Source organism: Eptesicus fuscus, chromosome 13, assembly GCF_027574615.1.
Source record: "Eptesicus fuscus isolate TK198812 chromosome 13, DD_ASM_mEF_20220401, whole genome shotgun sequence".
Taxonomy (NCBI): Eukaryota; Metazoa; Chordata; class Mammalia; order Chiroptera; family Vespertilionidae; genus Eptesicus; species Eptesicus fuscus.
In genome coordinates this window covers 42,804,798-42,876,670 of record NC_072485.1, presented here as the reverse complement: position 1 = coordinate 42,876,670, position 71,873 = coordinate 42,804,798, and the positions used below count along the sequence as shown (strand labels likewise).

The 71,873-nt window shown below is 42.1% G+C and overlaps 5 protein-coding genes and 1 pseudogene across 5 annotated transcripts; 4 read left to right on the top strand and 2 right to left on the bottom strand.

Annotated features, from left to right (window-relative positions):
• Positions 1–4,042: 4,042 nt before the first annotated feature.
• On the bottom strand, positions 4,043–4,987 carry LOC103304324 (olfactory receptor 52K1-like). The gene has a single exon (XM_008161240.2). It carries the CDS (start codon positions 4,985–4,987, stop codon positions 4,043–4,045), a length of 945 nt encoding a protein of 314 aa, XP_008159462.2.
• An 11,355-nt stretch (positions 4,988–16,342) lies between these two features.
• Positions 16,343–17,447, top strand: LOC103304333 (olfactory receptor 52P1-like). Its single transcript, XM_008161250.3, has one exon. The coding sequence runs from the start codon at positions 16,343–16,345 to the stop codon at positions 17,342–17,344; it is 1,002 nt and encodes a 333-aa protein (XP_008159472.2). The 3' UTR covers positions 17,345–17,447.
• A 9,694-nt stretch (positions 17,448–27,141) lies between these two features.
• On the bottom strand, positions 27,142–28,095 carry LOC103304326 (olfactory receptor 51G2-like). Its single transcript, XM_008161242.2, has one exon. The coding sequence runs from the start codon at positions 28,093–28,095 to the stop codon at positions 27,142–27,144; it is 954 nt and encodes a 317-aa protein (XP_008159464.1).
• An 8,066-nt stretch (positions 28,096–36,161) lies between these two features.
• On the top strand, positions 36,162–43,792 carry TRIM21 (tripartite motif containing 21). The gene is made up of 7 exons (XM_028138566.2): positions 36,162–36,202; positions 37,469–37,923; positions 38,345–38,440; positions 39,777–40,007; positions 41,885–41,907; positions 42,582–42,682; positions 42,976–43,792. Exons 2-7 carry the CDS (start codon positions 37,516–37,518, stop codon positions 43,521–43,523), a joined length of 1,407 nt encoding a protein of 468 aa, XP_027994367.2. The 5' UTR covers positions 36,162–36,202; positions 37,469–37,515; the 3' UTR covers positions 43,524–43,792.
• Positions 43,793–48,261: 4,469 nt separating this feature from the next.
• LOC114229552 (olfactory receptor 52B4-like) lies at positions 48,262–51,187 on the top strand (annotated as a pseudogene).
• A 17,465-nt stretch (positions 51,188–68,652) lies between these two features.
• On the top strand, positions 68,653–69,612 carry LOC103304768 (olfactory receptor 52B4-like). The gene has a single exon (XM_008161576.2). It carries the CDS (start codon positions 68,653–68,655, stop codon positions 69,610–69,612), a length of 960 nt encoding a protein of 319 aa, XP_008159798.2.
• The last annotated feature ends 2,261 nt before the right edge of the window (positions 69,613–71,873 follow it).

The following is a 71,873-nucleotide window of genomic DNA, read 5'->3' as shown; positions in this document are numbered from 1 at the left end:
TTGCTCCCTGGTAGTCAGTGAGCATCATAGCGACTGGTCACCCAGTTGTTCAGTCATTCAGTCACTTAGGCTTTTATATATATAGATTGGTTTCAAGTGTACAATTTAGTGGTTAGACAATTATAGAATTCACATAGTGTTCCCTTTGATACTTCTAGTATCCCAACTGGCACCATATGTAGTTACCAAAATATTATTGATAATGTTTTGGTACCTATATTATAATCCTTATGCTTTACTTATGTCCCCATGACTATTTTGTAACTATCAATTTGTGGTTCTTAATCCCTTCACCTCTTTCACCAAGTCCTAATGCCCCTCCCCTCTGGTAACTACCAGTTTGTTCTCTATGACTATGAGTCTGTTTCAATTTTGTTTGTTTGTTTTGTTCTTTAGATTCCACATATAGGTGAACTTATATGGTAATTGTCTCTCTCTGATGGGTGATATTTCACTTAGCATAATACCCTCTATGTCTATCCATGCTGTCTCAAATGGTAAGATTTCATCCTATTATATATACTATATACCATTGCTTTTTTATCCACTATGTACTGCTGGGCACTTAAGTTGCTTCTATAGTTTAGCTACTGTAAATAATGCTACAATGAACATAGGGGTGCATATATTCTTTCAATTTCTTGTTTTAGGTTTCTTCAGATAAATCCCCAAAAGTGGAATCACTGGGTCATAAGGCAGTTCCATTTTTAATTTTTTGCTTTCCACAGTGGTTTGACCAATCTGCATTCTCACCGACAGTGCATAAGGGTTCCCTTTCCTCCACATCCTTGCCAATACTTGTTTGTTGATTTATTGATGTTAGCCATTCTGACAGATGTGAGGTGATATCTCATTGTGGCTGTAATTTGCATTTCTCTGATGATTAGTGACATTGAATATCTTTTCATATGTCTATTGGCCATCTATGTGTCCTCTTTGGAGAAGTCTCTTTTCAGGTTCTTTGCCCATTTTTTACTTGGGCTGTTTGTGGGATTGAGTAATATGAGTTCTTTATAAATTTTGGATATTAACCCCTTATCAAATATCTCACTGGTGAATGTTATCCCATTTTGTGGATTTTCTCTTAGTTTTGCTGATGGTTTCCTTTGCTGTGCAAAAATTTTTTTTAGTTTGATGTAGTCCCATTTGTTTTTTGGTGGTTGTTGTTTTCTTTGTTTTTTATGTTTCCCTTGCCCAATGAAATATATCAGAAAAACATATTGCTAAGAGAAATGTTCAAGATTTTACTGCTTATGTTTTCTTCTAGGATTGTGATGGCTTTGATTCTTACATTTAAGTCTTTAATCCATTTTGAGTTTATTCTTATGTATGGTATAAGAAGGTGGTTTAGTTTCTTTTCTTTTTTTTTCATGTATCTGTCCAATTTTCCCAACACCATTTCTTGAATAGGTGTTTTCATCTCATTGTATGTTTTTGCCTCCTTTGTCAAATATTAATTGACCATATAGACATGGGTTTATTTCTGGGCTCTGTTTCCTGTTCCATTGATCTATATCTGTTTTTAGGTCGCTACCATGCTGTTTTGATTACTATGGCCTTGTAGTATAGTTTGATTTCAAGCAGCATGATATCTCAAACTTTGTGGGTTTTTTTTTCTCAGTATTGCTGAGGCTATTCAGGATTTTTTGCAGTTCCATATAAATTTTTGGATTATTTACTCTAGTTCTGTGAAATAGCACCACTAATATTTTACAGGGATTGCATTAAATCTATAAATTGCTTAGGGTACTACATTTTCATGATGTTAATTCTTCCTATCCACAAACACAATATATGCTTCTTTTATGTATATCTATTTTTATTTATTTCTTCAGTGCCTTATAATTTTCTGAGTACAGACCTTTTCCCTCTTTGGTTAAATTTATTCATAGGTATTATGTTTTGGTACAGTTGAAATGAAATTGTTTTCTTAGTTTCCCTTTCTGATTTTCATTATTGGTGTATAAAATGCAACCTATTTCTAAATATTAATTTTGTATTTTTCTACTTTACTGAATTCAGTTATCAGTTCTAGCAGTTTTTGTTTTGTTTTGTTTTGTTTTGTGGAGTCTTTAGGGTTTTCTATCTACAGTGTTATGTCATCTGCAAATAATGACAATTTTACTTCTTCATTTCCAATTTGATGCCTCTTATTTTTTTCTTCTTGTCTGATTGCTGTGGCTAAGACTTTCAGTACTGTGTTAATTAAGAGAGGTGAAAGTAGACATCTCTATCTTGTTCCTGATCTTAAAGGAGATGCTTTTAGATTCTCTCCATTGAGTATAATTTAGCTTTGGGTTTGTAATATATGGCCTTTATTATGCTGCGGTATAATGCCTCTATTTCCACTTTGCTGAGAGTTTTTAACATAGATGGGTGCTGTATTTAGTCAAATGCTTTTACTCCACCTATTGATATGACCATGTGTTTTTTAATCCTTCATTTTGTTTATGTATTATATTACATTAATTGATTTGCAGATATTGTATCAACCTTGCATTCCATAAATAAATCCCACTTGATTATGGTGTATGATCTTTTTGCTGGATCTGGTTTGCTAATATTTTGTTGAGGATGTTTGCATTTATGTTTGTCAAGGATATTGATCTATAATCTTATATTATTGTGGTATCTTCATCTGGTTTTGGAAATAAGATTGTGTTCAAGCATGAAGTTTTTAACCAAAGAAAAACTAGTGGTAAAACACTTTTTTGTTGTTGTTGTTGTCAGAGATAATTATGAGAGCAGAGATGGGAAACAATACATGGTTCTTGCTATATATTTCCCTCTTTGGCAGCTTCCAACCTCCCATACCCCATCTGATATGTGTATTTAAATCATCTTTCAAAGCTAAATATGTATAAAAGATATATAGAGATAGAGACAAATAGAAATAGAAATATATAATTACTAAACAGTAGTCTCTGAGGAAATAAGGAAGTCACAAGATAAAAATACATGATGCATTTGTGGCAGATGATGTATGAATGTTTGTGTACCCACACAAATCCAATTGTCAAGATTAATATTAAGGGAATTACCTATTATGTATGCTTGCATAGGGATAGAGAGAAAGAAACAGAGGCCAATATTCCTATCTCCCATCTGTTTGCCTACCTTTTTTTTTTTTTCACAATTCTGAACCTTGAGATGAAAAGTTTAGAGAGCACAACTTTATACTTAGAATTTCCTACTTTGTTTCAGGACACAGAAATGTAGCATCCCTCCCTTAGAAATCTATGTATTCTGAACCCCGAGCAAAGATTTGGCACAGATTTGCTACTCAATAATATTTTGTGAGTAGATTAGTAAATAAATGAAGAAGTCACATTTTGGGTGAAAACATAAGATTGATCTGTGTGTAAAGAAAAATTGCATGCTATAAGGAAATGTCAGACGACATCTTATTCAAAGTCTTTAATGAGAGGTATTGGGCATGAAGATTTAGATGTCAAAAGAAGTCACAGAATACATAGGCTGACTCAGTTGAAAAAATAAATTTTAAGGAGCAAATATGTCTTACTTGGAACCTGTAGCCCTGGGAGGTTATGAGCTTCCCACAAACTGGTAGTAATTAGGAAGATATTGAACACCAACTGTCAGACTATATAGACATTCCTCCCTCAGATAAATTGTGGTCCTTATACGAATCCGGAGTGGATAGTCCACCAAATCCCAATGACTTAAAATAGGAACTTGGATTCTCACAGTCTTCTCTTAATAAATGAAGCTGAAAGCATTGTTGTGTCTTTAGGTGATGTTTCCAAGAGCAGAGTGGGTTAAGCCTTTGTTAAACGCCCGGGATAGAGCAGTGGGCTCTTTGAAGAAACAGAAAAGTCATCAGTTTGAATCCAGAGGCTACCAAAGGACACAGATCCATTAGTCCTGGTTGGACTGGTGACTCTATAAGTTTCAGGATATTTAGTGTTTTAAGTATACAAAGAAAGAACTAAACATAGAGTCTCTGATAGCCCTCCACTTTCTATCATATCCACACCCCTACTCCTGCATTCAACCTGTACCACTTTTTCTCACTCTCCATTCACACATCCTTTCTCAGGAATAGTCTTAAGACTCTTTCACGAATCTGCTTGGTCTTGACCCCATAGATAATGGGATTGACCATAGGTGGGAAGAGCAGATAGAAATTGGCAAGGAGAATGTGCACATGTGGGGCAGTTTGGCGAGCTACACGATGCATGATTGAGGAGATGACAACTGGTGTGTAGAAGGCTAAGATAGCACCTATATGAGACACACATGTCCCAAAGGCCTTATAGCGGGCTTCCTGAGAGGCAAGCTGTAGAACTGCCCGAAGGATGAAGATATACGACAAAATAACAAAGAGCAGATCCAACACCACTATAAACATGGCCACTGCAATGCCATAGATATTGTTGAAGCGAGTGTCCCCACAGGCCAACCTTACCACAGCCATGTGCTCACAGTAACAATGGGCGATCATGGGTCCTCGGCAGTAGTGGAAGCGTCTGAGCAGAAAGGGGAGCGGAGTCATTAGTGTCACAGCCCGAGTCATAGCAGCTATACCAATCTTGGTGATAAGGGACCTGGTCAGCACCGTGGTGTAGTGCAGTGGCTTGCAGATGGCCACATAACGGTCAAAGGCCATGGCCAGCAGCACCGCTGACTCCATGATGGAAAAGGAGTGGAGAAAGAACATCTGGACCAGGCAGGCATAGAAGTTGATCTCTCGATCTTTAAACCAAAAAATAGCCAGCATTTTAGGCAATGTTGAAGAAGAAAGGACTAGATCAATGGTTGCCAACATGGCCAGAAAGAGGTACATAGGCTCATGAAGGGCTGCATCAACCTGGATGATGAAGAGGAGAGTGCAGTTGCCAAGTACAGCCAGAGTATAGGCCGAACAGAAGGGAATAGAGATCCAGATATGTAGATGCTCCAGGCCTGGGATCCCCATCAACAAGAAGATTGATGGATGAGTTGAGGTGACGTTGGAGAGTAACATGCCCCTGGAATTTTTCTTCCTATTTTCGACTTCCACAGGGACCTCCCAGAGAATATCTAATGTGAGATAAATTATAGTGTTCAAGTTCAACCTCTAATCATTCACATGGGAGGATTAGCCCTTGATCCCATTTCTAGACCTTGAAAGAAATTAGAAAATTATCCTAATATGCATCGTGAAATATTATACATGATATCTGCCCTCAGGGTGCTCAGAAAACCATTGGGTGATCAGGACATTAAATAGCAATAGAGCTAGTTTCACAAGGCAGTTTTCATTAAGTAACTGAGTGGACAAAGAGCTTTTTACGGTCTTTGTATGGTCAAGAACAGCTTTATAGAAGATGTAGATCCATGCCTAATTCAAACCTTAACCAAAAACTTTCACTTTCTTCTTGTTTCCTCCCAACTCAAGCTGCACTCTTAATTATGAAAGAAGAGTTTCTGGTCTGAAATGTCAAGTTTGGCTGTGTAAACAACAATTAAGCATGGCATATTCTAATAATTCACTTCCTTCCAAGTTCTATAGCAGGGGTTCCATTGTTTCTTATTTGACATTCAGAAATCTCACCATGAAGCCCTACCTCCAGCTAACTTGAGAACATGAGAAGGTCCATTGTTCTTCCTCCTCACCTAACTTTAGTTTAGCTTCCATATCTAGGTGCTTCTGCCTTCACCCACTTTCCTCTCCAGCATTCATGACATTCAGAAAAATCAATAGTCCACTCCCACCTGATTGCAAGACTGACCTCCAAACTTTACACCATTTTTTTTCCTCCTGTTATCCTTTATCTTTCTATCGCTTTTTCTCTTTGATTATTATTTCCTTTGAAAATGCTTAATCATTTGTTTCCCAAAATTTAGACCTATGCTCCTTTCTCTATTTTTTCAGTTCTTACCTAAAAAGTTTCTTCTGAGGATTAATTTAGATAATCTTTTAAAACACTTAGCACAATGAATGAATGGATAAAAAATGTGGTATTTATACACAATGAATACTATTCAGTCATAAAAAGAAGGAAATCCTGCCATTTGCAACAACATGAATGGACTTTGAGGGTATTGCGCTAAGTGAAATAATTCTGACAAAGAAAGACAAATATGTATGATGTCACTTATATATGGAATCTACAAAAAACAAACTCATTGAAACAGAAAACAGATTGGAGATTGCCAGGGGTTGGGGGAAATGAGTGAAGATGGTCAAAGAGTACAAACTTCCATTTACAAGATAAATAAGTTTTGGGAATAGTAATGTATGGTATGTTGACTATAGTTAACAATGTTGTATTATATATTTGAAAGTTGCTAAAAGAGTAGACCTTAAAGTTCTCATCACCAGAAAAAATTGTAACTATATAATTATGGATGGATGTATATATAAGGTGATGGATGTTGAAAAAATTGTAACTATATAAGGTGATGGATGTTAACTAAACTTGTAGGGATCACTTGGCAATATGTACCTATATCAAATCATGATGTTGTACACCTTAAACTAGTACAATGTTATTGTCAACTGCATCTCAATGAAACTAAAAATTTTTTCTTATATTTAAATTTAAAAAATTAACACAAATCTAGAACATTAAAAAGTGCTTAGTAAATGTGATTACTCTTTTCAATTAAGAAAACTAAAGGTTAGGTTACTTACTGACAATGTCCTGAATGGTAAATGTCAATGTCACATGTGCTCCAAGATCAGTTCAAATCCAGCATGTGTAGGGGAAAGCTTTAGAATGTTGGGCCCAAGTGATGATTATGCTATCAGTCTACCAGCGGAAGCTGACATTATTCACTGATATTTTTAATGTTTTAGTTTCCTCACCTATAAGTAAAGGAAACAATTATACTTTCCCTGATCATCTTACTGAGTTTTATTGTGAAAAAAAGATGAAATCACATATAAAAATAGACCTTGAAAATTGTAAAGCATTGTACCAAAACTATTTTTATTACTATCTTCCTCCGCTTGCACAAACCTATCTCCTTTTCTAAAATTTTGTTTTGATTAACATCAACATGATCCTGTAATCCTTGGCTTTATATCTTCCTCCATCTAATATCCCTTAATTCTATTCCCATTCACAGCACAACTTGTTAAAAACTTTTACATTATTCAACTTCTACTTCTTCATTTCTCATTTAATTTCCAGTCCTTTCCAATCTAGCTTCCATTTCCACTACTCCCCTTACACCAATCTTCTCATCACTTCTTTTTTTCCTTCATTCTCTCCATTTCTTTTTTATTCCCCTTCTATTCTCATACTTCTCTGGATGTTCTCTCCTATTCTTCTTGGCTTTTTCACCATGTCTGTTCAAAGAATTCCCAAATATATAGCTTCTACTCTGAGTTCCAGACTAGTATATCCTGCTGCCTATTACACATTTCCTCTTAGATGTTCCATGATCATTTCCAACAAATTACAACCCACAAAAAAATCTTACCTCCCCACACACTATTTCTTCCCCATGCCTTATCTATCTTAGTACATATTACTGCCACCCATCCTGCAACAAGTGAGGTCAGAAATCCAGGGATAACCCTTAATTTGATCCCTCCCTCTTCCTTCCTTTCCAGTTCATTAGAAAATCTTATCAATCTAGAAAAAAAAAAGTGTCATTCCCTATTCATTTCCTTTCCCCTCCCAACATTCTTTTTAAATCACCATCATCTTTCTTCCAGTCTACAAAGCCTCCTGACTGATCTTTGCGGTCTGAATCTTGGCCCCTCTATAATCTATTGTCTATACTGCAACCAAAGAGACTATTTATATGTAAAGGCAAATTATATTATGCCAGGCCTTACCCTAGACCTTCATGGAATTACCATTGTACTTGAGGATGGAATCCACCTTAGTTTACAAGTGTCTGCATGGGCTGGTCCCTACTCATTTTTCAGCCTCATCCCTTCATACCTCTCTTCATTATACTCCAGTCACACAGCCTTCTGCCAGATGCTAGACCTCCTGGAGCTCTGTCTCAGTTAATAATGATGCCCCTGATCGTCCCCCTGAGTTTTCCACACTGTTCTCCTCCTCTCTGTTCTCTTTGTGTCTTCGCAAATTCACATCATCTCTTACCTGTATCACTATAAATGACTCCTCTTTAGTTTCCACGCACACACTCTCAATCCATCCTCTGCAATGTGACAGACAACATGTTATTTCCCTATTGGAAACCACTTATGAGATCCCATTGCTACAAGAAAAATAGAAAACTACTCAACATGCTTACAAACTTGCTCCTGACTAAATTATTTATCTCACCTCATACCATCTCTCTAAATATTTATCCTATGTTCAGCCACATTAGATTTGCTGCCACTTCCTAACACAGCCATGCTTGTAGCTCATACAATTTATCTGGAATGCTTTCCTCTGTCCCCTTCCTTACCTTGCCAAGCTTGTGCCATCATCTTCATGAAACCTTCTCAGCCTCCTCCAGGAGGATTTTCTGTGTTTCAATGAGGACTTGTTAATATGCTAAATTAAGTAAGGAGAGTATGATCTGTGTTGCCAATGCATGTGTCTGTCCATTTATAAGACTGTGAGTTACTCATTTCTAAATTCATAGACTCAGCTGAACATGGTTAGTGTTCAAAAGTGCTTTTTAAACTAATGCATAAGTGACTCCATTCCTGCAGAAACTTTCTTCTCTTCTACTGTTTCATAATATACCGCCATCAGATCCAAACTGAGACTTATGGGTATCTCCCAATTTTAGACACCTGCACAAGTAGAAGGTGTATAAAATTCTTCCATCAATTTTATTTACTTAGATCAGAATAAAAGCCCTCTTCATTGTAGAAACGTCTTCTCCAAGTCTAATGTATATCTGTCAATTTTCTCTAAGACTTAGCATTGGGATGGACAGTATGGAAGTCCCACAATAACAGGGCTGTGGTTTTCTATTTACTGCCACTAATATCAATAGCAGCCATGCATAACTTGTTAAATATTTCTTGAATAAATGAATGAATGTCCTCTTATATATGCTGTCACCTTATCCTAAGTCAAGGTGCTTCTCCAATCCCAAACAGGTATCTCCTCTTCCTGAATGCCCTTGTATAACTCTCTTACTTCCTGTGTGCTCCTGCTGAACATCCCTGACCCTCAGTTTATTGGCTTCCACACCTCAGTCTCACAGCTGGCCTATTCTGTTTAAAATGCCAAATAATCTCTCAACCTCCTTTCTTTCCAGGCTCAACTAAAATATATCTCTAGTTCCATTTACAACTCAAGATTTCATTTACTCTTCTTCTCTGGTCTCCTGCCCCAACTCCCTTCCCCCTGCCTGCATGAGTGTTTGTCCAGTCCTTACATGCCATTGTCCAATTTTTGTTTCCTGCCTCCACAGTCAAGATATCATCAAATGACAAAAGGAAGCTTGAGACATTATTTTTTTCTTTCTTTTTTTTCAGATAGAAATGGAGAGGGAGAGAGAGATAGAAACATTAGTGATGAGAGAGAATCATTGATCAGCTGCCTCCTGCATGTCCCTTATTGGGGATCGAGCCCGAAACCTGGGCATGTGCCCTTGACTGGAATCAAACCCAAGACCATTCTTCAGGCCAATGCTCTATCCACTGAGCAAAACTGGTTATTTATTTCTTGGTATCCCCAAAAAGTACCTAGAGAGTATTTAGTCAGTACTGTAAACTATTCAGTAGACCACACCTTCATCCTGAAAGGACCTTAGAATGATGTATTTGGGAAACTGAGGCCTCAAATGGCCATGGGGGACGTTAGTAGCAGATCTAGAACAAATTTTCCATTTCCTAACTCCTACACCAGGATTCTGTCTATAGACCATACTGTAAAAATAAAGCTGCTTGTTGCTGAAACCTGATCTGTCCCTTCCATCTCCCTGTTTCAGGTTTCCGTCTTTTCCCCTTGGACTAACACAGCAGCTATGACTGAGGTGGAGTCAGAATGTGAAGTAGGAATAAAGAAAGCAGCACTTATAGGAGGAATGTGACTAACCCTGTCTGGGTTGTTTAGCTAAGGCTTTCCTAAGGTGGCCCCTTGAACACAACACTGGAGCACAGGCCTGGGAGGCAGAAAAGAATTTCTTGTAATAATGGTGGGATCTGAAACTTGTAGAAGATAGAGTATTTGAGGAGGATAGAAAGAAGTTCTATTAGATTCAGACAGACAAAGATGAGAATGATAGAAAACAAGAGAATCAGGAGGTGAGGTAATGCCTGAGACTGAGGTAAATTGTTTGGACATAAGAGGTACATGAGAGATGGACTCTGCCTTGTGCACTCTGGACTCATCCCCCCAACCTAGCTTATTTCTGTCGATCATTAAACATACTCTTTTCTTACTGAAGCTCCACTCAGCCTTTGGGGACTTCCCTTAGCGATTAGTATTTTCAGTCCTATTTCTATCATTATCCTGGTTATTCCAGTTTTCTCTGCCAACCTCAGCTCACATGGCCTCTTTCCTTGACGCTGCCCCTGTTCTAGGCCCTTGAACAGGGGCAGAGTCAGGTAGCCGGCTGACCTCAGCATAAGTACCCCTCCCTGGTCTGCTCACCCTTCATCCCATTTGTGCCAACTCCCTTATTGCTCCCTGTGTACTCCTGGTCTACCCCTACTACCACTGACCCATTGTGCTTTCACCTCTCAGTGTGATGCTCAGTTCATTTTCTGTAGGCTTCAGAGAACACTGACACTGGTAGTTTCCCCCTCAGCGAGAGAAGGGCAGGAAAGAGGGAATTGGAAAGGGAAGGTCTGGCTATATCCTCACAATCAGCTAGTCTTCTCCCCAAAGAAAAAGAAAACAGCAGATTCTCTCCCTGAAGAATGTCCTTAAAAGGCCCCATGATGGGCCTGGTGTCTTCTCTGGGGGTGACTCTAGGGAACTTCTCCATGCCAGTCTCCGGTCTTTTGGGGTTCTGACCCCTGGATTTCTATATTCCCTATTTCCTCACTATTATGTAGCATTCAATCATGTGTCCCTTGAGGCAGAGTGTAGTCTGGTTTCAGTAATTACTGGGCCTCTCACCACCCTCACCTTCCTCCCCTGTAGAATCTACTGAGAAATGGAGTCTCCTTAGAATATGAAAACAAATGCCTGCTGTGTGTGTTTGGGTTTTTTGTTTGTGTTTTTAATTTATGATTTATTAAAGTATAGCTGATATACAACTTTCTATCAATTCCAGTATACAGCACAGTGGTTTGACATTTATATACCTTATGTTATGAACACCACAACAAATACAGTAACCATCTGTCACCCAAGTCATTACAATATTATTTCTTCTTATCCTGTTTTTATAGAACTTTTCAATACCCATTTTTATATATTATTTTTAAATGAGCAATAGAAATTCCATGAGAACAAGGACTTAGTCTTCTTTCTTCACTACTACATCCCTAGTACTTAGAGAAATGCTGGTACATAAGAGGTGTTCAGTAATATTCTGTTGAGTAAATATTGTTGGTTGAACAAAAATCTTCCCAATGGTATCACAAGTTAACAATGAGTAGTCATGCATAACCTTGAGCCCCACCAAGGCAACAGAGATCCTAGGTTTGGCTCTAAGCACTGTGGTAGTGGCAGAAAATTTTTAGGCTCATCTCATTTATCTGCTATTATCACTTATTCCCTCTATTAGAATCTGTTTTATCTCTGGAAGGTCTAGATGGGGAATGGCCAAAACTCAGCACTCCTAAAACTTAATTATTATAGTATCATTCCTCCATACTCTCCAGGGAATCTATGTGTTGAGAGAACAAAGCTTCCACCTTCCTCTCTATCACCCAGGCCATGCCATCATCCACTAGTTCTTCCCTCCATCACCTGAACACACTGAAAGCTCTCTAATACAGGAATGTTTTCAATTCTTTGTATCTTCAAGACAGGTCCAGATATATACTAAGTTATCAATATATGTTGGTTGACTTACTGATTATCTGAAATCAAGCTTGTCTGCCTGGCCTACATTTGACCAAAATCCCATCTGCTTATTCAATAGCTTTCTCCCAAAATTTAACATCATCACAATCTTTGAAGCATTATCAGAGAGATGAATTCACCTGGCGTCTGCCTTTACAAAGCCCATTGTGTAGAAAGCTAACTGAAAGATAATGTAATGATAGTAACAACAAAAATCTATTGAAGACTTGCTATGTTCCAGGCACTGTATTAAAGATCTTATATGTAATATCTCATGACAACACTCCCCATTTTGTAGGTGGGGAACAAGAGGCTAAGAGCTGTTACTTAACCCACCTAAGGTCATACCAACAAGATTTAAAGTGGGCAGTATCACAAAAAAACAGTATCTGGTAAGATGCTGTGTGGACAAGAGAAGAGAAAGAACTTGTGATGGTGACTCAGAGTATCAGAGAAGACTTATGAAAGTGTTAACTTTGAACTGGGCTTTAATGGTTCCAAGAACATGCCCATAATCTCTTTCCTACCATGTTTTACACATGTTGTCTTCTATCCCTCGTGTGCACCTTCCTCCAAGCTCACCTCAAACTTCTAAACCTTAAATTCTCGACTGACTTTTACAGAGCTAACCACTTCCCTTCTTAATGTGATTTTGTGTCTTTTTTATGTCTACATATATATCATTGACTTGTAATTAATTTGCATCTGTCTGCCTGTCCTCCAAATCAGGCTGTGACCTCCTTAGGAACAGTGGCATCACCCTTCAACTCTATGCCCTAACATCTAGCATAGTCCTCTGCATACTAGATGCTCAATCAGTGATCATTGAATTAGATAAAATAATAAAATAAAAATTCTGCTTTTTATTGAGAGGTTAGCCTAGACCAGGCAACATGGTAAATGCCTTGCATATATCATCTCATTTAATAATCATTGCTTCTCCTTTTATAGATGAAGAACTAACATTCAGAGAAGTAGCTTGCTCAAAAGAAACAGAAAAGCAAATATTTTTGACAGAGGGGAGGGGATAGGGAAAAAAAGCAAAATATCCTAAACTGTGTTTCTATGCCAAAAAGCCTTTAGAATTATTTGTGCTCTCCACCTTCCCCCTCCTTAGCCACACTGAACTTTCAAGGTAAATCTTCTCTGCTATCCTATCCTTCCTGCCAATCCTATCATGGCCCAAATTTCCTAGCTTCAATTTTCTACATCTTTCCACCATCCCAGAGGTCCTTTTATTGATTTTATCCCCAGGGAATGTTTACTTTCAGCTAGGGCTCTAATCACAGGATAAATACTCCAGCTCTCTTGGTCCCCAGACTCTAAACCTGGCAGTACCTAAGACTCCACTACTATTCCCTGCCGCAGACCTGGTAAGTCTGTCTGTCAGTTCAACCCTACCATAGGCACACTATGATCAGACCAAAGACCTGATGCCACTAAGATAACCTTCTCACAGAGATGGTCTCCACTTCAGATAAAAGGGACTTACAAGTGAATCATACTTTTTGATCACTGTTATGTTCTATGTAGTGCTATTGCTCTTCAGATATGTATCTCCTAGAATAATTCCTCATGGTAGCCTCTACAGTAGGAATTAATTTCCCCAGGTCACAGATGAGGAAGCAGGTTGAGAGATGTTAGGTTACTTGACTGAGATCACATAGCTGGTAAGTTAGTAGAGCTGGGATTTTAATCAGGCTTCCCGTGGTCTTCCAAAAATGAGTGTTGAGTTCTTGGCAGGTAGCTTCCAGATGCTCAGGAGCACCTCCATTGATGAAGAACATGCTCCTTTCCAGGTACTTGAGCTCCTATTCTTATATACAGTGGTGGCAAATGTAGGTTTAAAGTTGTAAGTACACGAAACAGAGTTTATTCTTGTATTATTTATTTATTTATTTATTTTATTATTATTTCTTATTATTAACTTACTTTTGCCCTGTATTTTAGGTAAGGCCTTTATTACACCAAATGCTAAGTTAATTCAGAACAAAGAGAGGTGAAGGGTATAAAAGTAGTTATTCTGGACAAGTCATCTGGAAGAGGCAGGGAGTCTCTCCTTGCCTAATCTCCAGAGGGGGTGAATCAGAAGAAAACAGCAGTAGGGTGTAGCAGAAGAGGGTTCACAGGCAAAAGGAAGGAAGCTGGAAGAGTCTCTAGTGATTCACCTTTACCATGGAGAGGGTTCCGTAGCCATGCCAGTCACCTTCCAGCCCACGGCTCAGAGATCATTGAATTAAACAAAAGTGGCAAGGGTTCCTTTGAACACTTGTGATGATAACCCAGTTCCTACCTGACATCATTTTCCAGTGCCCTACAATCTTCTTCTCCCAGGCATTTTTTCATGAGCTCTAACTCAAATATAAGTGAGAGGGCCAGGAAGTGAGAACCTCAAGGCCTTCACCTTGGCCTTGATCTCTTTCCTGGAATATTAGAACATTATGCTCCACATATGCTTTTCCAACTTCATTTTCTCCATTTGTGCAAACGGGACTGAAGCAAGATGAACTTTAAGGTCATTGTGTTGTGTAGCTACAGTGATAGAATACAAGTTTCTTGATTCAATTATTTAAAGGCTGAATGGAAGAAGAAAAGAGAAAGAAGAAAGCAAGGCTGTCTCATTTATGGCTGGATTATTCAGCTCTCCATTTTCTCCACACCAAAGAAAGAGCACTAAAAGCATGGGCACGCCTAAAACAATTTCTTACCTAAATGTACCTGTCTTCTGAGTACAGCCTTATTCATGCATTTTGCACAGCAATATATGTAGACAATCACATGCTCAGTCAAACACAGTGTGCTCATTCATAGAATGGACCAGTTTTACATATATCATTTCCCAAGGTCCCACACCCTACTCAGATTTTTCTCTCCTTGACCCTTTGGCCACCACCAAAGCTAAAATCCCCTCAAGATATGTTTGGGTCAGGCTGAATGATTAAAACTCAGGAAGGGAAATAACACAGAAGAGAAAATAGAAAACACATGGAAGACAGGATGATGAGACAGAAAGGGACAGGTGACTTGTTCAATATGACACAGCCACAGTTGGCACTGAGATGGGAAAGCAGGCATCCTGGTCCAGGGCTCCTCCTTTCTTCCTGCCTCTGTCTCTCTGGTTATGAATAGGTGATGCAAGGGTTTGAAGGAGTATTGCAGCTTAAGGTAAAGGATATAAATGGGTTCTTTCCAGAGGGCCCAATTAGTCAGATATCTGTGTCCCAACTAGCAACTAGAACACAGTCACATTTCATTCTATTAGAAACCAGTGTAGGAAAGATACATTTCTCTCTCTCTCTCTCTCTCTCTCTCTCTCTCTCTCTCTCTCTCTCCTCTACTCTCTAATGTCTACTTCTTATTTTTTCTTTCCTCTTCATCCTCATCTCCTCTCGCCTCTAAGGTCCCCTTCTTAAATTTTCTTACAAATCTCCCTTCTTTTTCAAATTCTCAATCAATGGCTGTCTAGTGGATAAGAGAAAAAAATGAGAAAGTACATGTAAGTGAAGGAAGATCAGGGAATATAGAGAATATAGATAATGGACAAATAGAAGGGGTAGAGATGTGTAGGAGCTCAGTACTATCATTTGACCAAATTTAGTCTCCATATTTGCTTACAGTCAGTGGTTCCACTCCTAATTATTAAAATTCGCTTATCTCCTCTTTCTTCCATGTACCTTTGATTTCTATAAGAAAGTATACTTCATATGCAATCATCTCTTAATAACTTTATCAAATTACATATTATGGCCAAATCAGCCTGACATCTAACATTGGCCAATTCTGCATGACCTCACCTGGTTCTGCCAGCATCCATACTGGACACCTAAGGCAAGAATGGAATCCTAGTACTAACATTAGCCTAGGAATGTTATGGCGGTAGCAGACTACAAGAGATTCAACTCCTCAAATGTGATTTGCTGTTCCTGGTTAGAACCCAGTTTCTGAGCCTCATCTATGAGTAACCATGGGCTCAGTGACTTGAAAAACCCATCCAAAATCTCACTGCTTTCCTTTCTCTTCTCCTCAGACCCGATCTTTCCATCTTGAAAAGTAGCCACATTTTAGTCTTTCATCCAATCTTCCTGAACTTTAATAATTATATTACTCTTATATTGTCAGATGATTCAGAAGAAAATAAAGGCAGAAGAAAATTCACGGGCAGAAAGAAGAAAGCTCTAAGAGTTCCTAGCCCTCATCTTTACCATGGAGAGGATTCTACAACCATGATATCATTGAGACACAAATGTAAAGGACTCCCTAGAAACAAATGTAAAGGAGCCCTGGTAAAGATAACTTCACTTCCTGCCTTGCATCATTTCCTACTGCTCTACAATCTTCTCATCCTGGATGTTTTTCATGTTGTATAATCCAAATATTTCCTGCTGCTATTTCCATTTCAGCCATAGCATAAGAATAAATCCCAATGCCTTCACCTGTCAAGACTTCCTATGGCTAAGGGTAAGACAGTAAGATCTTCTATACTACCTAACCTTGACCTGGCCATGCAATTCACAAACTACAGCCATCAGAACCCAAACTCCTTCCTGCTTGTGGGAATTCCTGGCCTGGAGGCATCCCACTTTTGGATTGCATTTCCCTTCTGCTCCATGTATACCCTGGCAGTGCTTGGCAACATGGTGTTGCTGCTGGTGGTGCGCTCAGAGCCTGCACTGCACCAGCCCATGTACCTGTTCCTATGCATGCTGTCCGTCATTGATCTGGTGCTCTGCACTTCTACTGTGCCCAAGCTCCTGGCACTTTTTTGGGCAAATGCTGCTGAGATTGCCTTTGAAGCCTGTGCCGCTCAGATGTTCTTTATCCATGGCTTCTCAGCTGTAGAATCTGGTATCCTGCTAGCAATGGCCTTTGACCGTTACTTGGCCATCTGCCGGCCACTACACTATGGGTCATTTCTGCCGCCAGAGGCTGTGGGCAAGCTGGGGGCTGCTGCTGTGTTTCGTGGCTTGGGGCTCATGACTCCACTCACCTGCTTGCTGGCAAGGCTGAGCTACTGTAGCCGAGTGGTGGCCCACTCCTACTGTGAACACATGGCTGTGGTGAAGCTGGCTTGTGGGGGCACACAGCCAAACAACATCTATGGCATCACTGCTGCCACACTGGTGGTGGGCACTGACTCCATCTGCATTGCTGTCTCCTATGCACTCATCCTCCGGGCTGTGCTAGGCCTCTCCTCTAAGGAGGCAAGGGCTAAGACCTTTGGCACCTGTGGCTCCCACCTTGGTGTCATTCTTCTCTTCTATACACCGGGGCTCTTCTCATTCTACACACAGCGCTTTGGCCAGCATGTGCCCCAGCACATCCACATCCTCCTGGCTGACCTCTACCTCGTTGTGCCACCCATGCTCAACCCCATCATCTATGGCATGAAGACCAAACAGATCCGGGATGGGGCTCTCCGACTGCTGAAGTGGGGCACTGCACCATCATAAAGTCTTCAGCCCCACCCTGGAACCCTATCCTCTTCCCTTAATCCTTGGGAAAGAATGTTTAAGAGACCAGTGAAACTTAAATGTCAAACTCTGTCTTCCTAGCACTGGAAATTGCTGATATCAAGGATGTTACTCTAAATAAAGCTACTGTTCAGTGACTTTTTTAGTTGCAGTCTTCATGGCTTTGTAATACAAGAAGAATTACACCTTGTGGTCAGGATCATTGCACTCTCTCCTCCTTTCATTTTGGTCCAACTGATCCATTATAACATGTTCTGTTCTGTTCTCATCTCTTCAATCCCACCTGTTCTCCTCACCTGAGGGTCAATTTTAGGATCCTCTTTTGGTCCTTTCTGACACCTGCTCTTTATGCATTCTTCCAGCGGGATTAGGGGTCTAAGCCTTTCTCAGGACATCACTTTTCTCTATTTTGTAACTACAATAGACCTAGGACCAACATTATATACTATTGAGAAGAGTAATTAGATAGGCTTACATAAGTTATTGCTACTAATAAATTCTTTCTATTTATTTATTTATTTATTTATTTATTATATTTTTTATTGATTATGGTATCACCTAATTGTCCTCATCCCCCATTCTCACCCCAAACCCCTCCCCACATATGTCCCCACCCCCCTGTTGTCCATGACCACTGGTTAGGCTTATATGCATGCGCACTCAAGTCCTTTGGTTGATCTCTTCCCCTTTCCCCCACCCTCCCCTACCTTCCCTCTGAGGTTTGATAGTCTGATCAATGCTTCCCTGTCTCCGGGTCTGTCCCTGTTCATCAGTTTATGTGGTTGATTATTTCCCCTAGAGGCATGAGATCATGTGATACAAGAAATACACTTATAAGAACCGAAAATGAGACAAGCCATAATGGTTATGCTGAGAGGCAAATGAATCAGTCTGTAGTGAGTTTCTTTCTGGGCCAACAGTTCTTTTGAGTCCTAATTTCAATGTCAAACGGTTCCTTATGTGTACATGTCAGCAATGATATTTCAGTTCTGGATGGTGGACAAATGGTGGTGATGCAGGTCCGACCCTCTCTGGTTTGGTCCTGGGCATCCTTCAGCGACGCACAGCTGCTGTCTGCTAGTATGGCAAGGCGTTGTCAGCGTCTTCCATCTCTGGACTGTTTCTCTTCTGTCTTCATGGCTGGAGCAGTCCTGTCAATTCCTCTCTGTTGCAGGAATCCACATGGTCCTGGAGTTGTTTTCTGAAAATATTCAAACATATTCTTGACCAAAAGTTAATAAAGGAATATTTTCTATAAATTTGACTTGGGATCCTTTTTCATTTTTTGCCCAAATGATTTTCCTCTGGCTTGTTTTGATACCATGTGTGTTTTTCATGAGTGTCTTGTTGTTAGCATTACAAATGAAAGTTAATTTTCAAAAGTAAAAATTTTCTAGATGTAATTTACTTACAGGATATTTTTCCTTACATGATATTCTTCTACTATCACCCCCTTTTTTATTTAAATATTAGGAGGCTTTTGGAAATTTTATAATGTAGTCTTAATAGCTTTTACATTTTAATTTTTTGCACTAAAATATGATGGCTTTAGGTTCATTACATGTTATACAATTTTACCATGAGATGAACTGCCAATTAAAAATTTTTGTTAATACTTTAGGAACAGCTTTTTGTACATTACAATCAAATTTTCTAGAATATTCGCTTGTTTCAATTAGCCAATTTAAATTACTCTGAAAACTTGACTACTATTCTACAGTCAAACTCAACACTCTAACAACAATCTTATTTTACCCTGTATATATTAGTGGAAAGGATTATTTGCCTTCTTGAGTAGGCCCTGAGCATTTCTGGTACTAGGCTGGATTTGGATATCAAAAACCCGCTTCCCCTCACCATGGGTACAAGACATCTCAAACAAGTCTTGTTGCAGTGAGAGGACAGCTGCTGTCATCCAAGTCTCTGTCTGTTACCTGGGTCACGATTTGAGCTGTGCATGGGAAGCGAAGCAGCCATGGGGGCAGGAGACCTCCCTCAGAAGGGGTGAAAGTTCAGGCCCCTGAAAAGTTGGGGGGGTAAGGGTCTGTGCCCCACCTCTGTTGACCCCCAAGTTTTCTCCTGATGTCCCCTCTGCAACTGTGCCTGTCTTAGGTTGTTCCTTCCCTGAAGAATCTTACCCGTCTCTGGCTAACCAGCCATCCTCCGGGGCCAAGCAGGGTGATGTGAGGTTCAGTTCTGTCTCCTTGGTAATCTATGCCCCCGTGGCCTCCATGCCCAGCACCTGCCTTGGGATCCCCTCACCGGCTGGAGAGGCCCCGGCACTGATCACATATCTTGGGGAACCCAGGTTTCTTCTCCAGGGATGGCCCAGCTCACCCCACTGGGTGAGAGACATATCCATAGTACCAGCCACCACGATGCTTTAACCTCGGCATGAACTGAAAACTCAGGCAACAGCTGTGGGTAACTGGACCGTGAGAAGAGGGTCTCTCTTGGCCAAAAGGGCAAGAGGAGCCAATATAGAATGCTCAACTGCCTTCCCAGGGGGCCCTCTACACAGTGGAAGGAATTAAATCCTTTCATGTCATTTTTAAATTGCTGCCAGACATTCAAAGAATTGGTTTGTAAGTTTGTTTGGGATAATTGTACATTATCCTGTTGTAATTCTAAAATATCAAGAGATGTGTTACCTTTGTCTCTGAGCACCAAAAAGATGATTTTTTTATTGACTCCCAAGGGTGCGAGGTACTATTATATGTAATGGGGGTAACACAAATCTGGGGAAAATTATAATGACATTGTAGAATAATATCATGTAAGGATATTCTTTGCTCCAGGCCATGGCCATTCCATTTCAAACTGGCTGTCAATTTCTTTTTGTATAGAAAAGGTCTTAGTTACATTTCCTGCACCTCTCCCAGGAGCAAGTAGTGATAGTCCCTTCCTTTGGTGTCTACGCAAACCAGAAACCTCTCTTCAATTTTATACACAAAGGAACAGTGGTTTGATTTTGTGATATACAGAAGGGAAGCTGGGTGGCGACCCCTGTGTAATTATACTTCCTTGCCCCACCCATGGTCCTCCTGGATAACCAAGGTGTTTGGTATCATTGGTGCTAATAAATTCTTTGAAGCAATGGGGAGCAATGAGTAAGATGAATTACCTAGGCCATCTCAAAATCATAAAACAGATACTAAATGTCCTGGTGACTGGAATCAGAAGAATGTCCTTGTGAAGTAAAGTAGGACAGCCTACATTCAGTTTTGCCAAGAAATGGAGACATTTGCCAAAGTCATAAGTGGTATACAGAGTTCTGACCCACCCCAGAATACAAGGTCAGAAGAGGAAAAGACAGCAAAAGGAAGAAACTGATGAACTAAAAATCTGTATAGAGATTTTATTATGTTGCTACAAAGTTTCTCAACTGAGGTTCACAGATCTCTGGTTTTCTCTGTAGGGGAAGACTAAGAAGCACACCATACTTATACAGTCTACAATCTTCTTTGCATGTGAGTTATTTTCTCTAGAGCCAGGTATTGTACTTCTCCACTTACACTATTCTAATATATAACCTGGTTTGGAAGCAATAACCAATGATAAGTGGATCTTGAAGAAAACACGAATGTTCTTGCAAAGCACCAGCTTGGGGTGAGGCAGAGAAAAACTGTTCTCTCTGGCAAGGTAAGGAAGGTGCTTCTGCCAGCCTGAAGAGTTCAGAAAAATATTGAAGATTCAGTAGCTTGGGCTCATCCACCAAAATTTCTCATTTCTTGCTCTTAAAGACCCACACTTTTTCTGTCAGGGAATTTACTTTGACATAGATGACCTGTTGATACTAAACATTCAGTGTTCTTCATATTTCTGCCACCCTTAAAATCATACTTGATACATAGCTACCTAATACATAATGGTAATAATAATAAATGCTCCCATCTATTGAGCTCAATAAAAATTATACAATTATCTGCATTTACCATTTGCCAGGAATTCAGTCTTTCCTTTACTCATTCATTTATTTTATACATAAAGGGCTTACAATATTTCAGCCCATTTGCATGGGTTAGACAAGTCAGGAGAAACAATGCCTTCTGGTGCTTGCAATGAATAAGGAAAACTGGCATTGATCTAATAACTACACAAGAACACCTAAAATTGGTTCTCTCTGCTGGATTTAGTGCTCTATATACATTATATGGTTGAATCTTTATAACTTCTCTGTGAGGCAGGTATTCACTTTATAAAGATGAGGAAATGGCCCTAGCTGGTTTGACTCAGTGGATAGAGCGTTGGCCTGTGGACTGAAGGGTCCTGGGCTCAATTCTGGTCAAGGGCGTATGCCCAGGTTGTGGGTTCCATCCCCAGTAGGGGGTGTACAGGAGGCAGCCAATCAATTATTCTCTCTCATCATTGTTGTTTCTATCTCTCTCTCCCACTTCCTTCCTCTCTGAAATCAATAAAAATATATTTTAAAAAAGTAAAGATAAGGAAATGGAATTTCAGAGAAGATGAAATAAACTAAAAGTCACACAGCTGATATAGGTCAAAGGTAAAATTTTGCTTAACACAGGTTTTCTGCATGGATGAGTGAAAGAGTCTGATTAACTTGAAGATTAAGAGCAGGAGCCTTAGATTCATGTACATAGACACTTTTTAAAACTAATGCCAAAATCTAAAAGCCACTGTATATCATGTCCTGATAATCTTTAAACTGACTGAACTGATAGTAAAACTTTTTAGAGACCATCTCAGAACGCCCCCTTGTGTCAGGCTCAGATACTAGTTATTGGGTCTGTGAGCAGAGGAAGGCATTATGGGACATACTGATGCATCTGTACCCTGAAGATAAAGTTGTGAGCAGATGGACCCCAGATGCCTGCCCCTTGAGGTCAGTGAAGCTGTGGAATAACTAACAGTAAGGTGGTAGGAGTTAAGGGTAGGAGAAGGCTCCAAGCTCAGAGCTGCTGTTGAGAAAGGACAAAACCAACAAAGCCAAACAACCCCCACAAATCTATACTGGGTGTCTCACATCTAAGCTTAATTCTGCTAACCCTCTAAAGAGGAAATTTCCAGCCTCTGGGCCTGTATTCAATGTTTTTTGTTTTGTTTTCACTTCCCAAGGGTGCTTGTGGTCCCAAATGCCATCATGTCAGCCAAGGGTTTCTGGTAGAGATTGGTAGGACCCTCAGTGAGAGGGACATGCTGGTTCCCTGGTCAGAACCTTTTTGTTACTGGGATGGTATGTGAAGTTGACAGAGGGACCTGGATAAGGCAGTTGCTTGTTTAGTCCAAGATTTATGGCCCTGAGGAGCTGTCTTTTCTAATTACCTCATCTTCAAAGTGGCTAGTTAGATTGGATTTACTGAAAACTTGGTTGGCTAATATTAGACACTAGAGGCCAGGTGCACGAATTTGTGCATGGAGGGTTGCAGGGAGGGGGAGAGAGGGACCGCGGGCGGTAGGCCGCCAGCTCTGAGGAGGGAGCCAGCCCTCAGCTCCCCTGAGAAAGGGGTCACATCCACCGCCACCCACCCCCGGTTCCCCATCCAAGCCCGAGGCCCAAAGGCCCCAGTGGGGTCGGGAGAGGAGGCAATGGTCGCCGGGCTGGGCACAGAAGAAACGGATGCTGGACGCCGACACTGCCCTGCCACTGTGTGCTTCCCCGCCTCCCCATCTCCTCCTTCCCTTGCCACTGCACTGCCACCTTGGTGGGTGGGCAGCTCCCGGGAAAGGGCGAAGAAGAGGCAGTTCCCTGCTTCCCCCACTCCTCCTTTCCTCACCGCTGGCCCCAGGGAAGGGAGAGGATGGAAGTGAGACAAACCCTTGTGTCGAGGGCTGACTTTCAATAGATTGCAGTGAGGGAGCTGCTCTGCTATGTACAAAACCCAAACCCAGAAGCAGGTCTTCTACAAATGGTTTAGCACCAGGGGCTGATGGGGGCTGGTGGCTGGGGGTGGGGGAGGGAAGGGAGGAGCCAAAGGCAGTGGGCTGGCCACAGGAGGTTGGTTGTGTGAGCTTCTGTGTTGAGCGTCTGCCCCCTGGTGGTCAGTGCACGTCATAGTGACTGGTCGACAGGTCGTTCTGGTTGTTCTGGTCATTCCAGTTGTTTGGTCCTAACGGTCGCTTAGGCTTTTATGTATATAGATAATATTCTAAAGAGGTAACTCTGAACTCACCATCTGTTGTCCTTGCTTCTTGGGCTCTAGGGGCAGGATCAGTGACCTTCAGATACACAGGGTTGGCAATAGCCTCTTTCTAAAGTCCTGTGAGTTACTATAGATACAGTAATGCATGCTTTGGTTGCTAATGTAAATACATCTAATAGGGGAAACAACCTTTCCAACTAAACTTGAGTGGTTGTTTTTACCAGGAATATTCCTATTTCAATTCTTCAAGAAATGTTTTATGTTCTTTAGGACTGAGCAGGCCAAGGGTAATGCTAGTGATGAAGTGAGACATCCTTCAGTTTCTAGGTAAAAGTCCTCCTCAAAGTCTGGAAGCAGCTTTGGACAAAGCTTCACACACAAAAATTAGCTCCTTGCTGAGCTGCACCCTTAGAAACAGACTTCTTGACCATATAAATCTTACCTTGTCCCCAAAGTCTCTGACATCCAACCTCACTTCATTCCATTGAAGTTTACCAACTGCTTGTTATCCCCACAGTCTTTAGCCATTCAGACCTCCCAGTCCTCTCCCTCCCTGAGAATCAGTTGTCAAAGATCTTTTTCTCCTTCATCTTCTCTACTCATTTATTTAACAACTAGTGGCCTGGTGCACGAAATTCGTGCACGGGCGGGGGGCCTCAGCCCAGCCTGTACCCTCTCCAATCTGGGACCCCTCGAAGGATGTCCTACTGCCAGTTTACAGGGATCGGGCCTAAACTGGCAGTCTGACATCCCTCTCTCAATCCAGGACTGCTGGCTCATAACCGCTCACCTGCCTGCCTGCCTGATTGCCCCTAATCACTCTGCCTGCCAGCCTGCTCGCCCCCAACTGCCCCCCGTGCCAGTGTGCTCGCCCCCAACTGCTCCCCCCTGCTGGCCTGCTCGCCCCCTCCTTCCCTTCCCACTGGCCTGCTTATCCCCAACTGCCCCCATGCTGGCCTGCTCACTCTAAACTGCCCCCCCCTGCTGTCATGATCACCCCCAACTGACCCCCCACTGACAGCCTCCTTACCCACAACTGGCCTCCCTGCTTGTCTGCTCACCCACAACTGCCCCCCCTCACCAGCCTGATCACCCCCAAACAACCCCCCCACCAGCCTGATCACCCACAACAGCCCCCCCACCAGCCTGATCACCCACAACTGCCCTCCCCTCTTGGCCTCTAATCATCTCTACCTCAGCCCCGCCACCATGGCTTTGTCTAGAATAACGTCCGGAAGGTCTCCTGGAAGGTCTCCCAGTCTAATTAGCATATTACCCTTTTATTAGTATAGATAGAGGCCTGGTGCACAGGTGGCAGCCAGCTGGTTTGCCCTGAAGGGTGTCCCGGATCAGGGTGGGAGTTCCCTTAGGGCATGGGGTGGCCTGGGCGAGGGGTCTGTGGTGGTTTTCAGGCTGGCCACACCCCCATGAGGTGAGAGTCCCTGCTGGGGGGGCGTGGCCAGCCTGGGTGAGGGGCTGAGAGCTGTTTTCAAGCTGGCCACACCCCCTTTAGGGTGGGGGTTCCCACTGGGGTGCCTGGCCAGCCTGGGTGAGGGATTGATGGCTATTTACAGGTTGACCATGCCCCCCAGCAGGGACCTTCACCCCATGGGGGCATAGCCAGCCTGGGTGAGGGGCTGAAGGCCGTTTTCAGGCTAGCCACACCCCATTCAGGATGGGGGTCCCTGCTGGGGTGCCTGGCCAGCCTGAGTGAGGGGCTGAGGGCTGTTTGCAGGCTGGCCACACCCCACAGAGGAGACTCTTACTCCATGGGGGTGTGGCCAGCATGGGTAAGGGGCTGAGGGCCATTTTCAGGCTGGCCACACCCCCCAGCAACCCAGGCTCCCAGCCCCTCCTTTTTTTTTCCAGCCCCTCCTTGAGTGGAGGACAGGGCAGACGGGAAGCTTGGCTTCCTCCATCGCCGGGGGCAACCCAAGCCTCCTGCTTGCTCCAGCTCCGTGGCCGCTGCCATCTGTGTTGGATTAACTTGCATACTCACTCCTGATTGGCTGTGGGCGTAGTGGAGGGATGGTCAATTTGCATGTTTCTTTTTTATTAGTGTAGATATATGTTAAGTACCTAGTAAATGGTAGGTGCTGTTCTTGAAGCTGGGGACACATCAGTGAACAAAATAGTCCCTAAATCCTGGGTTTCATGGAGCTTACATCCTAGCAGATCACCTGCATTGGACATGAGTGGCTATTCCACCTTTACCATTGATGCTTGAGAAACCAGCTCTATCCAGAAATTATACTGAATAGCTTTTTTAGGCTTGGCAGTGTCAAATTTTATCTCTAGTTCAAAATAGAGACACAGGGAGGCAAGTTGGAGCACTGTGTGAAAAAAATGAAGGGATACCACCATTTTTCCACCATCCAGAACTGAAATGTCATGGCTGACATGTACACATAAGGAACTGGTGGACATTGAAATTGGGTCTCAAAAGAACTGTTGGCCCAGAAAGAAACTCACTACAGACTGATTCATTTGCCTGTCAGCATAACCATTATTGCTTTTCTCATTTTCGGTTCTTATAAGTGTATTTCTAATAGCACATGATCTCACTCATCTAGGGGAAATAATGAACAACATAGACTGATGAACAAGACAGACCCAGAAACAAGGAGGCATGGATCAGACTGTTGGGCCTCAGAGGGAGGGTAGGGGTAAAGGGGAGAGATCAACCAAAGGACTTGTGTGCATGCATATGAGCCTAACCAGTGGTTAAGGACAACAGGAGGGTGGGGGAATGCATGGGGAGGAGTGTGGGATGGGAATGGGAGGATGAGGACAAATATGTGATACCTTAATCAATAAAGAAATTTTAAAAAATGAAGGGAGTGATAAGTACAGATTAGTAGTTACAAAATAGTCAGGGATATAAAGTACAGCATAAGGATTATAGTCAATAATATTATAATAACTATATATGGTGCCAGGTGGGTACTGGAAATATCAAAGGGATTACTCATAAAGTATATGATTGCCTAACCACTATCCTTTACACCTGAAGCTAATACAAAATAACATTGAATGTAAACGGTAATTGAAAAAAAGAAAAATAAATAGAGACACATGTGAAGAGAACCAGAAGAAAACTACCACTCCCTGAACTGCAAATAAGTGCTAGATAAATTCTGCATCTACCATGTTGTCCTGTGAGTTTTCCACTACCCACTCCCCTTTTCTACTTCTTGGTATGTGAGATGGTTTATATTAAATTTGGAAGAAGAAGGCCAGTGTTAAGGTAAATATAGTCTATTTATACATAATAGGAATACAGTTCTTCCTTAGGCTTAAAAAATAAATGTTTGGGGGGTGGAGGTGGTAATCCAGGTGGAAAAGGAGAGAGGTACCTGCACAAAAAGATATGCACATGCATCCTCACAATTAGTGTGGTTAAGTCCCCCTGACAAGGAGAAGTTACAGTATATATGAGTCTGAAATAGTTCAGCTCTAATCAGATAAAGCAATTAGAAGATTATCAAGATGATACTTCGATGTATTTTCCAATGGTCTCAGTCGCCAAAAACTATAATTATAGAAGCTGATTGTGCCACACAAAGGGCTCAATAGTTGGAGCTGATTCATTAAAAACCCCTAAAATTTAAATCTTCACTATTAATCTTCCTCCACCCCAAGGCCTGGGTTGACCTGGGTCCTTTTGCTGTTCTAGGAAACATCAATCCTTTTTTCCCGGAAGCGCTTTAGGAGGCCCTGGCGGATCTGCTTAGACTTGATGCAGTAAACAATGGGGTTCATGAAGGGCGGGACCAAGAAGTGCAGGTTAGCCATGAGCACTGCCAGAGCAGGGTAGCTATGCTTCTCTACTCGGTGCAATACAGATAGCCCCAGTTTGGGCAAATAAAAGATGAGAACAATGCAGAGGTGTGAGACACACGTGTTGAGTGCCTTGAGACGTTCCCCAGGTGATGCAAGGCCTAGCACGGTCCTTAGGATCAGGGTGTAGGAGAGCACAATAAGGCAGGAGTCAAGGCCCAGTGAGAGGAGTATGGAGACCAGGCCAACCAAGCTATTGATCTGGGTGTCTGAGCAGGCCAGTCCTACAAGGTCACAGTGCAGGCAGTAGCAGTGAGAGAGTACACTAATCTGGGGAAAGAGCAGATGCCACAGGAGTATGGGTCCTGGGAGGTTGAGCACGACAGCCCTCACCAGGATGGCAGCCCCCACTTTGGCCATGGCTGAATGGGTAAGAATTGTGGCATAGTGCAGAGGGTCTCGGATGGCAACAATACGATCAAAGGCCATGGCCAGCAGCACACCAGATTCCACATAGGTGAAGGCATGGATGAAGAACATCTGTGCAGCACAGAGATCAAAGGGCAGCTCACGAGCACCCAGCCAGAAGAGCCGCACCATAGTTGGGAAGGTGGAGGCACAGAGGCCCAGATCTGAGGCTGCCAACATGGATAGGAAGATGTACATGGGTTGTTGTAAGGCTGGGTCTGTGCGGATCAGGAAGAGGATGATACTGTTGCCCAGGATGGAAACCACACAGATAAGGTTGATGGGGATAGAAACCCAATGATGAGAAGCTTCCAGGCCTGGAAAGCCAGTGAGGAGGAAGGTAGAATGACCATAAGTGCTGGTGTTGCAGGAGAACATCATGATTCCAGGAAGGGATTGTGCAACCTACAAGTAAGAGGCATTCATTCATTTGATCATCCTAATATATAAAACCCTAGGGTCCATAACATCCACAACGACTGGAAGCTTGACCAACCAGAAGTCAGGACGACCCAGCACTAACTGCCTCAGCTGTGGGAGCCTGGAACCAGCACTGACTGCCAAGGGGGCTGCAGATAAGGCCTGGAGAGAGGCCTGGGGAGAGAGAAGCAGGGTCTGATCCGTAGCCTCAGTGACAGCTGTTGATCAGCATTTGCCTCTCTCTTTCGCTATGGGCCTGGCCAGCAGCCGTGCCTCTCTTTATCTCTGGCCTCGCTGGGGCTGCTGATCAGCCCTGCCTCTCTGATCAGGCCCATTGATAGGCCTGGAGACACTGACTGGCATAGAAACCAACCAATCAGAACCAAATCTGGGTGAAGTGCAAGGAGCCAATGGCTGCCTAGGAGGCAGAGCCTTTGACGCTGGCTGGCATAGAAACTGACCAATCAGAACCTAATCTGGGTGAACTGTGAAGGCAGAACCTAAGGTGGGGGCTGAGGAGGGGTTTTAAGGGCAACAGCTGTTTGGTGTAAGGTGTAAGAAAGTGGTTCAATTTTTTAATGACTGGTTTGGCAGTATAGTGCATATGGCTGGCTATCAGTCCAGATATAGGGATTATGTATTTTTGTCTGCCAAGAGCATCTCCTCCTGCTGAAAAAGCCCCCCCCCCCCCCATTTAAGCAATCCTATCCTATATAATCTATTTATACTACTAAAAGGGTAATATGCTAATTAGACCGGGTCAACCAGACATTCTCCGGATGTCCGAGTTCCCTCCGGACAAAGCCATGGTGGTGGGGGCCAAGGCAGAGGCCGTTAGGGGCAATCAGGCCAGCAGGAGAGGGCAGTTGGGGGCGAGATCAGGCTGGCAGGAGAGGGCAGTTAGGGGTGATCAGGCAGGTAGGCAGAAAGGTTAGGGGCAATCAGGCAGGCAGGCAGAGGGGTTAGGGGCAATCAGGCAGGCAGGCAGAGGCAGTTAGGAGCCAGTGGTCCCAGATTGCGGTCGGACATCCCCCAAGGGGTCCCCAATTGGAGAAGGTGCAGGCTGGGCTGACGGAACCCCTCCCCCCATGCACAAATTTCGTGCACCAGGCCACTAGTCACTTATAAAGTCCCTAAGTGTGGGCTGCAAAAGAAGAGTTGCTCCATAACCCTTTCTTAGTCCATGAAAGAAACCTCATTCCTCTTAGGAACTCCATTCCCTTCCATTTCCTGGCTAGTTTAATATTATCTTTGAATAAGTAGTATTGAATCAATTTTGAGTTGATCTATCTTAATTGCTTCAGCTACTCAATACCTATCTTCTCTTTTGCCTAAACAACCTCTTTTATTCACTTAAGCAATACCCAAAAGCTTGGTTCACAGGTCGACACTCAACCACTGAGCCACTAATTATTTATTCTGAGAAGACACTTATCTCTTCAAAGTGTCTTCTCAGATGAAATAATTAGTGGCTCAGTGGTTGAGTGTCGACCTGTGAACCAGGAGGTCACAGTTCGATTCTCAGTCAGGGCACATGCCCAGATTGTGGGCTTAGTCCCCAGTGTGGAGTGTGCAGGAAGCAGCCAATCAAAGATTCTCTCTCATCATTGATGTTTCTATCTCTCTCTCCCTCTCCCTTCCTCTGAAATCAATAAAAATGTATTTTAAAAAATAAAAAGGATAATAATATTCTTAGAGACAGGTTTTCCACAGTTTTATATACATGTTAACAAATATTCCAGAAAAGATACTCAAACAAATGGTGTATTTTCAAAACCATCTTCTGTGGAGGCTGGTTGGTTTTTCCTCTGGTACCATTATGCAACCAGCATTTTCTGTATTTCTTTTCTGGAAATGCTTTTGGGGCCCCTAACAGGCTCTTTGAATGTATTCAATGGTGACACATTTCTCTCCTATGAAGATGGGTTGAATTAGGAAAAGTAATCAAGAGTTCTTCAAAGCTAAGTCTGGTAAACTCAAATGCACTCAATTTTGTTAAACTCTCTCTTCCTCAATCCCACATCCACATCACTGGCTGCTTAAAGCTTGCACATTTTCTGCTGACTCTGCCTCTGAGACAGTTCTCTGGACACACTTAATCTGAAGGCACCTTCCTCTTACATATCTCTTTTTCATCTCTTTTACCATAAAAGCTGTTGTGATAGCCCCAAGTACTTTGTGACATTCCCAAGTACTTTGAAGTTCTCCTCAGTGTGGGCAGAATGGTGAGACTGACAGGTATCGAGGACACCACCTGAAGAATGAGGCAGAGAAGCATGAGCTCCAGAACCCCAAAGTGCGCTTGTCTGTTTCCATAGCAGTTAGGCTGCAGTCTCCACAAGTTCTCTCCTCATCAACAGGACTGCATCTCCATTTGTCTCCTAAGCATCTTCACACTGATTTTCATTGTAAATTAAATGTCCTACAGAACCACAAACTGTAATTCCCCTATTTTCTCCCCAAAGTTCACCTTCTAATACCTTTCAGGCTTTGCTTCCTTTCCTGTTATCCATGAAATTTCCAGGGGAAACACACACACACACACACACACACACACACACACACACACACACACACACACGCCTAGTATCTCTTTTCACCCTGTAACATATTCCCCATATCTATATTTGAAATATTCCCTCCTTTCACATCCCAGTTAACTAATGTAGCAAAAAATCACCATCATTTCCCTAGTATAACAGCCTCCTAACTGTCCTACTTTTGTCATTTTTGTCACTTTTTATTGTTCTAAATGTATCGTCCAAATTTCCATTTGAATCATGATCAGACTACTTGAGAAAAGGAAAGTGGACATTTAAACGAACATGTGCATAGGGAGGAAACACAGTGATCAGATTTGTTTTAGGAAGATGTCTCCTATAATATCTTTGTTCCATAACTCCCACAGGTCCCTTAGGCTGCAGGATCAAGTCTAAGTGAGATCATTAAAACAGGTCCATAAGGGGAAGGACCTTGTCCATCCTACATTTCTAACCTGCTCAGTTACCTCTCTCGTAAGCATTATAAACACTATTCAGAAGACATTTTTCTACTCACCAAATTTACCATATTTGATAATTCTTAAAATATCTCTTTTGTTGCAGTACAAAATACACACAGCAAAGCCTGCATATTATAATTGTAAAGCTTGATGAATGAATTACCTCAAAGCAACAAGCACTCAGATCAAGAAACAAAATATTGTCAGCCCCAGGGAACTCCTGTGACCCCTTCCAGTTACCCCTCCTCTCAGGGTTAATCACCATCCAGACTTCTAATACCACAGGTTAATTTTGCCTATTACAATCATGTAGGATATACTCTTTTCTATCTGCCTTCCTTCATTCAAATTTACGTCTGTTTGTTGAAGAAATGAATATATTATTTTATTATTTTTACCAGCACTATCTTACTAAACTGACTTTCTGTTATGTGTCAAGCACGGTACTAGGAAATGACAGATAGCAAAGGAAACTCACATAAGCCATCAAGATCATTTGAAGGCCAGTTTTTTTTCTCCCCTTTCTCCAACCCCATGTCTCTCTAAAGCAGATGCAGCATTTTGAGATCAGAGTGAGGTTACCTGCTGAAAGAAGTAGTTCTCAGAACCAGTCCCTTCATCCTCCAGATGCAATGGCCAAGTTACCTTCCACAACTCATCTTTACCCAAGACCCAAGAATGCTGCAGTGTCTGATACAAGGGAAAAGGCATTCTCCTCCCCCTGTTCTAATGCTGCAGGGGTGAGAAGGAGTTCAGCAAAATGTTGTGTTTTTGCCATGTTTCAGAATAATAATAAAAGGACAATAATACTGACCTCACAGAATGGTGTGGACATGGGAAAGACTACAAACTGTTTAGCACACAGTAGGCATTTATGAAAATGTGATGATAAGCAGAGATACCCTAAGATTTCACATCCATTATCTCATGAAGTCTCCCTCCTTCCCAAGTCGGTGAATGGCACCATCTCCTTTCTTTAGATGAGGAAACAGCCTGAGAGGTGTGGAAATCTGTCAATGGCCACATTAAGAGTAAGCATAAGAGACCAGCTTCAAGTGCAGTTCATTTGACTCCAAAGCTCATGTGTCTGTCCATTCCTCAGCACTCTCATCTCTAAAATCTTTAATGATAATACTTGTCTCTTGAGATCATTATAAAGATTAAATGAGAATACATGCAAAGCACTTAGAATAGTGCCTGGCACATAATACGCAATTAATGAATGTTAACTATTATGGGTTGTTTTAGTATTTACTACTTTATGAGGTGGGTATAATTATCATTTCCATTTTGCATATGGAAAAACTAAGGTACCAAGTAGTTGGATAACTTGCCTAAGATTGTGAAGTAAGAAAGTAGATGAGCCAGCGTTCAAATCTAAGCAGTCTAACTACGGAACCCACATTCTTCAGCACTGTGTTATGTTGCTTCTTTCTGCTAGCTATGATGATTATTAATATCACTAATGCTTAAAATTTTCATTCCCAAAGAAGATGAAATACAATTTCAGATTTATGCAATCTCATCTACCACCCCTACCTCCTCCCTCACCTCTTATATGCATCAATCCTTGAACTTCCCCATTGAAAAGTTCTAAGCTTATCAGAGGTCCATGTGTTAATTTGCCATCCCTACATTTCATAGTGCATGAGTTTAAATATAGACTCATGGCTTAAGAAAATCTTCCCTCTAAAAAAAAAAATCAAATCTCCTAAAGAGCAAAGGAGAAATATGATAAACCTACACCTGCAAAGGAAAACAATGAGAGGAAGAAACAGAGAGGGAGGAAGAAAGAGACAGAGAATCAGTGCAGAGCAGAACCTTCTCAGGGTGTGGGGAAAATTAAACCACACTCTCTGCCCCTCTACCATCTATTCATCCTGGTTCCAGAAGACCATGAATAGTGCAAAGACTGTGTCTTTCTCTGATCAGGGAAATCTGTCCCCAAAAGGTTCATGGCCAAACTAAGAGCCATTAAAAATAATACCTAGCTTAGAGAAGGTTGGAGACCCTTCTCCCACAAGAAGATTTCCATGGCAACCAGGCATTAGTCTCCAGTACTCAGGAGGATATTAGGCTGTAAGTCTCTGGACTTGCCAGCTGAGTCTTGAGACTGAAGAAGCCCCATGCCTGGGGCTAAGAGAAATGACAGAGAAATAGGCGCTGGCACAGCCGCCTTAGCCTAGCAAAGACTGTCAAGAGCTGGGGACCTAAGTTTTCCCCAAGCCCGTGTTGCTGTTGAGCACCAGTTCTTTCCAAGTTCTGCCAGCACTAGCTGGTTTGGCTCAGTGGATAGAGCATCAGCCTATGGACCAAAGGGTCCCAGGTTCTGTACTGGTCAAGGGCACGTACCTTGGTTTCAGGCTCCTGCTTGGCTCAGCTCTGGTCGGGGCTCCTGCAGAAGGCAACCAATCAATATGTTTCTCTCACATCAATGTATCTCTCTTTCTTCCACTCTCCCTAAAACTCAATGGAAAAAATATCCTAGGGTGAAGATTAACAAAACAAAACAAATCTGCCAATGAGAAATCAGGCAACATAGCCAGCTTTTCTATTACATCAAGCATGATGTAATAGAGGTGTGCATGAGTGCTTTAACATGGGGAGTATGTCAGAAAGCAGAGAAGTTCTCTAACCTTATGCCTATACCTAGGGGATGAAGGTGGTTGAAAAATTAGCTCTGATACTGCTCTGCTCAGAAATAAGCTTAGCATAAACCTGTCTAGGCCAGACATCTGTACCTGGGCAGTCAAACACTATCTGGAGGGTCTCCAGCTCCTCAGAAACAACTCAGACCCCTTTCACCTCCAGCTGCTTTCTAGCTGTTTGGAGCTTTTATGTTCTAGGGATGAAGGGGGACATGTGAAGAAGCGTTCAGTGCTGCCCAGAAGTAGAAACGCTGATGTAGGTTGGTGGTGCAAGGCCTCGGTGTTCAGTCTCCCCATCGCAAGCCCAGCTTTGACACTCCAGGCCCAGCACTCACCATAGCTGCAGAGCTTGTGTCTCCTCTCACCTATCTGTCCATTTGTGAAATGCATTTCTTGCTGTGTCAATAAAGACCAGAACTTTATAATCCTCCTGGTAGAATTAGGGAAATAACAGGTCTGCGGGGATCCCGGTGCAAATCCAAGAGATTTTCAGAGTTGAACTTACTGAACCCCCTGAGTCCTGGGCCAGGCAGCTCTGGGACTTGGGAGGAAGCATCAGGTGGTAACATCCTGATAATTTTCATAGAGGGCACCAGAAGAATACTAAGGTTTCCTGTCCTGAGCACCTGCTCTTCCCAAAGAGTCAGCCCCATGAGTTGCCTGGTGACGAACAGAGGCAGGTGGCAACCGAGAGGATGGTTAGGGACTGGGACACACTCGATCCTTCTGGAGCAACAGAGACAGTGAGGCGTTTCAATTTCTCAGGAGACTGAGCCTAAGCTTTTTCCAAATTCTGCCAACGAGAAATCAGGCAACACAGCCAAAAGGGTGTGCACGAATGCTTTAAACATGGGGAGCATGTCAGAGAGGAGAGAAGTTCTCAAACCTTATGCCTATACCTAGGGGATGAAGGTAGTGGAAAATAAACCTATGATGGTGAAGTAATGTCTCTCCCTTTCTCTGCCAGTGTTAACCCTTGGAAATCATCCATCAAGCATGATGTAATGGAAAAGCTGAGATATATTTCTAGATCTGTCACCTATCAACTGTGATAATAAGCAAGTTACTTTAACCCCTTGGGCTGTTTATGCTTCACTTGTCAACTGAGAATAATGGTTATTTCAGGGGACCATTGTTAGAATTATAATAGGACGTGAGAGCACTCCGAAAAGGACTTGAAACTTCATAGACTCTCCATACATACTCCCTTTCCTTCCCAATATGGGACTGAGAACAGGCTTTGGTAGTCTGGACTCCTCTACATTGTCCATCCACATGTCATGCTTCCCACTCATAGTCAGAGTTTGGGGATTTTTAACTAAACTTTTTATTTGGAAATAAATTTAGATTTACAGAACTGTTTCAAAGATAGCATAAAAAGTTTCTGTATATTCTCCAGCCAGTTTCCTTAATGTTAACACAAACATGGTACATCTGTCAAAACTAAGGAATTACTGATGGTCCATGACTATTAACTACAGTCCAGATTTCCTTGGTATTTCGTCAGTTTTCCCATTCGTGCCTGTTTTCTAATCCAGGATCCAATGCAGGGTACCACACCGTGTCTGCTTAGAACGGCGGTTTCAGGGGCTGGGGGGAAGGAGGAATGGGCCATCATTGTTTCATGGAGACAGAGTTTTGGTTTGGCAAGATGAAAAAAGTTCTGTAGACGGATGGTGGTGATGGCTGCACGGCAATGTGAATGCAGTTAATGCCACTGGGTTGTACACCTAAAAATAGTTAACATGGTACATTTTACGTTATGGGTATTTAGCACAATCTTTAAAATAATACTAATAAAGAAATAATCGAAGAAAATCCCTAGCTCAGTGACAAGAACACAGTTGGTGCTCAATCATTGTCAATTCCCTTCTTCCACTCACTGGTGTGATACACGCCTTGAGGTCCTGCAAAATAAATCTCTTATGCCCCGATGTTAAAAGAATAACACGTGTTGGGGAAAGGACTTGTTTCTGAAAGTAGGAAGCAGATGGTGGCAAGTGAGGGCGCACCCCAGGCGCTCTTCTCTCCCACCAAACCTCCCTAAGAGCAGCTCCCACACGTGGGCACGTCGGGGTGGGCTGATGGCCCCTCCATCTAGGAGACAGATGTATTACTGTATTAGGTAGTGAGGACGTGGGCGGGGGCACAAAGCAGGAAGCAAACGCTGCGGAGCTGTCACTCGGACCCAGCCGCCAAGTAGCGCTAGCCCAGCCGTCTGCAGCTTCCGACCCCAGCGGCTATCAACTCCACCTCCGCTCGCCCTTCTCCTGCCTCGCCCCACCCCTCCAGTTTCCTCTCCTCCTCTTGCTCCTCCCACTCTCTCCCCTGGGCCCGCTTCCCTTTCAGACTTGCCTCTTACAGAAAATCGAAAGTGAAATCGAAAGCCGGCTGCCGTCCCGAGTCCCCGGAAAAGGTGAGTGAACCGGGTTGGGCTTAGGGACCCCTGCCCAGGCCTGAAGATCCCCTTTCTTCCAGTTCCCACCCTAGAGCCTTGGGGGTCAGTTTCCCCTTCTCCGCAGCAGGTCTTCCAGGGAGGAGGCTGGGCTGGGAACGCGACTTCCTAGTCATGTGGAAGGAGCTAGGGCTGCCTTGCAGCCCGCACCTGAGCTGGGACCAGGGCCGGCTAAAGCTGGTGTGTGTGTGTGTGTGTGTGTGTGTGTGTGTGTGTGTGTGTGTGTGTCGGAGGGTGGTCCCGAGGAGTCCAGTGTGGGGGAGGGCTGCGATCCTGAGACTCCCATCCCCGCCTCTAGCCCTGGCCCGTGCGGTTCATTGGTTGAAGCATAGTCCCGTGCACCGAAAGGTTGTGGGTTCAATCCCGGAACGGGCGCCTATGGATGGCACCTGATCCCCAGACATTGGGCACTTTCTCTCTCACATCAACGTCTCTCTCTTTCTCTCTCTGTCTCTCTCTCTCTCTCTCTCTCTCTCTCTCTCTCTCTCTCTCTTTCAAAAAAAAGTACTCCTCCGAAACCGGTTTGGCTCAGTGGATAGAGCGTCAGCCTGCAGACTCAAGGGTCCCAGGTTCGATTCCGGTCAAGGGCATGTACCTTGGTTGCAGCAGGCACATCCCTAGTAGGGGGTGTGCAAGAGGCAGCTGATGGATGTTTCTCTCTCATCGATGTTTCTAACTCTCTATCCCTCTTTCTTCCTCTCTGTAAAAAATCAATAAAATATATATATTTTTTAAAAGTACACCTCTGGAAGAGAGAGGGGCAGGGTTAGGATGGAGGAAATGAAGACAGCTGCCAAGTTCAGAGTAGCTGAGAGAAGAGCCCAGAGAGTGCTGACAACACGTACATGAGTGTGTATAAATTTATATATACTTATAAGAATACATAAGAATAGCCCTGGCCAGTGCAGCTCAGTTGGATGGAGTGTCCTCCCATACGCCAAAGGCTGTGGGTTCAATTCCGGTCAGGGCACATAACCTAGGTTGGGAGTTGGATCCCTGGTTGGGAAGACAGTTTTCACTGCCTCTTTTGGTGACTCAGTTACCCCCTTCTGTCTTACTGAATCAGACAGACTATGGAGGAGGAGGTTTTGTTATTCAGGTTAATGTTCTTGTCTTGTCTTAACCCCTCCAGTTCACTCTCCCTCGTATCTTCCTTTGAATTGTTTAGTTTTCCTCACACCCTTTCTCGTCTTCTCCCTAACTTTTCTCCTCCCCCCACCCCACTAGGTCACCTCGCGATCTCCACAGTGCTGCCTACTAGGAACATCCCCCCCATGGCGTCAGCAAAGCCCTTGGCAATGATGTGGGAGGAGGTCACATGCCCCATCTGCCTGGATCCCACAGTGGAGCCTGTGAGCATTGAATGTGGCCACAGCTTCTGCCATGAATGCATCTCTCAGGTCGCCAAAGCTGGGGGCGGCACCTGTCCTGTGTGCAGGAAGCAGTTCCTGCTCAGGAACTTCCGGCCCAATCTCCAGCTAGCCAACATGGTGGACAACCTAAGACAAATCAGCCAAAACGCCAAGGAGGGCACACAGAAGGAGCAATGTGGGGTGCATGGAGAGAAACTTCTCCTGTTCTGTGAGAGAGATGAGAAGGCTCTCTGCCTGGTGTGTTCCCAGTCTCGGAAACACCGTGACCACCCTGTGGTCCCGCTTGAGGAGGCCGCCCAGGAGTACCAGGTGAGGTCTTGGCACAGAGGCTCGAACAGGAGACGGGATGGGAGAGAGTTGCCTGTAGAGGTGGGGACTGGAGAAAGGGAGCGCGTTCCCCGCCTTCTTGTCTAATTTAAGGCTATTCAGAACTTTCTTATTCCCAGGAGCAGGGAAGATGCTATGGGAAAAGGCTGCAAAGATCTTGTTTCCTTGTGGTTTCCTGGTTAATTAGGAATGAGTAGTGCCCCCACCCCTGCCACCTGAACAGTGTGGCTCTTTCTTAAGAAACATGAGGCTTTTTCCAAAAAAATGTCACAAAAATTTGAACCCCAATAGGACTCTAGTCCTCCCTCCTTTTCTGCCCTCAGGCTTTTCTGAGAACCCATATGATCTTCCCCCATCTCCTTCTTGGTCTGATTGGGCATTACCCTGCTATCTTTCTCTGCAGGAGAAGCTCCAGGTGGCATTAAAGAAACTGAGAAAAGAGCAAGAATTGGCTGAGAAGTTGGAAATGGATGTTGTAACGAAGAGAGCAGCCTGGAAGGCAAGAGTCACATCCCCAAAGGCATCTTAGATCAAAAGCCTAGAGAGACGCCAGGGTCCTAGCCTCAAGAAAACCCTAACCTTATCACTACCTGTCTGAAGAGTGATAGAGTCAGCGTATGTCACTCTCCAAGAACTAACAGTCCTCTGGGTCTCCTGGTAGAGGGAAATAAGCAATATGGAGCTCAAAGAGAACTCCCAATCAGACACAAAAATTGAGAGTCTTAAGAGAAGATGCGGAGGGAAAAGCCAGACCCTAAAGCTCCTGCCCAGTCTTAGGGGATGACTGCACCAATGCCTTAGTATCTGGGACAGAGCTAACCCAGGAGAGATATGGCTACACCTGTCAGGAAATGGCAGGGGCTGTGAGGAACAGACTTAAGGGAACCGCCAAGGCCTGAGCTGGGAAAACCAGTCTGACCAGACGATTGATTGACTGTGTCCAGATCACTGGTCCAAAGTAGAATGAGGAACTAAAGCTTATTCTGCACTGGTGATATGGAGGGGAGGCAGGTCAGGAGTGGAGTGGAAGGAACTCGTGGCCAATAGATACCAGAAGAGGAAGATTTAGGAAATAGGGAGGGTGAACCAAGCTGTGGTAGCAGAAGGAGTCATTTGTGTCATTGGCAGCCCTCTAATCACTAGCACAAAAGGGTGAGCAAAGTATAGCACAAAGACTTTCTTGCCCCAGGACTTAAGAATGGTGTTGTGGACCTTCTTTGTGAGGTTGAGTGGGGACAGGTGTTACTCCTCAGTAACACTGAGATATGAAGATAAAAGGACACATTTGAGTGCTGATTTGGTTTTAAAAGAAGTTGAGGAGAGTCTCTGATTCCATGGGCTGAGGCGGCTGTTATTCTAGGGCAGTGATGGTGAACCTATGACACGCCTGTCAGCACTGACACGCGTAGCCATTTCTGATGACACGCGGCCGCTGAGGCAGCCGCATGCCGAGGATGAAGCATTTGCTGCTCCTGAGGATGAAACATTTGCGAAATAATGTTTTTTCCTCAAAGTGACACACTACCCGAGTTATGCTCAGTTTTTTGGTGAAGTTTGACACACCAAGCTCAAAAGGTTGCCCATCACTGTTCTAGGGCAACTGCAGTGTGCCCCAGCAATCCCATTCCCCTCTTAATCCCAGAAGCCTCACCCACCCACTTTCCCAGCAAAATGGGGTGTGTGTGTGTGTGTGTGTGTGTGTGTGTTCCCAGACAGAGCCAGAGTAGTGAGTCGACAGGGAGTAGAAATGGGTATGGACACCTCAATTGTCCAAGCTTGGGAGATTTTGATTTAAAAAAAAAAAACCCACCTCTCTCTTTCCAATGACACCAAAGGAGAAGGTTGAGAAACACAAATTGAGGATTCACGCAGAGTTTGAGCAGCAGCAAAACTTCCTGGCTGAAGAGAAACAGAGGCAACTGCAGAAGCTAGAGAAGGAAGAGAGGGAACAGCTGAGAATCCTGGGGGAGACGGAAGACAAGCTGGCCCAGCGCTGCCAGGCCCTGCAGGAGCTGATCTCAGAGCTGGAGAGGAGAAGCCGGGGCTCGGAGCTGGAGCTGCTGCAGGTGAGACGGGAGAGGCTCCCACTCTGCTCTCAGGAGGAACCAAACAAAAGCCAGAGCTCCCTGGGGCTACCATCGGAGCAAACAGAAACCTGGTCCCTGGATTTTATTTTATTTTTTTAATAAAACAAACTGGAATTCAGACCCATGAATGGTTTGCATTCAAGGCATGGAAAGATACAGATTTAGGAGGGAGTAATCCATGCAGCAATTTTTTAAAAATGAACGTCTCTGACAACTGCCTGCTCTAACATGTACCAGGTTCATGACCTTGAGAAAGGTCCTTAATCAGGTTTCTCATGTGGTAAATGGATATTATAATATTACATATCTCAAAGAATTTGTGTGAGAATTAAATGAGATAATCCACTAAGGCTTTTTGATGAGTATATGGCCATGGGAAAGTTTTCCTAAAAAACTAAAAATATTGAACTGAAAATTAAGAGACAGTAGCCCAGCCCCAGCCCTGTCACCAATTCCCTCTATTCCCTTAACTCTAGGTTAAGTCATTTTTTCCTTTCCTGGACCTAATTTCTCCATTTGTGAAAAATAAGGGAAAGGAGATGGACTAAAAAACAAGAATTCCCCAAACTTTAGTCATAATTGTATCTCCTTTATACTTTCTGCTACTTCTATGAACTACCTAAGTGATCTTAACATATTATTTTTTTTAAACTGTCTCAATCTTTTGCCAGAATAAATTTAGTTTAAAAGGAAATTTGTCCTAACCAATAATAGCCAATCATGTTGATATTGTTGCTGATAATTTTTCTATTTCATAAGAATAAGAATAACTGCATATTCCTTTTTTTAAATATATTTTATTGATATATATATATTTTTTTTTACAGAGAGGAAGGGAGAGAGAAAGAGAGTTAGAAACATCAATGAGAGAGAAACATCAATCAGCTGCCTCCTGCACACCTCCTACCAGGGATGTGCCTACAACCAAGGTACATGCCCTTGACCGGAATCAAACCTGGGACCTTTTAGTCTGCAGGCCGACGCTCTATCCACTGAGCCAAACCAGTCAGGGCTGAATATTCTTAAATAGCACATATTACACGCCCGGCATTGAATCCCTCCTGGCATTGTGCTGAGGTGGTACTCCTATTATTCCACTTTCTAGATGAGAAAACTAAGGCACAGAGATGTTAAGAGACTTAGTGAGAGACAAAAGCTAAATAACTTGACCAAGTTCACCCGAATACTATGAGATAGAGCTAAGATTACAATAAGTACATAACTATTTTTTTAAGTCACCAGTGTATATGCTACTTAAAATGATCTCATATCCACCAGTGATACATTTGCCAAGCTTCTAATGCACTTTTGGAGCACCGAGGAGCCTGCCAGGATCAGATACAGGCTCCCAACCTCAACAACAGAATATTCTCAGGTGATTTGGTTTCACATACGTGAGGGAGCAACATTAACGACAGCACAGGACAGAGCTTTAACCAGCCTTTTCTCTCCAAACAACTCAAGCCCACAAATGAGACAGAGCAGTTTCTGTGCATCCTGACTTGGCTATTCTTTCCCTGTGACTGTCTCTGGGCCTCCGCCAGGCTGGGCTATTTACTTCTTTCCACTCTCGCCTCCCACTTCCTCTCCCCAAGAATCTATTATTTCTAACTTGTTTGATCATCCTCTTGGCTATAGGTTACATATGGTTATATGTGGGTTTCTGGTTACCCACAAGCATCCACACATCCCTTTGTTCCAAGTTGGTTAGAGATTCTTTCAGGTCATGGCCCAGATGAACTGGGCAGAGCGATGTCCTAAGGACCTCGGGGTGGCATCACATCACCCACAGGACTGACGTCTCAGTCGTTAAACCAGTGATTCTGGAACTTATTCTCTGTCTCTTTTTTACTCAGGAGGTGAAAAGTGTCCTGGAAAGGTAAGGAGAGGTTTTCTTTATTGGAGGAAGGGGTGGCAGGAAGTGTATTTACCTGCATAAATGATTATTGAGTTAGAGAAACATGCTCTGAAGTCTTCCCCATGCACCTTCCTATTCTCTCAGAGATACAATCCTCCATAAAATATTTTCTGGTCTAAAAGGGCTAATTCTTGGGCATCTCATTTGGTGAGTTGTCCATAGTAATTGGACTGTAACATCTTCACAAAACGAAGCCCCGACAAACAGGGAAGTTCTGGGTCTACAGCCTGATGGGACTCCTTTTAATAACTAACCAGCTACACACCTCCCAGAAAGAGCCATGAGTAGGACCCACGGCATGGGTGTGACTCCATGGCGTTCCTTAGAAAATGATTCAGGGTAGATCAGCACCTTGCCTGTAAAATGAAGTTGGATGTGCTTGTGTGGTGACTTCGGGCTTGGAGAGGAGCTACGGACTATGCACGTGCTCCAGAGGCCCATGTGATGGGAGGCCTGGATAGGGTGTAAATCCTGCCTCCTTTTGCCTCTCACCCCCAGGGGTTCTAATATAACAGGTGTTTGTAAAATTATGTTTAATTAAGTTATCAGTCGTTTGCAAGAGAGGTTATCACATTAGGGTTTGGGGAGGGTGGGGGAGGAGTTGAAGATGAGGCGTCTAACTCTGTTTCCCCCAGGAGTGAATCGTGGAAACTGGGAGAGATGGACATCACCTCCCCAGACCTGAGGAGTGTGTGCCTTGTGCCGGGGCTGAAGAGTATGCTGAGGATGTGTGGAGGTGAGGCAAGCTCCAGGAGCACAGAGCCGGCCTGCTGAACAGCAATGGGATGACAAGAGTGTGACTAGGTCCAGGATCAGGGAGAGATGTCAGGTCAAAGTAGGTGGGGCAGGAACAGAGCTAGGGAAAGTGGTTCCCTCAAAAGTCCCTACAAGGGCTGGAGCTGGCTTGGCTTGGGGGTCATTTCCTCACAGTGATGGTCAGGCTCACCCTATCATCCCCCCACCACACAGACAGAGTTAGTTACTCCCCACACACACTCTCCCGGCCTAACTGTGGTCCTCTCTCTGCAGTACACATCACTCTGGATCCACACACAGCCAATCCGTGGCTTATCATTTCAAAGGACAAGAGACAAGTAAGGCTTGGAGACACCCAACAGAAGGTGCCTGAAAATGAGGAGAGATTTGATACTTATCCTATGGTCCTGGGTACCCCGTGCTTCGACTCTGGAAAACGTTACTGGGAGGTAAATGTGACGGGAAAGGAGGCCTGGGACCTGGGTGTTTGTAGAGACTCTGTGCAGAGGAAAGGGCATTTCATACTCAGCCCCATGAATGGCTTCTGGACAATTTGGCTGTGGAAGAAACAAAGATATGAGGCTGGCACCTGCCCGCAGACTCCACTCCACCTTTCGGTGCCTCCACGCCAAATTGGGATCTTCCTGGACTATGAGGCCCATACTGTCTCCTTCTACAACATCACTGACCACGGCTCCCTCATCTACACCTTCTCAGAATGTGCCTTCACTGGGCCCCTACGGCCTTTCTTCAATCCTGGTTTCAATGATGGCGGAAGAAACTCGGCCCCTCTGACCCTCTGTCCTCTGAGGATGGGATGATAGGGATCCACTGACTGTTGATGGCTCTCTCTGGACATTGACCCCTCCTTTGTTGACTCCCCTCCTCAGCCACTGATCCTGTCTTATTTCCCCATGGCCTCTGAACTGCCTGTGTCTCTGCAGAGGTGTTGTTGGGATACCAGCAAGCCAGGTTTGACAAGGAGGTCACTGAACATCTATGTCAAGTGATCTTCAACCTCAATATTCCTGCCCTAGATTGTTTATGATTCCCGCTACAAAAGAAACTAATTATATTTGGCCCAAACTCATCTGGATCAACCAAAACACGTTCTGCCTTCTTTTTCTGTTTTCTCCTCCCCATCTCTAGGCCTTTGCTCAGATCTCTATTTTATCTTACATAGTTTGCAAAAGGGCTTTCCAAGGAAATTGTGCCTCAATCTACCCCATTCAACTCTTGTTCTCATACTTGTTTGGGACAATCTTTCTAACACAAACACATCTTATCATAGATGGCTCCACATTTTTTTAAGGTGAATTATGCACCCCTTAGATTGCCAATATCCAGCCTGCATACCCATTCTTACCATTATCTCGCAACCATATCTTGATAATGGGGTTTGTTAAAGGGCACATCAATCTAAATGAAAGTTGTGATGGATTTTTGATGTGTCTGCTTGGTTAGGTTCTAAGCACCCTGTTTTTCAATCAAACCCTAATCCACATGTTGCTGTGAAGGTGTTTGGTAGATGTTGTTAAAGTCCATAATTATTTGACTGTAAGTAAGGGAGATCTCCCTAGATGAGCTGAGTGGGTCTGATTCAATCAGGTGAAAGGCACCAACAGCAGAACCAAGCCTTCCCTGAAGATGTTCCACCTATGAAGAGCAGCTTAAGCTCATACCCAAGAGCTCCAGCCTTGCCCTTCCTAATGGTCTGTCCTGCAGATTTAGAACTTGCCTTGCCAGCCCCCATAATTGCCTAAGTCCGTGGTCGGCAAACTGCGGCTCGTGAGCCACATGCGGCTCTTTGGCCCCTTGAGTGTGGCTCTTCCACAAAATACCACGGCCTGGGCAAATCTATTTTGAAGAAGTGGCATTAGAAGAAGTTTAAGTTTAAAAAATTTGGCTCTCAAAAGAAATTTCAATCGTTGTACTGTTGATATTTGGTTCTGTTGACTAATGAGTTTGCCGACCACTGGCCTAAGTGAATCCCTTGCAGTAAATCTCACTATTTATCACTTACTAGTTCTGCTTCTCCAGTGGAACTGTGGTTGGTATGAAGGCCAGGACTGAGATGACAGCACCACCTAGTGAAAGCCAACACTTTTTTGAGTTTAAACTTTTAAGGTTGAAACAATGAAGCTCTGTACCTGAGCAATAATAGACCATGAGAGAGCCATTATCCTTCCAGCAAGCCTGGTTTCTTATCTAAAATAGAATCTCAGATGTGCCCTTAGAACATCTGATAAATTTCATGAAAAATTCAGATACTGTAAAAAATGTTGGTGACCTTGAAAAGAGTTTATTGACAAAAAATAAAAAGTTCTTTCTATCTTAACACTGAATAGAAAGGATAAAAAGAACAGAATTCTCAGGCTAGATGACATCATTACAGGAGCTAAATCAATATAAGTGGGCAAAATCAACCAGTGCCTTGATTGATAAACCAGAAGAAGGATATGGAAGAGAAATCAGTCCTATATGAATGGGGGTGTACTGGGAATGGTTGGATTCTGTATGTCAGGATCATGGAGAAAAATCTTTTTAAAAGACTATATTAATCAGCTTTTCTGCTTCTCTGTGTCTGCCTTGGGATTGGTCAATGTTAAATGATGGCTTGTTCCCTTCAATTGACATATTATAGTGGGAGAAGAGTACCATAATGATATAACCTTAAATATTCTCATTTCTCAAAATCCAAATACCTTGCCATATCAGGTTACTCTGATGTTTGGACAGTTACTAGTACATTACACAGATGACATATTACCAACTCCTTGGTCTCCATCAAGAAGAATTAAGTAGTAGAGATTTTATATATCTCAGCTTTTATCCCCACAAATAGTTACTAGCAAGTGATCCAGGTATTCCCCCTGGATCCAGGTATCTCTTGAGAAATGGGGGAAGATTCTACCATCTATTCTAATTTTGATTAATATTATCCTTTAAAATTCAAATGGGATCTATTGACTTTTGTGATCTCTTTGATTCTATAACTTCCTTTTGCACAGAAGAGGCAGGAATTATTACACTGAAATTTCAAAGATAAACATGCTAAGACAAAAGGAAATTAAAATTTTATCCACTGGAACAAAATAATAGACCTTAATTTTGTGTGTGTGTGTGGGGGGGGAGCAGACAGGAAGAGATTAACCAAAGAACATATATACATATATGGATAACCTATAGACACAGACAATAGCATGGGAAGGCCTGGGGTACATGGGTTCATGGAGGCTGTGTTCAGTAATGATGAAGACAAAGAGGCTATTCCCAATGGGAGCAGCAAGGTAGAAAAATTTTTTTAAAAGGGGAAAGAGATCCATGCATGCTGGTCTTCTAGGGCAGGGATGCCCAGCAGAATGAAGACCAAGTGGCTAGTGCCAAAGTGGTTGGGGGTTACCATGCCCTGGACAGTACAAGTGGGTATATAAGATTTGGCCATCACCTCTTCTTTCTTCCTAAAGAGGTGAATTGGATTGCAATATGGGCGTTGGGAACAGAATGAAGACAGAGAGTTAAGAGGGGCTTAGTGCTAAAGGCTGTACATGCAATATCTCAGTCACCACATGTGAGATAACTGTGGTCATTTCCCCATGTTTTTCTAATGAGGGAGCAAGCAGAGCTTGGAGAGTTTAAATAATTTCCCTACCCAAGGTCCCCTGCCTGATGAAGGGTGGAGCTAGAACATCTTCCAATCACTTCCTGTCTGCCCTAGGCCACCTTAGACCCCTTCATCAGGCGATTGTGATGTGTGATGTGTGGAGATTCCTGACTCACGGCTCAAAAAAGAAAAACAGAAGATTTATCTGTTGTTTATTCCCTTAACCTGCCCATCCTCACTCTGCCACCTTCAAATTCATTTACATTTGAATCATCTTTCATCTCTTCCTCTATTTCTCTTCCTCCTATTTTGCTTTGCCCTCCAACTGTTATCCTTAAAAACCTCTCCCCATTAATCTGTCACTCTAGGATTTCAGACTCTTCCACTCTGTTGGCTTCTTTTATTTATTAACTAGAGGCCTGGTGCATGAAAATTGTGCACAGGAATGGGCGGGGAGTTCATCAGCCTGGCCTGCACCCTCTCCAATCTGGGACCCCTCAGGACTGCTGGCTCCTAACTGCTCACCTGCCCACTGGCCTGATCCCCCTAACTGCTCTCCCCTGCTGGTCTGATCCCCCTAATTGTTCTCCCCTGCCTGCCTGATCACCTCTAACCACCTCTGCCTCAGCCCCGCCATCATGGCTTTGTCCGGAAGGTCATCCGGAAGATGTTCAGTCTAATTAGCATATTATCCTTCTATTAGTATAGATAGATGCCACCTTGTCCTAAAAATGCAGGTTGATAACAGGTTTTCCTATCATGGAAGGGGAACCCACAGTAGCATCCTGGGTTCTGACCAGGGCTTATGCACTCATACTTTATCTCAGCAGATGAGATTCCTAGAATAAGACTCTTGGATGTACCTTGAACATGTCTATGGATTTTGCCAAATCCTCCAAAAATGTTGAACCACTTTAAACTCCCACCATTAACCATGCATGTGCCCTCTGTCCTACTTTGATGCCAATATCATTGATTTCCCCCTAGAAGCTTCCCTCCCCTCAGCCGGGACTGCTTGGCACTTCAGCCAACCTCACTGTTCAGCCTGGAACTTGATTTCCTGAGATACAATTATAGAGGAGGAAAAATAGTTTTCCTCTACCCTTCTGAGTTATTAGCAGAGGCCCTTGTAATGAAAGACAGATCACCAAGAGAAAAACAGAAGTTCATTAACATGTGTACCTCGTGTATATGTGGGAGATCCCAGGGAAAAATGAATAACTCCCCAAGGTGGCTTAGAATGCAGATTGAAAAACCTTCTTCCTAGGGAAAGGGGATGGGAGATGTAGGCCTCTTAGATGAGAGTAAATGATTTTTAGGAAAGATGAATGGGGGTTGGGGGAGATAGTTTGTAACAAAGTTTGGGTGTGATGTCAACTTGTAGTCTCCTGTCCCGTGACAGGAGTCAGTCTTCGCTGGCTGATGACACTTTTCCCATCGAGGGGACCTGTGACATTTAAACTCCTTTAGGGGGGTCTGATTTTAGGCAGATCAGGAGACTTCAGTGAAAGCCTCTCCTTGCATTTACTGTTTTTCAAGCATCTGCAGCTCAAGATCATCAATATAAAAACACGGCATATGTTGGGGTAGCATGTTCTCTGACCCTCAAAATAAACCCAACAAAAGCTTGTTTTCTCTCTTAGATGATTTGCCACAATAGCGTTATTCCCTGGAGACAGTATTCTGACCAGACCTTCCTGAGAGTGGTCATAACATACCCTGTGCTTGTAGAAAGGTGTGGGCCATATCACTAAATAAATCAGGATCAGTTTTCTCATCTTGTGGAAAGGGAGATAAAGTTATGATAGTTTATCTCCCTTTCCACAGGTTTCCTGCAGGTTTTTGTCTCCGCTGTGGTCCCAGTGCCACTGCTGCCTTGGGGCTTAGGGCTGCTGGGTGCTGGGCCTCCCTGCAGGCTTGTGTCTCTGCTCCTCTGACCCCCCATGGCAGTGGCGATGAAGCAGGCCCAGATGCCCTCTGCAGGTAATGTGGGGCAAAATGCCTGCACCCCGGCCCAGCCGCCATCTTGGTCGCAGAGTGACAGTCAATTTGCATATCCCCTCCTTATTGGCCATAGGCGCCACCATCTTTGTCATGGGGTTATGGTCAATTTGCATTTTCCCGCTTTATCAGATAGGATTCTCACCCAAAGATATTTTTTTCATTGAAAAAAAAATTTTTTTCTGAGAGAGAGAGAGAGAGAGGAAGAAAGGGGGAGAGACAAAGAAAGAGAAACATCCATGTGAGAGAGACCAATCAATTGGTTGCCTCCCCCACATGCCCTGACCATGGCCTGCAGCTAGGGTGCAAGTCCTTGACCAGAATCAAAGCTGTGACACCAACACTCTAACTAGTGAGCCAAACCAGGGAGCTCCTTCTTCTTAGTATTACATATGTTCAGGTACAAATTTCATTTTAAATTTATCAAAATCACAATGAAAACTTTGCAGGAATAAGTGTTTTTAAAATAATCTCCATATTTTATAGTCAACTTATTTGTGCTGATCGGAATAGTATTAATATTTACTATTTCTCATGGAAACAGAAACAGAAATATTTGGTGTAATGATCCTAATATTTTATTTATTGGAAATAATATATGTGCACACCCAATCCAGGGATAGAGTTGTATAGGATGAGTGGGGTTGGCAGATATAAAGAGCCATAATAACTTGACCCATGTGTATGTGAAAGAAGGGTTGTTGTTGAAGTAAATCTGAGTTCCCCGAGGAACTGGCTTTTCCTGGAGTCTTCAGGCAAATACATAAAACTCTCTGCTCTGTGGTGCCCCAAAACTCAGAGACCTGCTTGATTCATCATGCTCTAGGATATAAAGACTACATTTGAAGCAGATGAATAAGGTATGTATTGGTGTGGGGTAATCTTCTAGGAAGTAAAAATGAGAGTATCCTATATATATTAAAGGGCTATGGGGCCTAAGGTAAACATTTGAGAATATTAAGACCTTGTCTGATGTTAAGTAAGCAGAGTAATATCTAATGCTCTCCAATCCAATTTAAAGCTGAAGGTTGTTGAGGATCTCCTCCTAGGATAGCATCCAAGCTCTTTAATTTGTAACCAAACAATATACTTCTGTTTTGATCTTTTTACCATTGCATAGTAGATGCGATCACACAATCACACAGGATTGTAATATGTTTTAAATGAATTAAATATTTATATGACAATAGTCAATCCTTAAACTCCAAGACGACTTCATCCCATTCTCCACTTAATTCACTTGACATCCTACAGCTAAATGGGCTGAATTACCCCCTCAATTAGGTTCCTATAGTAGCTTTATTTACAATTACCATGTTCACTTAGGTTATTATTTTATTGGCTAAATAAATATCTATCTTTTCTGTAAAATTATTGCTTCACTAAAAAAAAAAAAAAAAGACAATACCCTATTTCTTTTTTCATCCTAGTTTTCCTGGACCACTGGCTATGGAAAAGAATTGGGTGCCATAAGGTTTGAGCACAATTGGAAATGTTGACTATGTCTGTAAATAGAAGGTGAAGTCCCAGGTGATATGCTCCAGGTATAATTACCTTAAACCACACTGGTGTTAGTCACACAGTCTTCCACTTGCTGGGCATCCCTGGCTTAGAGAACAAGCACATATGGATTTCCATCCCCTTCTTCATTTCCTATGTCATCGCCTTGCTTGGGAACAGCTTACTCATCTTCATTATCCTCACCAAGCATAGTCTTCATGAACCCGTGTACCTCTTCCTCTGCATGCTGGCCACAGCAGACATTGTCCTCTCCACATGCACAGTACCTCAGGCCTTGGCCATCTTCTGGTTCCATGCTCAGGAGATTCCCTGGATCGCTGCATTGTTCAGGTATTCTTAATCAATTCCACCTTTGTCTTTGAGTCAGGGATCTTGCTGATGATGGCATTTGACCACCACATTTTCATATGCTACCCACTGAGATACAACACCATTCTTATACATACACTGATTGGAAAAATTGGTCCGTCTTTCTGAGAAGTTATAGTACAATATTCCCCATAGTATTTCTTCTGAAAAGACTGAAGTTTTGCAGAAGTAACATTCTTCCACACACTGTTTGTGAGCACATTGGGTTGGCCAAATTTTCCTGTGATGACATACGAATAACATCTGGTATGGGCTTTTTGTCCTAATGTCAACAGTGATTTTTAGATGTTATGCTAATTTGTGTTTCATATATGCTTATTCTCCGTGTTGTCTTTCTCATCCTTTCCCAAGATGCTCGTCACAAGCTCTCAACACATGTGGTTCCCATGTCTGTGTCATTATTCACTTTTATCATCTTCTCAGCCTCACTTACCGGTTTGGACGGCACATTTCACCCCATATCCATGTACTGCTGGCCAGTGTCTGCATTCTGGTTCCTCCTATGCTGAATCCCATTATTACAGAAAACCGGAGAAGAACCAAGCAATACTTAGAGAGATGGAGTTACATTTATTACGCGCGGGTCCAGAGGAAAATATCTCTCAAATTCTGGGCCCCAACATGGAGGAATTTTCCCTATTTATATGTTTTTACCTTCTTTGACTCCCAAATATGGGGTGTTTCCGGCCCCCTTTGCAAGTTCTTAAAGAGCCCCTATGTGCTGTGGCTTTGAGACCTCAACCAAAGCCTTGGCCTGGTGCCAGCACTGATAATTTCATCTGGGGAAGTTTTAATGGCCTCTCTGAAGTGGGAGTAGTCTTATTTTCCTTATTATTTAAGCAAGCAAGCATTTACAGAAGCCAAAAAGCAGGGTTAAAATTTAAAACAGCAGTTTTTATATAAGATGGATGCTTCACCGTCATTTATGGGATCAAGACCAAACAAATCAGGGACCAGATGACTCATGTCTTCTTCCCAAAAGAAATATGATTTTGAGAATGGAAACCAAGCTACTGTTTTCCCAACAGTTATGAGGTGAGCTTTGGAACCCCTACTAGGTTAAGGAACAGTTGAGACTAGATAAATATCTCACTGAGTATAAGTTTCTGAAGTAAATCCACAGGTGAGCTTGGGAACATACATTTTCACATCTCTGATCAATAATAATATATTGGTCCTGCCTGGGTGACTTGGTTGGTTGGAGTGTCATCCCATACACTAAAAGGTTGGAGGTTGAAGTCCTAGTCGAGGCACATGCCTAGGTGGTGGGTTCAATCCCTGGTCAGGGTCAAGGAGGCAAACAAATTAATGTTTCTTTCTCATATCAATGTTTCCTCCCTCTCTCCTCTCTCTTCCTCTCTCTCTGTCTCTGTCTCTCTCTCATACTCTAAAATCAATAAACATATCCTCAAGTGAGAATTAAAATAATAATAATAATAATAATAATAATAATAATAATAATAGAGCTATCTCAGACTCTGAAAAATAAACCAGTTCACCTTTTTAATTCATTCCTAGTCTATAACTCTAAAGAAGTATTTGAAAAGAGATAAATTATGGGTAATGTTAGATTATTCTTTTCTGTTTTTTTTCATGTCTTGATGTGGTGATGAGGTTAAGAGAGAGGAAGGAGGGAGAGATCAGGCAAAAACATCTGGCATCCTAGTCCCCTACAGCTTTTCTGCTGCCCTCATCCTCTTCCCCTCCCCTCTTGCTCCTTCCCCCCCTTCTACTCTTCCTCTTCCTGATCTTCTTTCTCTCTCTCCATCCAGTAAAAGACTTTGAAAGAGTTGTCTCTACATTCAAGAGTCAATAGTTTTTTCTGTTTTTCTTAACCTCACCCTAGTCAGACAGTTTTCCTATGCCATGGCACAGCCTGGCACAGTAACCTCCACATTGTCAAATCCAATGGTCAGTACTCAGTCTAGTTGACACATCAGCACCATCTGACACAGTGAAGCATTCTCTCATTTTGAGAAACTCCTCACTCATCTCACCTTATAGTTCTCAACCTTTCTAATGCTGCGACCCTTTAATACAGTTCCTCATGTTGTGGTGATCCCCAACCATAAAATTATTTTCGTTGCTACTTCATAACTATACAGGTTGAGAACCGCTAGCAGGGTCGCCTAAGACCATCGGAAAACACAGATATTTACATTACGATTCATTAACAGTAGCAAAATTACAGTTATGAAGTAGCAACAAAAATAATTTTATGGTTGGGGATCAACACAACATGAACTGTATTAAAGGGTCGCGACATTAGAAAGGTTGAGAACCACTGCACAGTATAGCAGAAATAAAATATGTACAAAAACCCATTTTTTCAAATTCGAGGTATTTACTGCTAACATTTTACAACAGATTGCTATTTATTTTCTACTGTATATGTGTATGCAGGTAAATAAAAAATTAAATTGAACTACATTCCACCTACTCTTCTAGAATGCACCTTTCTCACTTAGCAAATTAATGCAGATATAATCTCATGCTAAAACTGTACACCTCTGCAGGCATTTTTATTATCTCTCTACTGCAATCATACAACTATGTGCCATATATAATTTAGACAAGCATATTCTTTTAAAAAGCATTTTTCTGTATAAATTTTAATTACTTATTTACTGTTCACTTCCCAGTTGAGAGCAAGCTCAGCATTCTATATACGTTACTTTCCTAGTGTCCATTATGTCATCTGAAAGAGTAGACACTAAGTTAAGATGTTTAAAATACATTTGTTTGTAAACTGTAAAGCTATGAATTTATCACTTTAAATAAATTGAAGGTAATAAAATTCATAGAGAAGTTAAATTTATTACTTCTCTTCATGTGATGTACCTTTTTTGTTTTTAATTAGATTTTTACTATTTTTCACATAGATTACATACATATTCTATGTAAAATCTACTTACAGCTTTACAAATATAAAACTACATTTTCACATAGATTTATAAGCATTTTAACATAATTTTTAACATAACTGAATTGGCGGTAAAATATAAAAGTTTAAGGAAGAACTATAATTCACCTAGCCATTTCATTATTATTAACATGCAGTCTATTTAAAATTTTCCCATTGTTCAAGAACATAATGTTTATTAAAACATTTCCTTATTTTGCCTGTTTATTAATCTTAGTTATGCATCAGTCAAATATTATATAGTCAAATTATGACTTTCTTTGTTTCTTTTGTGTTCTTCACAAGTGCTTCAAAATCACACATGAATTATATTATTTTAAAATATTGTTTCTATTTAATTTAGCATTTGAATAATTTTAAAATGTCTGTTGGTATAAAAATATAAAATAACAAAGAGGCATTTTAATTATCACTAATCATACTCATTAAGCTAAATAGTTCATAATTACAAAATGTTTTGTTCTTTTTGCAGATTTTCGCATATTTTATGCCTTACTTTTAAAGTAATGTTGTATAACAAGTATTTTTCTTTGGCATCAAGAACATTACATACGTATTAAGATGAATAAATGTATAACATACTATTATGTGGTATACTCTATTTTAGTAAACTAGGAAAGATTCTGAAAATTTTTACTGCAACTAGAAGAGAGTGACTGAGCCCTAGCCAGTCTGGCTCAGTGGATAGAGTATCAGCCTGCAGACTGAAGAAGAGAGTGACTGTGTCCTGCTGAATATGTGCTTTTTATGTGCAAAAAGTTTTTAAATGCACTTTTTAGAAATTCTAGAAAATTCATGTTTTCCAAAATTTGAATGGAATCCAATAGCAAAATGAGAATTTAAGGTACCATTTTTCATCAATCTATTTTTTCATGTTTAGTCATACAAATTAATAAAGTGAAATTCACTCTTTTTAGTTTACATTTCTGAGTTTCAATTAACATGCAACTACCACAATAAAATACAGAATTGTTCCATCACCCTCCCAAAAAACACCCATGGGCCCCCTTTTAGTCAACTCCCACCAGCCCTTGTAGCCTTTTATCTGTTTTCTGGGCTTACAGTTCTGTCTTTTCCAAAATGTCTTACAAATGGAGTCATGCTGTGCGTACCCTTTGCAGTCTGGGTTGCTTCACTTCACCTAATGCATTTGAATTTTTCTATGTTGTACTTGTATTAATAGTTCATTCCTTCATTGCTGACAGTATTCCATTATATGGATGTATCAGATTAAGTCATTCATTTTCCAGCTGGAGTACATAAATTTGGATTGCTTTCAGGTTCTGATAATTACAAATAAAGATATTAAAATTTTATATATTTGATATGAAGTAAAAACTAAATTACACTTCATTTGGCTAAAAACATACGTCTAGCCCTGGCCTGTGATTCTCATTGGTTAGAGTGTGGGCACACAGACAGAAGGTTCTCGAGTTTGATTCCCAGTCAAGGGCAGGTACCTGGGTTGCAGGTTCGAACTCTGCCCTGGTTGGGGAAGGTGTGGAAGGCAACCAATCAATGTGTGTCTCTCTTAGATTGATGTTTCTCTCTCCTTCTCCCTTCTTTCAACTTTCTCTAAAATCAATGGATGAAGATAGACAAGATTGATGAACCTCTAGCCAGGCTCACCAAGAAGCAAAGAGAGAGGACCTAAATAAACAAAGTCAGAAATGAAAGTGGAGAAATAACAACAGACCCCACAAAAATACAAAGGTTAAAAAATACTATAAACAACTCTATTCCAACAAACAGGACAACCTGGAGGAAATGGACATATTCCTAGAAAAATACAACCTTCCAAAACTCCATCAGGAAGAATCTAAACACCTCAATAGCCCAATCACTATTGAAGAAATTGAAGCAGTCATCAAGAAGCTTCCAGCAAACAAAAGCTCAGGGCCAGATCCACTAGGAGGAGGAACCAAGATGGCGGCATAGTTAAACAACTAATCTGCTGCCTCACACAACAATTTCAAAAACACAACTAAAAGACAAAAACGTCTACCACCCAGAACCACGGGAAAGCTGGCTCAGTGGAAGATTTACAGCTGAGAAGAGAAAGGAGCACAATCGCTGAAAAGCTGAGGTACGGAGGCACGCGAATCGGCCGGCGGCGGCGGGCGGCTGGGTGCGCGGCTTTTCTTCAACCTGCAGGGAGACAAGCTCCCGATCACTCTGAAATCCAGTTTCTGGGGACACTCGGGGGACCCAGACACCTACGGGGAGAAGCTCGACTCTCGGCCATCGGGTCGGAAAGTGAGAGTGACTTTTTTGCAGAGGTGCGCCCAGCAATCATTGTTTACTGCGCTGGTGCGCAGGGCGCAGGGACTTGGAAACGGGAAAGGCAAAGACGGCTGACGGCAGCCATTGCCGTTGGCCACGCCCCAGCCTAGTGACGCCCTGAGGCCCCGCCCCGCCCTGAGGCCCCGCCCCGCACATTCTACAAACCCGCCCAGGCTCCACACAGCGGCTTTTGCATATAAATGGCCTGTTCTGTGGCAGCTTAACCAACTGCAGCTCCAGTCAGACTGCTCCAAAACCGCCCAAGCAAAGGAGGAGAAAACTAGCCCTTGCTGTAGCTCCTGCTGGGGAACACACAGTACACAAGGGTACACCAAGAGTGTCCACCTCAAGTAACTGGGAGGCTGACCCATTGAACCAATAGGACACCTAGTAGACAAAACTACCCTACCAACCCAGGGAAGCAGAGAATATGAGAAGGCAAGGAAACAGATCACAAACCAAAGAAATGGAGGAGAATAAGCGACTGGACATAGAGTTCAAAACCACGGTTATAAGGTTTTTCAAGAATTTCATGGAAAAGGCCGATAAATTCAATGAGACCCTTGAGGATATGAAAAAGGACCAACTAGAAATTAAACATACACTGACTGAGATAAAAAATATTATACAGAGACCCAAAAGCAGACTAGAGGATTGCAAGAATCAACTCAAAGATTTGGAATACAAAGAGGCCAAGGACACTCCTCCAGAGAAGCATGAAGAGAAGAGAATTCAGAAAGTTGAAGATAGTGTAAGAAGTCTCTGGGACAACTTCAAGCGAACCAACATCAGAATTATGGGGGTACCAGAAGAAGAGAGAGAGCAAGATGCTGAAAACCTATTTGAAGAAATAATGAACGAAAACTTCCCCCACCTGATGAAAGAAATAGACTTACGAGTCCAGGAAGCACACAGAACCCCAAACAAAAGGGATCCAAAGAGGACCACACCAAGACACATCATAATTAAAATGCCAAGAGCAAAAGACAAAGAGAGAATCTTACGAGCAGCAAGAGAAAAACAGTTAGTTACCTACAAGGGAGCTCCCATACGATTATCAGCTAATTTCTCAACAGAAACCATGCAGGCCAGACGGGATTGGCAAGAAATATTCAAAGTGATGAATAGCAAGAACCTACAACCAAGACTACTCTACCCAGCAAAGTTATCATTCAGAATTGAAGGGCAGATAAAGAGCTTCACAGATAAGAAAAAGCTAAAGGAGTTCATCACCACCAAACCAGCATTATATGAAATGCTGAAAGGTATTCTTTAAAAAGAGGAAAAAGAAGAAGAAAGATAAAAATTATGAACAACAAATACATATATATCAACAAGTGAATCTAAAAGTCAAGTGAATTAAAAATCTGAGGAACAGAATAAACTGGTGAACTTAATAGAATCAGAGGCATAGAATGGGAGTGGATTGATAATTCTCAGGGGGAAAGGGGTGTCTGTGTGGGGAGTATGGGAAGAGACTGGACAAAAATCATACACATATGGATAAGGACAGCGCGGGGGGCGGTAAGGGAAGAGGGGGGGTAGGAACTGGGTGGTGGGGAGATATGTGGGGAAAAAGGAGAAACAATTGTAATCTGAACAATAAAGATTCATTAAAATAAAAAAAAAAAAAAAAAAAAAAGCTCAGGGCCAGATGGCTTCAGAGGGGAGTGTTACCAAACATTCAAGGAAGAACTAAAACCTATCCTCCTCAGACTATTCCAAAAAATTGAAGGGGAAGGAACACTTCCAAGCTCCTTTTATGAAGTCAGCATCACCCTAATACCAAAACCAGATAAAGACAACACAATGGAAGAGAATTACAGGCCAATATCCTTCATGAACATAGATGCCAAAATCCTCAACAAAATTCTAGCAAATCGGATCCAGAAGTACATCAGAAAGATCATACACCATGACCAAGTAGGATTTATCCCAGGGATGCAAAGATGGTACAATATCTGCAAATCAATAAACATGATACATCACATAAACAAATTGAGAGATAAAACCACATAGTCATATCAATTGATGCAGAAAAAGCATTTGACAAAATCCAACACCCTTTCTTGATAAAAACTCTCAGCAAGGTGGGAATAGAAGGATCATACCTCAACATAATAAAATCCATATATGATAAACCCACAACCAACATCATACTCAATGGGCAAAAACTAAAACCATTTCCCCTAAGAACAGGAAGAAGACATGGATGCCCACCATCACCACTCTTGTTCCACATAATACTGGAAGTATTATCCATTGCAATTAGACAAGAAGAAGAAATAAAAGGCATTCAAATTGGAAAAGAAAAAGTAAAGCTGTCCTTATTTGCAGATGACATGATATTGTACATAAAAAACCCAAAAGACTCCATTAAAAAACTATTAGACTTAATAAATGAATTCGGCAATGTAGCAGGATACAAAATTAATGCCAAGAAATCTATGGCATTTCTATACACCAATAGTGAACTTACAGAAAGAGAGACTAAGAAAGCAATCCCATTTACCATTAAGATACCTAGGAATAAACTTAACCAAGGAGGGAAAACACCTATATGTGGAAAACTACAGGACACTGAAAAAAAGAGATAGAGGAAGATGTAAACAGATGGAAGAACATACCGTGTTCATGGATTGGTAGAATCAACATTATTAAAATGTCCATACTACCCAAAGCAATCTATAGATTCAATGCACTCCCCATTAAAATACCAATGGCATATTTCACAGACCTAGAAAGTACTCTCCAAAAATTCATTTGGAATAAAAAAAGACCCTGAATAGCCACAGCAATCCTGAGAAAGAAGAATAAAGTAGGTGGGATCTCAATACCAGATTTCAAGCTCTGTTACAAAGCTACTGTTCTCAAAACAGCCTGGTACTGGCACAAGAACAGACATACAGAACAATGGAATAAAACAGAGAACCCAGATATCCACCCAAACCACTATGCTCAATTAATATTTTACAAAGGAGACATGAACATACAATGGAGTCAAGACAGTCTCTTCAATAAATGGTATGGGGAAAATTGGATGGATACATACAAAAAAATGAAACTAGACCACCAACTTACACCATACACAAAAATAAACTCAAAATGGATAAAGGACTTAAACATAAGACAGGAAACCATAAAAATACTAGAGGAATCCACAGGCAGAGAAATCTCAGACATATGCCTGTTGGAAGCCGCCCATTGTCTTTACTACCAGAGAGGTGTGGACAAGAAACCCGGAAGGCTGGTCAACCTTGAAGCTCTGAAAGGTCAGAGCCAACCACCACTGTTTAGTTAAGACAATGGTAGCTAAAGCAACTTCCACCTTTTAGTTTTATGTAAATCCTTGCTGATTGGCGATTATTGGAATTGCCTGGGTGTATCCCAAAACCTGAATAAAAGGGATCAGAAGGCCAGAGCAAGGCAGAGTCCCCAATTCAAAAATTTATACTTGCTTGTCTAGTCTCTTTCATTTGTGTGCGGCCTCCTCCAGAGCCCGAACCCTGAACCACGCGGGATGTAAAAGGGGTTCACTACATAATGCCGAAGCAATTTCTTCACTGATACTGCTCCTAGGGCAATGGAAACTAAAGAGAAAATAAACAAATGGGACTACATCAAAATAAAAAGCTTTTTCACAGCCCTAACTGGTTTGGCTCAGTGAATAGAGCGTCGGCCTGAGGACTGAAAGATCCCAGGTTCAATTCCAGTCAAAAGCATGTACCTTGGTTGCATGGACATCCTCAGTGGGAGGTGTGCAGGAGGCAGCTGATCGATGTTTCTCTCTCATCAATGTTTCTAACTATCCTTCTCCCTTCCTCTCTGTAAAAAATCAATAAAATATAGTTTTAAAAAAAGCTTTTGCACAGCCCTAACTGGTTTGGCTCAGTGGATAGAGCGTCAGCTTGCAGACTGAAAGGTCCCGGGTTCGATTACGATCAAGGCCATGTACCTTGGTTGCAGGCACATCCCCAGTAGGAGGTGTTTGGAGGCAGCTGATCAATGTTTCTCTCCCATAGATGTTTCTAACTCTCTTTCTCTCTCCCTTCCTCTCTGTAAAAAATCAATAAAATATATATTTTAAAAAAACAAAAAAACACTTTTGCACAGCAAAAGAAACCATCAACAAAACAACAAGAAAGCCCACTGTATGGGAGAACATATTTGCAAATGTTATCACTGATAAAGGTTTAATCTCCAACATCTACAGGCAACTTATACAACTTAATAAAAGGAAGATAAATGATTCAATAAAAAAAATGGGCAACGGACCTAAATAGAATCTTTTTGAAAAAAAGACAGAAGGAAGGCCAAGAGACATATGAAAACATGCTCAAAATCACTAATTATCCGAGAGATGCAAATCAAAATGACATCTCACACCTGTCAGAATCACAATCATCAACAAATCAACAAACTGACAAGTGCTGGCAAGGATGTGGAGAAAAAGGAACCCTCCTGCATTGCTGGTTGGGAATGCAGACTGGTGCAGCCACTGTAGAGAACGGTATGGAGTTTCCTCAAAAAACTGAAAATGGAACTCCCATTTGACCCAGTAATCCCACTTCTAGGAATATATTCCAAGAAACTAGAGGCACCAATCAGAAAGGATATATGCACCCCTATGTTCATAGCAGCACAATTCACCATAGCTAAGATTTAGAAACAGCCTAAATGCCGATCAGCAGATGAGTGGATTAAAAAACTATGGTTACATCTACAGAATGGAATACTACACTGCTATAAAAAAGAAGGAATTCTTACCATTTGCAGCAGCATGGGTGAAGTTGGAGAGCATTATGTTAAGTGAAATAAGCCAGGCAATGAAAGAAAAATACCACATGATCTCACTCATTTATGGAAAATAAAGAACATTATAACCTGATGGACAAAAAGATAGATACAGAGGCAGTAAAGCACTGAACAGAATGCCAAATTACAGCGGGAAGGCTGGGGAGTATTGGGAGTAGGGGAAAGAGGTCATGTATTTTTATATGTATGCATGCATATAAGCACAACCAATGGACTCTAGACACTGTGGGGGTGGGATGAGGGCATGCGGCAGGGGGTAGGGGAGGCTGGGGAAGGTCAATGGGGGAAAAAAAGGAGATATATGTACTACTATATATAATACTTTAAACAATAAAAAAGAAAAAAATCAATGGGTAAAAAATATCCCTGGGTGAGGATTTAAAAGAAAAATCTCAATCTAAGATTGCCAGATCTTAAGCTGAGCATGTATTTAACATTACTTAAAAATTGCCCAATTTCTCCAAAGTCCCAATACTTTTGTGAATTTCCACCAGCAAAGTATGAGCTGCCATTACTCCACATCCTTATCAGAACTTGGTATTTTTTTTTCAAGTTAAGCATTCTAACAGGTTGTTAAAGGTACATCATTGTAGTTTATATTACATTCCCATAACAATTAGGTTTGTTAAGCAGATTCACAGATGGAAGACACTAGCCTAGGCTCTGGTGGAACCGCACGAGGAGCCATGAGAACATGTGGAAAAAGGGAATCCTTGTGCACTATTGGTGGAATGTTAAATGGTACAATCAATATGGAAAACAGTATGGATGTTCCTCAAAACATCCTATCTAATAAGAGTAATGTGCAAATTAAGCATCACTCCGCTACACCCACCAGCCAATCAGGAGCAAGTATGCAAATTAACCCAACCAAGATGGCTGCAGCCACAGAGCGAACAGGAGGCTTAGGTTTCCCCAGCAATGGAGGAAGCCAAGCTTTTCACACACCCTGGCTGGCCCAGGCCTCCACTCAAAGCTACAAAGTTTCAATTATAGAAGACAAATAAATCCCAGATACCAGGGCCTCCACGTGGGTAATCAGGGGGGGGGGGGACGTGGCCAGCCTGCAAACCACCACAAGCCCCTCACCCAGGCCACCCCATACCCTAAGGGAACCCCCACCCTGATCGGGGACACCCTTCATGGCAAACCAGCTGGTTCCCACCCATGCATCAGGCCTCTATCTTATCTAATAAAACAGTAATATCCAAATTGACCACCACTCCAACACACAAGGTGGCTGTCCCCATGTGGACAAAGATGGCTGCCCCCATGTGGACACAAGATGGCCACCACAAGATGGCCAGCAGTGGAGGGCAGTTGGGAGGGACCAGGCCTGCAAGGAAGGTGATCAAGCCTACAGGGGATGGCAGTTAGGGGTGACCAGGCTGGCAGGGGAGGGAAGTTGGGGGCTACCGGGCCATAAGGGAAGGGCTGATGGGGGGGCGTGGGGGGACACACAGGCCTTCAGGGGAGAGCAGTTGGGGGGGACCAGGCCTGCAGGGGAGGGCAGTTAGGGGTGACCAGGCCTGCAGGGGGGCAGTTAGGCATCAATCAGGCTGGCAGGGGAGTAGTTAGGGGGTGATCAGGCTGGCAGGGAGAAGCAGTTAGGGTCAATCAGGAAGGCAGGCAGGCAAGCAGTTGGGAGCCAGCAGTCTTGGATTGTGAGAGGGATGTCCGACTGCCCTTTTAGGCCCAATCCTACTGGGATTGGGCCTAAAAGGGCAGTCGAACATCCCTCGAGAGGTTCCAGATTGGAAAGGGTGCAGGCTGGGCTGAGGGATACACACCCCCGTGCACGAGTTTCGTGCACCAGTCCTCTAGTTAAAAATAAAACTACCATATGATTCAGCAATTCCATTTCTGAGTGTACATCCAAAGAAATTAAAATCAGGAACTTGTAGAGATATCTGTATTCCCATAATGTTGTAGCATTATTTACAGTTACAATATATGGAAATAGCCTGATTGTCCATCAACCTATGAATGGGTAAATATATGAGAACAGGCATATATACTGTATATATATTTACTAGAGGCCCAGTGCACAAAATTCGTGCACAGAGGGACAGGGCTTGAGGGATGTTCGGCCACCCATTTAGGCCTAATCCCGGTAGGATCGGGCCTAAACAGGTGGTCGGACATCCCTCTCACAATCCAGGACTGCTGGCTCCCAACAGCTTGCCTGCCTCTGCCTGATTGCTTCTAACTGCTTCTGCCTGCCAGCCTGATAACCCCTAACCACTCCACTGCCAGCCTCATCAATACCTAACTGCTCCCCTGTCAGCCTGCTTATCCCTAATTGCCCTCCCCTGACAGTCTGGTCGCCCCTAACTGTCCTCCCCTGCTGGCCTGCTCACCTCCAGCTGTCCTCCCCTGCAGGCCTGGTCCCCCACAACTGCCCTCCCCTGCAGTTGGGGGTAAGCTGACTGGAAGTGGGGGCAGTTGGAGGTGAGCAGGCCAGCCGGGGTGGCAGTTAGGGGCGAGCTGGCTGATGGGTGGGGGGGCAGTTGGGGGCAATCAGGCTGGCAGGGGGAAGTTGGGGGTGAGCTAGCTGGGGGGGGGAGTTAGATGCGAGCACACTGGCAAGGGGGACAGGTGGGGCAATCAGGTTGGCAGGGAAAGCAGTGGAGAGCAGTTGGGGGCCATGAGGCCAGCAGGAGAGGGCAGTTGAGAACAATCAGACTGGCGGGGGTGGGCAGTTGGGGGCAAGCAGGCCAGCAGGCAGAATGGTTAGGGGCATTCAGGCAGGCAGGTGAGCGGTTAGGAGCCAATGGTCCCGGATTGCGAGAGAGACAGGGATCAGGGCTAAACCATCAGTTGGACATCCCCCAAGGGGTCCCAGATTGGAGAGGGTGCAGAACAAGCTGAGAGACAACCCTCTTGCACTAATTTCGGGCCACTAGTATGTGTGTGTATGTGTGTGTGTGTGTGTATATATACTGAGTGGCCAGATTATTATGCATTCAGAGATCATAATAACCTGGCCACTCAGTGTATAAATTAAGTGGAAGTAGAATTCTGGATCACCTTCTTATATCATTTTGACTAGAATGCTATAGTTTAAACATAATGCACAGATAAAAATATATTTCTTAGGCATATACAAGTATTTATATATACAGTTACTTGGCTTAATTAAATAAAAATAAAAAGATACGAAAAAGTGGAGATACGTTTACCAGAAGCAGAGCTGAATAAGATAACTGAAAATTAAATGTAGATCATTTGGTAGCCAAAGGAAAAGATGATACAGAGTGGTTTTCATAGTTGACCTTGATTCACATTAAGTAGTGCAAGTACACTTTCCAAAAGTTATTCAAGTATTTTTATGTAAATACTTAAAACATTATTACAAACCCCAAAGTTGTATTGACTTAACAAATGTAGCATAAATTTACTTCATTTCTCTACATTACCAAGGAACACTTTTGTTATCTGTTTTTAAATTATGTTGATTTTCATCATTGTGCTGACTGAGAACAGGATTAATATTTACTAATTGGCATTAAAATAGAAACAGGAGTAAATTGTGGTAATGCTAGCAATTTATTAGAAATAAGTACATGAGCGCAAATAACAAAGGGATGTGCAAAGAAAAGACTTGAAGAGCCATAATGACTTGATCCCATGTGTGGGAGGAAGGAGATGTTATTGAAAGGACAGCTCTAAATCTGGACTCTCTGGAATAAGAGCTGCCCCTGAGGCCCTCCGGCAAATACATAAAATCTCAGTGCCCTGGCGCCAGTCACTCGGAGACCTTGTGTCTCGCCTCATCTAGCCCATGAGAACTCCGTTTAAAGCAGGTGAGTGATTTTTTTTTTTTTTTCCTGCGGGATGAAATTTCAGGCAAGAATGCCCTCTCCAGATTAGATGCTACAGGACCTACAGTAGGTGGTGGACAATATTAGGACCATTGTCTAGAAATAAATAGACAGAATTGAAGAGACAAAATCAGCTGTGTGCTAGAGCCACTTGTACGACTCATTTGTGCCCATTGCTTGCAGACTCCACATTCACTGACATCATGTGGGCAGCTGGAACAAGACCATGGTAGGAGAATATACACTGAAAAAATTGGAAAATACTACCAATCAGGGTTTTGTATTTGCCTATGTATTTAAAGTATGGAGATGTAAAATAAACTACAATGATGTATCTTTAACAGCCTATTAGAATGCTTAAATTTTTAAAAAGATAGTGCCAGGCCCTAGCCGGTTTGGTTCAGTGGACAGAACTTCAGCCCCCAGACTGAAGGTCCCAAGTTCAATTCCAGTCAGAGGCACATGCCCGGGATGCAGGCTCGATCCCCAGTGGGGGGACATGCAAGAGACAGCATATCAGTGATTCTTTCTCTTCACTGATGTTTCCATATCTCTCTCCCTCTCCCTTCCTCTCTGAAATCAATAAAATAAAATATATGTGTGTCTTTTTAAAAAAAAAAGAGTACCTGTTCCTGATGAGGATGTGAAGTAATGGCAGCTCATACATTGCTATTGGAAATTCACAAAATTGGCACTTTGGAGAAATTGGGCAATTTTTAAATAAAGTTAGACATATGCTTATCCTATGACCTGGCAATCTTAGACTGAGATTTGTTTTAAATACTCACCCGAGGATATTTTTTCCATTGATTTTAGAGAAAGTGGAAGGAAGGAAGAAGGAGAGAGAGAGAGAGATAAGCATTGATGTGAGAGAGACATACATTGATTGCTTACCTCCCACACATGCCAGGACCAAGATAGGGATTGAACCTGCAACCCCAGGTACCTGCCCTTGACTGGGAATCAAACTCGAGACCCTTCCATCGGTGTGCCTACAATCTACTAATGAGAAACACAGGCCAGGGCTAGACTTAGGCTTTTAGCCAAATGAAGTGTAATTTAGTTTTTACTTCATATCAAATATATGAAATTTTAACATTGTTATTTGTAATCATCAGAACCTGAAAGCAATCCAAATGTACTCTAACTGGAAAGTGAATGACTTAATCTGGTACATCCATATAATGGAATACTGTCAGCAATGAAGGAATGAACTATTAATACAAGTACAACATAGAAAAATTCAAATGCATTAGATGAAGTGAAGCAACCCAGACTGCAAAAGGTACACGGAGCATGCCTCCATTTGTAAGACATTTTGGAAAAGACAGAATTGTAAGCCCAGAAAACAGATAAAAGGCTACAAGGGCTGGTGGGAGTTGACTAAAAGGGGGCCCATGGGTGTTTTTTGGGAGGGTGATGGAACAATTCTGTATTTTATTGTGGTAGTTACATGTTAATTGAAACTCAGAAATGTAAACTAAAAAGAGTGAATTTCACTTTATTAATTTGTATGATTAAACATGACAAAATAGAATGATGAAAAATGGTACCTTAAATTCTCATTTTGCTATTGGATTCCATTCAAATTTTGGAAAACATGAATTTTTTAGAATTTCTAAAAAGTGCATTTAAAAACTTTTTGCACATAAAAAGCACATATTCAGCAGGACACAGTCACTCTCTTCTAGTTGCAGTAAAAATTTTCAGAATCTCTCCTAGTTTACTAAAATAGAGTATACCACATAATAGTATGTTATACATTTACTCATCTTAATATGTATGTAATGTTCTTGATGCCAAAGAAAAATACTTGTTATACAACATTACATTAAAAAGTAAGGCATAAAATATATGAAAATCTGCTTAAAGAACAAAACATTTTGTAATTATGAACTATTTAGCTTAATGGGTATGATTAGTGATAATTAAAATGCCTCTTTGTTATTTTATATTTTTATATCAACAGACATTTTTAAATTATTCAAATGCGAAGTTAAATAGAAACAACATTTTAAAACATGTAATTCATGTTTGATTTTGAAGAACACAAAGGAAACAAAAAAAGTCATAATTTGACTATATAATATTTAAGGACTCATGTATAACTAAGATTAACAAGCAAGCAAATGTTTATTAATAAAGCATGAAATGTTTTAATAAACATTATGTTCTTGAACAACTGAAAAATTTAAAAGACTGCATCTTAATAATAATGAAATGGCTAAGTAAATTATGGTTGTTGCATAAACTTGTATATTTTACAGCCAGTTCAGTTATGTTAAAATATTTATAAGTCTACTAGAGACCAGGCATGGGGGGGTGACCCTCAGCCCGGCCTGCACCCTCTACAATCCAGGACCCCTGTGGGGTTGTCCAACTGCAGTTTTAGGCCCAATCCCTGCAGTCAGACATCCCTCTTGCAATCCAGGACCACTGGCTCTTAACTACTCACCTGCCTGCTTGCCTCATGCCCCCAACTGCCCTCTCCTGCCAACCTGGTTATCCCCAACTGCCCTCCCCTGCTGGCCTCGTCATCCCCAACTGCCCTCCCCTATCAGCCTGGTTGCCCCCAAATGCCCTCCCCTGCCAGCCAGTTCACCCCCAACTGCCCTCCCCTGCTGGCCAGTTCGCCCCCAACTGTCCTCCCCTGCCAGCCTAGTTGCCCCTAACTGCTCTCCCCTGCCGGCCTGATCGGCCCTAACTGCCTCTGCCTCAACCCCCACCACCATGGCTTTGTCCCGAAGGAAGTTGGATGTCTGGAATATGGCAGGTCAACCCAGTCTAATTAGCATATTACCCTTTTATTAGTATAGATATTAAAATGTGGTTTCATATCTATAAAATATAAATAGGTTTCACATAGAGTATGTATGTAATCTATGTGAAAAATAGTGTCAGTATGTAAAAATTTAATTTAAAAAAAAACAACAAAGAATAAAGGTACATCATCCAAAGATAAGTAATACATGTAACTTTTCCATGCATTTTATTATCTTCAATTTATTTAAAGTGATAATTTCATAGTTTTACAGTTTGTAAGGAAATGTATTTTAAACATCTTAATTAGTATCTACCCTTTCAGGTGACATAATGGACACTAGGGAAGTAATGTATATAGAATGCTGAGCCTACTCTCAATTGAAAAATGAACAGTAAATAAGTAATTACAATGATATAGGAGAAATGCTTTTTAAAAGACGATGCTTGTCTAAATTAGTGGTGTTAAGCATACATTATTTTGAAACCCATGTTATATTACTGCTGCTCTTCATTCTGTAGTAAAAAGGATAGGACATCACTACCTACTCAGGAAATGCCTTTGTTCTTCTCCTCCCAGGAGCCCATCCCAGTAGTCTCAAGACCTTCTCAATTTCATTCAGTTCAGAAGGCCATTTGCCCCTTAATCCATTCACAGAGGATGACAGCATATGTAGTAACTTTTTAAAATCTTCAAATCCTATATTCTTAGAGCTGTGATAAGACTCATAAGCCTCAAAGTCCTATTTGGGGAAATTGGTGATGAAAACACCTACTTCCCTGTGCTGTTAGAAGCCATCAATGGGGTACCACAGGTAGCATTTTTATATTCGTCCCTAACATTGAGATAAAAAAATAATTTGTCCTAGTTCACTGTGATAGCAGTCCATCAGTATAAATATATCCAATTTATAATACTATGACAAGTGTTACAATGTCCTGACATTTCAGTCTTTGTTTGCTTTCTCCCTTCCAATCTGTCATCCGCTAGCTGCCAGGTTAACATATCCAAAACGTTCTTCAGTTTATTAACTCATTATGGCTGACCATTTAACTCACAGATTAATCTCTATTCTGAGCAAATCAGTTTTGACTGGCATCTTTTCTCCAATTACCTAAATTTATACTACCGCAACCACACAGAGCTGAAAGCAGTTTTAAATACATTTGGCATTTGCATGGCAAATATTTCTCCTTAAATTCCCAAATTACCTAGTTCCATTCTCTATTTGGTACTCCCATCAAATATTAGCCTCCTAAACTATCTCCAAAGAACTTATAAAAAATAAGTTCTTAAAATCAACATGAATATAGACAGAAATAACCTTTCCATTGTGTTCCCATATTAATTTAATTTTTACCACAAAGATGTTAATCATTAATTTAACCAAAGGCCTGGTACAGGAAATTCGTGCATGCGTAGGGTCCCTAGGCCTGGCCGGCAATCAGGGTCGATGGGGGCCTTCCTTCATTCCACGCCACCCCCTGTGATCAGCACATGTCATAGCGAGCGATCGAACTCCTGGTCTACCTGGTCAAACTCCCAAGGGGACAATTTGCATATTAGGATTTGATAGAGAGAGAGATTATTTAATTTTCTGTACTTGTATAAGGGTTTATTTTATTTATGAGATTAAGACTTCAGCTTTTAAATTTATCTTTATTGTTGAAAGTATCATCATACCTTGTTTATCTTATTTACATATATGCATTGAAATCCTAACATCCTCAAGAACAGGACCATGTAGGTACTAAAAGCACCTGGAAATATCAAAGAAAAATATACAGATAATCAAATTTTCCTCTGTCTCTGTAAATAGGTGATGAAGTCTTAAAAGATTTCCATGAGCATGACTGCATTAAACCACACTGGTGTTAGCCACACAGTCTTCCACTTGCTGGGCATCCCTGGCCTTGAGGACCAGCACATGTGGATTTCCATCCCCTTCTTCATTTCCTACATCATCGCCCTGCTTGGGAACAGCTTGCTCATCTTCATTATCCTCACAAAACGCAGTCTCCATGAACCCATGTACCTCTTCCTCTGCATGCTGGCCGGAACAGACATTGTCCTCTCCATGTGCACAGTACCTCAGGCCTTGGCCATCTATTGGTTCCATGCTGGGGAGATCTCCCTGAATCGTTGCATCACTCAGATATTCTTCCTCACTTCCACTTTCATGTCTGAGTCAGGGATCCTGCTGGTGATGGCATTTGACCGCTACATTGCCATATGCTACCCGCTGAGATACACAGCTATTCTTACATATACACTGATTGGGAAAATTGGTGCGACAATCTTTCTGAGAAGTTATGGGACAGTTTTCCCTGTTATATTTCTTCTAAAAAGACTGACTTTCTGCAAAAGCAACATCATCCCAAACACCACTTGTAAGCACATTGTCTTGGCCAAAATTTCCTGTAATGACATACGAGTAAACATCTGGTATGGTTTTTTTGTCCTAATGTCCACCTTGGTCTTAGATGTTGTGCTGATTTTTGTTTCATATATGCTTATTCTCCGTGCTGTCTTCCACATCCCATCCCGAGATGCTCGCCACAAAGCTCTCAACACTTGTGGCTCCCACGTCTGTGTCATCATTCTCTTTTATGGGCCTGGGATCTTCTCAGTCCTCACTCAGCGCTTTGGACGCCACATCGCACTCCACGTTCACGTTCTGCTGGCCAATGTCTATACTCTCATTCCACCTATGTTAAATCCCATCATTTATGGCATTAAGACCAAGCAGATTCGGGACCTGGTGGTTTGTTGTTTCCAAAACAGAAATGACTTTAATAATAGAAACTAACCTTGTACTTTTCTCAGTAATTCTCACCAGGCTTGAGGTGACATTGTTTATCAGGATGTGGAGAGGTCCAGTAGAGATACTAGTCAAATGTCTCTGTGTCGAGTTGTCTTAGAGCAATTGTATGAGTAATATGTTGGTGAATGTTTCTTGCAAAGCCTTGAATAGGTCATTAGATATCAGTTTCTTTGGGGTCTTAGTTAGCGTTCTCATAGAATTCAGATCAGTTCACCTCTCTACTCCTAGATGAGAGGTTAGAATGTAATGAAGTGGAGACTGGCCTTCCATGGAAAATTGTTGAACTATATTGAGGTATTCTATGCTTTGAATGTCAGCACTTGTCTTATTCCTCTCATTAGAACATTTTTCTAGTCATTCACCCCTATATCGTATCCTTATATTTTTTCTTTTAGACAGATTATGACAAAATGTATATATTACATATGTCACATATATTCAATTTACTATTCGTATACTTTTCGCATAAATGAATGCTCATGTAAATAAATTTTTCTTCTCACTTTTAAAATACAAAACAGTTCATTAATGCTTATGTTTGTAAAATTTTTATTTATGTTGTTAATCATTTAGAAGAAAATATTCAACATGAGACCAAAAAAAGTACACGCAAAAAAAGTATATTAAACAAGTATTTAACAGAAAATACACTACTATGTAACAAATGTTATCTAGGTTAACAAAAGTGCATCATAGGTTAAATCAACCATGCCACATCTACTAGTATAATTTACAATATAAGAGAGTAGTGATACGTAATAATATGGGTTTATATGTTTGCTGATGGAAATATATTTACATTATATTTGTGAGACAAGTATGTCCCAGATCAGTCAGTTAAATATGATGGGATTTTTAAATAATATTTTTAACTAACCATCACACATCAATCTATGCTAAAATTGTATGAATGGGTGACTATACTTGGGTTATAAGGAATAGGTGCTTTTATAATAATTTTAGTCTGAATTTTCTAATACTTATACAGTGAGCATAAAGAAAAATAAGTTAAAGGTTTTTTATTTTTTTTTAAGTATGTTTAAACTTTGATCAATATTTCCTTTAGTATAGGAATGCAAGAGATTAATTATCTCAGGTTTTGATTGTGTGGAAATATTTTTATTTTATTAGTCTTAATTTTGAAAGGGATAATTCCATGGGTATAGAATTTTAATTTGGCAGGGGTTTTTAGAACTTCAAAATTTTCATTAAGTACTTTTTAATTCTATCTTTTGTATTAAGAACTGACCTGAAAGTTTTACTCTTGCTCCTATTAATGTAATGTACCTTTTATAGCTGGCTTTTTTTGTCTTTTGTTTTTTTTAAAGAACATTTATAATATATCCATCTGTGGACAATTTGCATATGTCTTCTTGGACTTTTTCTGACCTTCTTGAATTTGTGAATTTATAGCTTTTCATTAATCTTGGAATGGTTTCTGTTATTATTTTCTTGAATATTCTTTTTCTCTAGTTTCTCTCTTCTCTCTGGTTGGAACTATAATTATTCTTTTATATACTTTGAATGTGTCTATCATTTGTCTTATGCTCATTTTTTGCAATTCTCTTTTTCTTCCTTTCACTTCAGTTTCTGTCATTTGTATTAATCTATCTCCCAGTTCCTAATCCTGTCTCTTTTTTTAATCCATTGTTCAAACCCATCCATTAAGTGCATCCATCCCCTGTAGGCCTGGTCACCCCTAACTACCCTCCCCTGCTGGCCTGGTCACCCCTAACTGCCCTCCCCTGTTGGCCATCTTGTGTCCACATGGGGGCAGGATTTTTGACCACATGGGGGCAGCCATCTTATGTGTTGGAGTGATGGTCAAACTGCATATTACTCTTTTATTAGGTAGGATAGAGGCCTGGTGCATGGGTGGGGGCCAGCTGGTTTTCCCTGAAGGATGTCCTGGATCAGGGTGGGGGTTCCCTTTGGGCATGGGGAATCCTAGGCAAGGGGCCTGTGGTGGTTTCCAGGTTTGTCACGGCCCCTGGCAACCCAAGCGGAGGACCTGGTATCTGGGATTTATTTATCTTCTACAATTGAAACTTTGTAGCCTGGAGTGGAGCCAAGCCTTCTGCTCGCTCAGTTGCTGCAGCCATTTCTGTTGGGATTTATTTATCTTCTATAATTGAAACTTTGTAGCCTGGAGTGAAGGTCTAGGCCAGCCAGGGCTGCAGAAGGTTGGCTTCCTCCATTGCAGGGGGCAACCCTAGCCTCCTGCTCTCTCCAGCTCCGTGGCTGCC

Bases quoted from the DNA above. Each gene is read 5' to 3' on its own strand.
- LOC103304324 (XM_008161240.2), bottom strand. From the start codon at position 4,987: ATGTTACTCTCCAACGTCACCTCAACTCATCCATCAATCTTCTTGTTG.
- LOC103304326 (XM_008161242.2), bottom strand. From the start codon at position 28,095: ATGTTCTCCTGCAACACCAGCACTTATGGTCATTCTACCTTCCTCCTC.
- LOC103304333 (XM_008161250.3), top strand. From the start codon at position 16,343: ATGGCTAAGGGTAAGACAGTAAGATCTTCTATACTACCTAACCTTGAC.
- LOC103304768 (XM_008161576.2), top strand. From the start codon at position 68,653: ATGACTGCATTAAACCACACTGGTGTTAGCCACACAGTCTTCCACTTG.
- TRIM21 (XM_028138566.2), top strand. From the start codon at position 37,516: ATGGCGTCAGCAAAGCCCTTGGCAATGATGTGGGAGGAGGTCACATGC. The intron at 38,441-39,776 runs GCAAGAGTCACA...ATGACACCAAAG, and splicing joins CGAAGAGAGCAGCCTGGAAG to GAGAAGGTTGAGAAACACAA. The intron at 40,008-41,884 runs GTGAGACGGGAG...TTTTTTACTCAG, and splicing joins CGGAGCTGGAGCTGCTGCAG to GAGGTGAAAAGTGTCCTGGA.